Raw genomic sequence first — 61,387 nt, 5'->3', positions numbered from 1 at the left:
ACGTCAGTTGAGAGTGGACAATTAGACCCAAGCCGAAACATAACGTGTAAAACATAATGTTTAAATATATAGATTTTCTTTTTTCTTTTTTATGATAGAATAAAGTATTGTCATCAGTATGACAGCAGTATACCAAGTTTGCAGTGGATATCACATAGGGAAGTGGGTTAAAATTGAGTTGCAATATTTGAGTATACAATAACGACGACAACAACAGACAGAGCGAGTTAAATAAAAGCGTCTAATAGTTTTAGTTTCGTTTTAGAGGACAATTCCACTATTCCCACAACCACCACCACACGATCTCACGTCAGAGAGCGCCACCACTTGATAGGTATCTGTACAACTGATCGTCCATCATAAGCATATATTACATACTAGTCCATAAAGCCTAGCAAAGGTTTACAATGAGTATAATAATTAACCTGACGTGATTTGTTTTGCGATAGTTGTGTATCTACGATCAGACTACTAACAACTACATTTTGATTTAAAGCTTTCGTGACTGCAGTAATTCCTATTCTTAGCTCTTTCGGTAAAGTCACGTTGAAGGGAAACAATAAAATAACAAAATGTATATAAAAAAACAAAAATTCTCACGACGTTTCGACCATAACACAAACGTTGTTTTTCACACCTGATGACGACCGTTTGTGTTATGGTCGAAACGTCGTGAGAATTTTTATTGTTTTATATATATTTGTTATTTTACTGTTTACCTTCAACGTGACTTTACCGAAAGAGCTAAGAACACTAACAACTACTCCGCAAAAAAAACACAAAAATGTTTGACGGCTTGATTCAACTTCTTATATTTCAAGACGTAGCCATCGGAAAACGCTCAATTTAAAGACTTGGCTATTTTTTGTTATTCAGATGTGAACATCATCAAATGCGTCTGCTTCGTTCGTTCAAACCGGCTTGAACACGAAAGATCTCAGCGACGATACATTTCGAACGATTTCTAAAGAATACCACGCACAAACACGTTAATGGGGGACTTCGAGTCGAGATTAGGGGGCCTTAAAATGAAAAATCTGGGATTTAAAAAAAATGATTTCTGTTGCTTTGTGTCCGAAAAAGCTACCTTCTGCATCAAATGTCAGCGTTCTAACTTGTCGGGAAGTACCCTATAGAAGATTATGAGACGCACATAGGAAGGTCTTTATTGAGAGTTTTGGAGATCCTCTGCCCTAACGCCTAACGTTGTACCGCCAGTATGGAACGCTGGGCAAGGGACCACGTGGGATATAACCGTGCAACGTGAATTTACCGATCTTGATTTGAAGCTTTCGTGACTGCAGTGAACCACATTCTTTGGTTCTTTCGGTAAAGTCACGTGGGTAGAAAATAAAAATAAATCACGACGTTTCGGGCGCAGCACAAGCGTCCGTCATCGGGTGGGAATTCAACACGAGCGAGCGTCACCTGAAGTCGGTCGCTTGTGTTGCGATCGAAACGTCGTGATCTGTTAATTGTCTACCTACGTGACTTCACCGAAAGAACCACAGAGTATGGGTTCATGCAGTCACGAAAGCTTCAAATCGTTGGGGAGTACGTCGGACTTGATGGGATCGCCCCCTGTCCCGCACGCCCCCATGGACAACTTTGCGACGTTGCTTCGTCAAGATGCAAGCATCTCAACCGACAACAAAGTGCCGATTCAAGCGAAAGTTCATCTCAAGGGGAAACTTTTGGGTGAGATGAGCATCAATTTACACCAAATGTGTGATATATATAGAAACATTCTTTGATAAAATATATTCGATACAATCATTGTTTTTTTGCCTTTTAAATTAAATTAATTGTTTATGAAGCCATCATATTATGGGCAATTACACGAGTTATATTCTTAATACTACAAAAAATCTAGAACCCTGATGTCACGCTAACTCCGTAACGCTAACATTAATTACGAGCGAATGACGTCACTCCACATGGGGCACCTCCTCATTAATAATCATGAGCGGGTGACATCACTCCACATGGAGCACCCCCTCATTAATAATCATGAGCGGGTGATGTCACTCCAAATGTAGAAACCCCCGCTCATTAATAATCATGAGTGGGTGACGTCACTCCAAATGGAGAAACCCCCCCTCATTCATAATCATGAGCGGATGACGTCACTCCAAATGTAGCACCCCCTCATTAATAATCATGAGTGGGTGACGTCACTCCAAATGGAGCAACCCCCTTCATTAATAATCATGAGCGGGTGACGTCAGCCTCAAATGAGTACCCGGTGCGATGAGTAGACAATGCCACTGGGGAGACAAAGGCGGCCGGGCGTGGTGCTGGCCACCCACCCCCTCTTGTGCCGTGTCGGCCTTCATAGGTGCTGCTGCTACTCGCTAACAGCACTTAGGCTACACGGGATGATTTGTCTTTTGAATCCCGTGCCACTGTAATGTCGTGTTGCTGTTTGTGTTTCACCCCTTACAGGTGTAACTGCGATTCAATTTTCTCCCGTGGGGCACAGGGGGCCCGCCATGTGTATGTACGAATGTGTGGTGAACTTCTTTTGCGCCGTACGTAGCCCTACCGCGCTAATCGGAGGTGCGGGGAAATGATAACAAACTAAGCACAAAAAGCAGTTCAAAAGATATTAGTTTTCAATCTAAAATCTATGCCAGTCTATGGGCCTCTGCGTGATGAGTCTATGGGTCGCTGTGTGGTGAGTCTATGGGTCTCTCTGTGATGAGTCTATGGGTGGCTGTGTGGTGAATCTATGGGCCTCTGCGTGATGAGTCGCTGTGTGGTGAGTCTATGGATCTCTCTGTGATGAGTCTATGGGTGGCTGTGTGGTGAATCTACGGTTATCTGTGTGGTGAGTCTATGGGTCTCTGTGTGATGAGTCTATGGGTCGCTGTGTGGTGAATCTACGCGTATCTGTGTGGTGAGTCTATGTGTCTCTCTGTGATGAGTCTATGGGTGGCTGTGTGGTGACTCTATGGGTCTCTGTGTGATGAGTCTATGGGTCTCTCTGTGATGAGTCTATGGGTATCTGTGCGGTGAGTCTATGTGCCTCTCTGTGATGAGTCTATGGGTCGCTGTGTGGTGAGTCTGTGGGTCTCTGTGTGGTGAGTCTGTGGGTCTCTCTGTGGTGAGTCTATGGGTCTCTGTGTGGTGAGTCTATGGGTCTCTGTGTGGTGGGTCTGTGGGTCTCTGTGTGGTGAGTCTATGGGTCTCTGTGTGGTGAGTCTGTGGGTCTCTGTGTGGTGAGTCTATGGGTCTCTGTGTGGTGAGTCTATGGGTCTCTGTGTGGTGAGTCTGTGGGTCTCTGTGTGGTGAGTCTGTGGGTCTCTCTGTGATGAGTCTATGGGTGGCTGTGTGGTGAGTCTACGGGTATCTGTGCGGTGAGTATATGAGTTTCTGTGTGGTGAGGCTATGGGTCTCTTTGTGGTGAGTCTATGGGTCTCTGTGTGGTGAGTCTATGGGTCTCTGTGTGGTGAGTCTATGGGTCTCTGTGTGGTGAGTCTATGGGTCTCTGTGTGGTGAGTCTATGGGTATCTGTGTGGTGAGTCTATGGGTCTCTGTGTGGTGAGTCTGTGTGTCTCTCTGTGATGCGTCTATGGGTGGCTGTGTGGTGAGTCTACGGGTATCTGTGCGGTGAGTCTATGTGTCTCTCTGTGATGAGTCTATGGGTCTCTGTGTGGTGAGTCTGTGGGTCTCTCTGTGGTGAGTCTATGGGTCTCTGTGTGGTGAGTCTATGGGTCTCTGTGTGGTGAGTCTGTGGGTCTCTGTGTGGTGAGTCTATGGGTCTCTGTGTGGTGAGTCTACGGGTGTCTGTGTGGTGAGCGTATGGGTATCTGTGTGATGAGTCTACGGGTATCTGTGTGGTGAGTCTACGGGTATCTGTGTGGTGAGTCAATGGGTCTGTGTGATAAGTCTACGGGGATTCTGTGATGAGTCGATGGATCTTTGCGTAACGAGTCTACTAGTCTGTATGATGAGTCTATGGGTCGCTGTGTGGTGAATCTACGGGTATCTGTGTGGTGAGTCAATGGGTCTGTGTGATGAGTCTATGGGTCTCTCTGTGATGAGTCTGTGGGCCTCTGTGTGGTGAGTCTATGGGTCTCTCTGTGATGAGTCTGTGGGTCTCTGTGTGGTGAGTCTATGGCTCTCTGCGTGGTGAGTCTACCTGCCTCTGTGTGGTGAGTCTCTAGGTCTCTGTCTATGTATGAACTTCTTTCGCGCCGTACGTAGCCAACCGTGCTAATCGGAGATGCTGGAGAAAAACAGCAAACTAAACACAACAATCAGGGTGGCCCAAAAGTCAGGACACACACATAGGGTTACTATATTCATTTTAACAGCTCACAAACGATTGCTTTTTTTTATTTTAACAAATCTTCAAACTGACTTCCACTAACATTAATTAATGCCTGCGCGAATTATCTTTTGAAAATAATTGTTCCGCAATCGACATTCGTCGATTGCTTTCTCTCAATGAAAACATGTTTTTCTTTCACGTAATTAATAAACAACTTAATTCTAGATTTGAAGCTTTCGTGACTGCAAGAATTCATACTCTTTGGTTTTATTCGGTAAAGTCACGTTGGTAAAAAACATTTTTTTTACCAACGTGACTTTAAAAAAAAATGTTTTTTACCAACGTGACTTTACCGAATAAAACCAAAGAGAATAAAAAAAACTCATCCATAATTCAGATGTAGTTTTTTTGGGGTTAAATCGCGTAAATGTTCGTTGTTAAACCGGCCACCACTCGGCACAGCCAATTAGAAAGTTTACGAGTACAGCACACCGGTGTGTTGGAGAGCAAAGTCACAACATTTACAATCTGATCTCTAACATACAACCGGTGTGCTGCTGTACGAGTAACGAATTGGCACGTCCTGTTAACGCGACAGACCTTTCTAACTGGCTGTGTTGGGTGGTGGCGGCGGCTTTAACGACACATTTATATATTCACGCAATCTAACACCAAACAAAAACCCGTATTATAGATGATATTAGTCGCGAAAACCTGCTCCGTCTTAAACTGAATAAACACAATTCAAAGGCTTCAATAATGGCAGTCTTCAAATAAAAATCATAACCCTGTGTCCAGACTTTTGAGCCACCCTGTAAATTAAAATGTTTTTGTTTTCTCGCCCACGATCTGGAGACCCGGGTTTAAGATACAAATAGAGCCCCATGCTGTTGATGTCACAACAGATATTTATACAAAGCAGCGATCATCCTATGAGGATCAACTCCACTTAGGCTTTGGGTCGGCGGGATGAGTGGGCGAGGAAGGAGCGGTGGCGCAGCGGTCAGCACACCGAGATTTTCAACCTGCCGAACCCCAGTTCGATCACCGGTCACGGCTAACATCAAGCGGTGAGCGATTGATGTTCATTAGAAAAAAAACGCAGAATCCCGGAGAAAAAAAAATCCACGCCACCACTTGGGAGAGAGACACGCAAACTTCAAATATACAGCAGCAGCAGCAGGCGTCAGGGTCGGAATCGAACCCACGACCTCCTGCATACCAAGCGAGGTAGTTAACATCTCCTAGCCACCGTGATGATGATGAGAGAGACACGCAAACTTCAAATATACAGCAGCAGGCGTCAGGGTCGGGATCGAACCCACTACCTCCTGTACACCAGGCGAGGTAGTTAACATCTCCCAGCCACCGTGATGATGATGAGAGAGACGGAAACTCCAAATATACAGCAGCAGGCGTCAGTGTCGGGATCGAACCCACGACCTCCTGCATACCAGGCGAGGTAGTTAACATCTCCTAGCCACCGTGATGATGATGAGAGAGAGACACGCAAACTCCAAATATACAGCAGCAGGCGTCAGGGTCGGGATCGAACCCACGACCTCCTGCATACCAGGCGAGGTAGTTAACATCTCTTAGCCACCGTGGCATCCACTTTAAGCGCTTAGAGCAGTGGTTCTTCTTCACCTTCCTGGTGGGGGGGTGCGAGACATAGCCAGATTTTTTTTTATAAGTTATACAATTGAAAACAAAAATTAAGCATATTATTTTGTTCTTTCGGTAAAGTTACGTAGATAGAAAAATAATTTTAAAAAATAAAGTGAGTACTCACTTTATTTATCACCACGATACTCACTTTATTTTTTAAAATTATTTTTCTATCTACGTGACTTTACGGAAAGAACCAAAGCACATGAATTCCTGCAGTCGCGAAAGTTTTAAGTCAACACAAATTCAGCACGAGCAGGTGCCTTGTTTCACCACACCCTTACGTATTTATCACCACGATACATTTCCTCTTGCGATTCAGAACCAAAGAGGTTGAAAGGCTGCAGTAACAAACAAAAAAAAATGAACAACCACTGGCTTAGAGCTTAGCTCTGACGGCAACGATGTGGTCGGGCTGGTGTTGGTTGAAATTGTGATCACGAAACACGTGGCTGTCACGTGCCTCACCCACAGCCCCGTCTGCGTGGGACGTGAATAAATTCCACACGACCCTCGACACAACCCTCGACACAACCCCCACCACCCCCCCTCCCTCCCACGGGACACCTCCCGCAACCTCCGTTTAGCACGGCTGGCTACGTATGGTGCGAAAGAAATTCACACTCACACACAGACACGTACAACACGCCAGGTCGCGAGAAATAACTCCGCAGGCGCGCGTAATAATTCCAAATTTATAAATACGAAGGACGTTCTACAGTATAGTGACTTTTCAATTGCTATAGGATATAACAATGTTTAAATGTAACGTACATATATACTTTTTATATATACACACACACACACGCTTCGGTATAAAAGTTGCGCACTTCACGTCGGAGGCAAAAATGCATCTTGAGCGGCGAGGTTCCGCGCATTTTGAGGTTGCGCGTTCACACGGCGCTACAGAAAAAAATAAACTCCCAGCTCGCCGACAAACGTAACCCACGGGCAGAGGAAAAACCACCCCCTTCGCTTCCGCCACGCTCCTGCCAGAACCGAACCCGACGCGACCACTCGTATTTCATCGATGCCAGTGGCGTCCAAAGCGAATCGTGCATTAAAAAGCGGCGACCGGTTTGGGCGATGACCCTTCCCTCGTGGCACGCTGTCCTGCGGGCCGTCTGGAACGCGCTTCCTTCCGCTCTTCGGAAGCCACTTGCGAGCTACGCACTTTGCAAGGGAATTCCATCGAAAGTTCATTTCTTGAGAACCGCTCTGTGTGCGTTTAGTTTGTGGTCCTTCCCCACCCCCTCCCTCCCGTCCGCACCATCCGACTAGCGCGGTTGGCTACGGACGGTGCTAAAGTCCCAACGTACGCACGAATTCCCTTGACGCCTGCCAAACAGCGTCGCTCCCTTGACAAAAAAGCTGTCTAGCTCAATGGGCCTGTTTTTTCATTCTCTTTTTACTGATAACATTCGACGTTTCGGACAACGGCCGTTCTTCACGGCACACGCAGTAGTGAGCGAGAGAGAGAGACGGAGGAGACCAGAGAGATGGCGTGAACAATAGTTGCAGACCAGTTATTGTGCGTTCCTTCTCCCCCCCCCCCCCCCGACACTCAAGACTGCTATGGCCACAAAAAAGGGAACAAAAATAAAAGAGGACAACACATGGATCACAGGTGACGTTTCGTGCAATAGCTCACGCAGAGCGCAGAAAGACAGAGTGAATAACGGATTAAGTCTGCGACGATTTATCGCGACAATCTCTATTTCTGGCATCAGTCTACTTAACGTGTTACGAAGAATGGCGTTTGGGCCAAAGGTCGCCTACTAGATTGTGTTCCTGTTAAGGTCGAATTGTTATCGACCTGTTTCTGTTACGCGTGTACCACCGCCAACGCAGCGGCGTTTCCGAATCACGTTTTATTGCCTCACAATAGTTAGATGAATGAATCAATTGTTCGAGTGAGGAGCAATTAAAATAGAATTTTGCTTGCCACAAAAAGAACGCAGGTGGGTGGGTGGGTGGGGGGCTCCAAGGCAATGCCCCTTAGAACCGCACGGGGGCGCTGCTGCGGTCGTAAAAAAAAAAGATGGCCGATGAGGTGGTGCAGCTCAAGTAGAAAGGTGTGATCACATTTATCGTGGCAACCGGCGTTTAGGCCGCAGGGATCGATGGCAGATGGCGTGCAGTGTACAATGCCAACCCGCACGGGTTAAAAGCAGCAGATTTTATTTGACGCAAAACAAAAACAAATGCGTGGTGCATTTAAATAACGTTTCAAACGCGTTTTTTGAGCTCGTGCGACGTGCCGACAACTGGATCGCTTCTAATCTGGTTGTTACATGAGCGGGTTTAGTATGTGGGGGGGGGGGGTTGGGGGACCCAAGGTCCCACAGACATCATCATTTCACAGCGACCCAACCGTTTCAGAAGCGGCCCACAAACGACGTTTGTCCGTCGCTGCAGGCGCCTCGGCCGCTCTTAAAAAAAAATCGGGTACTGGACGGGGGAAGACACCCGAGCCGCCAACGCCAATTTTTTACAAACAGAAGTTGGCACGCTGGGCCGCTCCGGGGTCGTTACACAAGGATGCTTCTCGCAACGAGCGGAAACGGCTGGAGCTACGGCGTGGTGACGCGTCGATCTCCGCGGGCGGTAACTCAAGGTCCTTGTTTGGTCCCCGGGGTAGGGAAAGGGTTACCACCCCTGGTATAGTGCGACGGGTGGCAACTAAACCAGTTAAAAAAAGGGGGGGCTCATGTCCGGAGACGCGGGCTAGGCAGACTCGATAGGACGAAACGAGCGATGCAGGTGGGGGTTAACGATGAGTGGGAAAAACCCAAGGCCGGGCCGTGCAACGGACGGCGCTTTGTTACGTGCCAAACCAGCGGCGCTACCGCGATGGTAGCTCACAATTAAAATGTTAAATTGACAACTACCATCACTATCGTGACAATACGATGACAATTACCATATTATTTGGGTCTGTCGGTAAAGTCACGTAGATAGAACAATGAAATAATAAAAAATAAAGTGAATAAAATAATAAAAAATATCACGTTTCGATCGCAACAAACGAAATCGTTCTCTCCCCCCCGTGTTATTTTTTAGTCACTTTATTTTAATTTTTTTTTATTCTTCTATCTACGTGACTTTACCGAAAGACCCAAAGAATATGAATTCCTGCAGTCACGAACGCTTTAAGTCAAGACGATTACCATGACATGATAATACCGCGCTCACGCACGTCAGCAAATGCTTTTTTGATACTTTGGGACGTCTCCACTGAGAGTTTGCGGCACCACGGTGGCTCGGAGATGTTAACTACCTCGCCTGGTACGCAGGTCGTGGGTTCGATCCCGACCCTGACACCTGTTCTACATTTGGAGTTTGCACGTCTCTCTCTCCCCGTGTTCCTGTAGATTTTTCTCTAGGTCCTCCCGGTTTTCCCCCTCCACATTTATAAATTGGCATGTGTTTCGAATATTTGGCTGCTTTAAATGTCCACATAAGCCACGTTGAGCTATTATTTGTGGCCAGGTCGCTTAAAAAAAGAGCTATACAGCTGTGGGCCTTACCTGGTAAAATGAAAACGTCAACTTTTACTAAAGTTAGTTATGGTTAACAGTAGTCATATAAGATACGTTATTTATTAAGATTTGATGACCTTATCTAGTGTATTGCAAAAGTAAAGCGGCTGCACTGTAAAATCATACAAATGGAAGATCGGTTTTTTTTTTCCACAGGAAATACATCAGCCATTGTCTATCCACTGCTGGATGAAGGCCTCCCCTATGTTGTCACCGTTCCCTAGCCCATACCGCAGTGCCGCAGTCCACGTTACTCCTGCACGGGCTGCCCCCAACGCTCCCCGCCTTCGGGGACGGACGTCATTCCCACAGGCGTTTCCTCTCCTCCGGCCGCCGCTCAGTCATCGGTCTCCTCGGTCGGACATCGTCCCCCCCCCCCCCTCTCTCTCTCTGGATACTAACCCCGGCTTGACCTTGTGCCGCCGCAACATTATCCGTCGACGCTCCGAGCAGGCTCACAATCGTGCCCTCGCCGCGCACGTCTGGCCCGTGCCACGGGCAGGCGGCGTCAAGGCGTGCCCTTGTGTCCCCAACAGGTCAAAAGCCTCCTCCGAGGTCCAGCCTGCCTGCGCCGAGCCGCCGGAACAGGACCGGTTTGCGGGACTCGATCAGTGTCTCCCGCCGGAAGGCGATCTTAACCCATTGCAATTTGCCGAGGGCTCCAACAACCTCCTCGCGACCTGGTCATCATTTCCTAATTTCGCCAGGGGAGTGCCCCCGGCCAGGTTAAAGCCAGGGACTTCAACTGGCCGGGGGGCCTCATCCTCGGGGGGCATCCTGCAGGCCTCGCCGCGCGTTGTCAGCGGCGTGCCGGACTTTCTCACGGGGCCACAATCCCACGACAAGGCAAGACGTAAAACCCGGCGGGGGGGGGGGGGTCAATTGCCGTCTCGCGGTCGGACCGCCACCTCAAGCCTCTTGGCGGGGCGTCACTCGCGAGGCAGCCACACGGGGAAGTCGCGTAGGCGCCCCCCGCCCTGTCCAAGATGCGGGGCAAGTCCTCGCTTCACCGCACGGTGTTCACGCAACGCGGTTCTTCCACCCGGGGCCACTTTTCGGCACAACGCTGGCCACGCGCTCCGTCATAACGTGGGTGGTCCGAGCGGACGGCGGACTGCTTTCTTGAGCTGCGTGGCTATGCGGAGTGATGCGGCGACGCGGAAACGTTACGGTAACGCGGCGGCAAAGGGCTGCCCTCGGTTGTCTCTCCGTCTCGCCGCACGGGATGCGCAGCAGGAGCACATCGTATCTCGCCAAACGTTACCGTTGCGACATCAATTAAGGGGAAATCGTTTCGGCTTCGCGCGTTCTTCACGTCGCGCGGCACTTTTTGGGACCGCATCTGCCGCGTTAAACGAGGACTCGCTGGCCTTCCCATCACCGCCTCGTATGCCTCCTCGCCCCGCCCCCTTCCCCACCATCGTCAAGTCCCACAGCCTGCACATACCGGGGAGGGGGATCTGAACCTTGGGGAATGCAAATGACAAGCTGGTGCCCCTTTCGAAAAAAAAAGGCTGGACTCGCCAATTTCCCTCTAATAATAAAAAAAATAACCGATGGCTTGGCTGTTGGACGACTGCGGCCAGCGTCCAAGCACCACAGAAGGCCGTCCACTTTCGATCTGGACTCTTTAAAATCGCCAAACCTGCAAGTTCACGACAGCGCTAACCCGCTGGGCACCAACGACGCTGCCTCCGTTAACTCAGTCCTGAATCACCGCCCCCCCACACCACCACCAACTCCTCCAACCATCACCAACAGTCAGCCCAGTGCGATGGCCAAGCTGCTTCCTGGCTCGCCATAACTTGACTCGTTCGCAAGAAACCAAAAATAAATTGCCACCACCATCGTCGGAATCGTTACCAGCCTGCGGTGGCTCAGAGATGTTAACTACCTCGCCTGGTATGCAGGAGGTCGGAGGTTCAATCCCAACCCCTGTATAATTAGGAGTTTGCATGGAAACCTCCCTGCGGTTGCGTGGATTTTTCTCTGGGTCCTCCGTTTTTTTTTTCCGTAGGACACTGGCCGCGACTCCTGACACGGTTATATGGGCTTGACCACCTGAATGTGAATTGTAGTTGTTGCTCTGCATCTACATCAGCCGCAAGACAGAAGAGGACTCTCTTGAAAATGACACCTATCCCCGAATCCTGAGATCTCACCCAGGTTTAAACCGGTGCTGCGGTGGTGAGATATCAACTTCCTCGCCTGGTATACAGGTCAAGGGTTCGATCCCGACCCTGCCGCTGCTGTATATTTGTATTTTTTAAAGTCTCTCTGTCTCTCTCTCATCATCGTCGTCACCATGGTGGCGAGATGTTAACGACCTCGCCTGGTATACAATAGGTCGTGGGTTCGCTCGCAACCCAGATGCCTGCTGTATATTTGGAATTTGTATCTCTCTCTCTCCCCGTGGTCGCGTGGATTGTCCTCCGGGTCCTCCGGTTTTTTCCCCCTCCACATTTAGAATCGACATCACGCGTTTGAGAGTATTTGACCACCATAAATGTCCACACGATAAGATAAGCCTCTTCGTTGAGCCATCTTGTCACGTGTGACAGCCAGGGTAGCTTCTGAAACAGAGCTATAGAACACAGTGGACCTTACCTGGTAAAATAAAACAAATAGTTGGAAATAGTTTAGTTTATCCCTCAAGCTCGGGTTTTCATCTCTACCTCGAGGCACGCCCCTTGGGATATTACCGAGCATCGGGAATCAGGACGTCCCCTACAAACAAAAATTGGCCGCCTACCTGCCAACCATTTTCAAGCAGTGCACCACCAATCTCTTGGTCACCCACCGCTCGTTTTGAGTCTCGAATTCTCCTCTATCTCAGCCCCCAGGCCCCTGCCCCCCGTCCCCCTGTCAATAAAGTTGGGTCAAATCATACCAATCTTTAAAAAAAAAAGATCGGCATGACAATTACCGCCAATGTATCGACAGCCTAGTTCCTGGAGCGCCTTCGGCCTCGCGAGATTCACCCCGTGCCACCGAAGACCGCATTTTTGCCCCACGCGGTCCGCCAAGCGTTCTGCGCGCCCCGCGCTAGACAACACTCGCCACGGTGGCAAGATGTTAACTACCTCACCTGGTATACGGAGGGGGGGGGGGGGTCGCGGGTACGACACCGACCCGGACGCGTGCTGTATATTTGGAGTTTGCATGTTTCTCCCCGTGGCCGTGTGGATTTTCCTCTGGGACCTCTGGGTTTTTCCCTCCACATTGAAGTGTCAGCATTAAGCGTTTGGGAGTATTTGGCTACTGGTTATGAATTTCCACGTGATGATAAGCCCACTTCGTTGAGCTGCTATCATTTGCGGTGGCCAGGATTGCTTCTGAAAACAAAGCTACATAGCTCAGTGGGGCCTTACCTGGTAAAAAAGAAAAAAAGTGTTTTAAATAGTTACTAATTCGGGTAAAACAACAACAACCCGTCAAGAAATCGTAACAAACTTCCAAAATTTGTTTTTTTTAACCACCCTTGATGGGTGGCGACGATTCATATTTCGATGGTAAAGGAGCAGCCGAAGATGCGTCGGCGAATCTTTATCCTCCTCCGCAGCCGCGGTGGTTGGCAGCAGTGGTTGGCGGCGGTGGTTGGCGGCGGCGAAATGGCGTGCGTCGGTGAGCTCGGAGATGTTCCGCTCGATGTTGCCGGGGAAGCGTGCACCAGCGTGTTTGGTCTCGCCATTCCTCGTTGCGCGCTTGCTAATTAACTGCAAGGGGTTTTTTTTTTTTGGTGGGTTGCTTCGCGTGCACATAACTGTGTCGTTAAACCCCGCCACCACCCGCCACGGCCAATTAGCAAGGTTCGCCACGTGAACAGAACGTGCCGAATCGTTGCTCGTTCTGCACCCCCGGTCGTGTGCTGGAGAGCGAAAGCCCGCCCACATTTACAATTCGAGTACAGCGACGCGTCGCGAGTAATTACGACAACCAGCATCATCACCAGGCGGGCAGCCGCGGAGTTGTGGAGAAAGCCTCCTGCTTCGGTCTTAAACAGAGGGCGAGGGACAAACGTGGCATCGTCAATCAGGCGCGAGGACCACAGGGAGGTCAATGTATCATATAAATTACAATGGATACCCATTTCCGGCTGGGATACTCACAGTCGGTCAACATACGCTACGCGACGTGCAAGCGCATCGCGCGACGGACACACACATTACGCACGTGCGTGCACCCGGCCGTCTTTTGGGTGGTAAAAATAACAAAATGGTAAGAATAGGTGGCGCACAAACAAGCCCCGATCAAACAAGTCCCGTGGGAGGGACCACCATCATCCAGCAGCCGAGCGGGTTGGCAAAGCTGACGGTGTGTAAGTGCGTGTACTCGCAATGGGGACCCGGCGTTTGTGTATCTGATAGAATAATAAATGCAGGACCCCCCCCCAACCCAATCCAATATTTCGGTCGCCCGTAGGTCGACTGCCGTAAGAAATCTTCGCCGCCGTCGCCACGTCACCGCATTGTATTTTTGTTTTGTCCGACAGCAGAAGCCCCCTTAACGGGCACGCCCCCCCCCCCCGCGCGCTGGTTAGCGATTCATTGCTCAACTTGACGGGCCTTCACGCGGAGCATAATACAGGTTTAGTTCTTTTGGGGTTAGATCGCGAAAAAATACGCGTCGTTCAACCCGCCACCACCCGACACAGCCAATGAGTAAGGTTTGTCACGTAAACAGGACGTGGCCAATTCGTTACGGGTAGAGCACAGGCCGCCTGATGCAGCTCGTTGTAATCACTGGCGAAACGTCGTGCTAAACGTTGTGGCTTGGCTCTCCAACACACCGGTGCTGCTGTACTAGCGACGAATTGGCCACGTTCTGTTTACGTGACAAACCTTACTAGTTGGCTGTGTCGGGTGGTGGCGGGTTGAACACATTTGTACATTTCCGTGGTCTAACCCAAAGAAAACTGTGTTATGGATGATATTGGTCGCGAAAGTCTCCTACTTGTTCAAGAGCCCAGTGCGTTCACTTACCGAGCGTTCCTCACTGTCAACGACGACGGGCTGCTGTCGGTGCAGCGAATATTAATGAATGCATCGATTAACCGTGTTTCTCGCAACATCACGTGCTTCTAATGTCGTATCTTCACGCGTTAATATCCACCGTTTAAATATGATGATGTACGTTTTTTCTCTCTCGATGCTGTCGTAACGAAAGAAGCCTTTGACGTGCGTTTCCTAAACTCGCTCAACGACCCAAATAACTTCACGACCGGCTTCGTGGAACCAATTGCCGTCGTTAAGAAGAGGGGGTTTATCATCTCCTGCGTTTGTAGGTTTTTGTTTTACTTTCATCCTCTCACGCCAATCCCAAATATGCACGCCGACTGATCCCTGGCGTCCGTTGCCTTCGTGCGTCTGTAAAAGTAACGAAAATAAAATGACAATGAAAAGGATAAAACGTTACGGAAGAAGGGGGGGGGGGGAGGGGGGGGCGGCGGGGAAAAAAGCTTAATCTTAAAAATTAGATATCCCGCGAGCGTGCGCACACACAAGACGCAGATATCCCCGGGATAGCCTCAACGGACCGTAGGGTGCGGGGGGAAAGGGCAATGTGTCGTGAGCGAGCGGCGCTGATTAAGTCCGGCAAGCACGCGCGCACGCACGCACGCACGTGCACCATCGTCCATTTCCATCGTCCTCCAGTGTGTGCTGCTGTTACTGGCCAGCCTTTGGGGGGGGGCCCGAGAGCGTCGCCATCGCGTCCCCATCGCGTCGCCATCGCGTCGCCGTCGCGTCGCCATCGCGTCGCCATCGCGTCGCCATCGCGTCGCCATCGCGTCGCCATCGCGTCGCCGAGTCGCGACGTCCACAAGTTGCCCGCAAGCTCGTTTCGCTCGCTCGCGACGGATTCAAGTTCAAGTTGGCGGCTCCCCACGCGGTTTCCCGCCGACAGGATCTTTAAATTGACGAAGCCGCCGCAGACGACGGATTGACGGTCGAACATGTAATTCGATGTCATTGTTCCCTGGCGCCATCGCAGGACCGCGTTCCTCGCTGGCTGTCCTCATCAAAAACAATCTCCCGGGGTCGGCGGCGCGTCCGATTCGACTTCGAATCGTTTTTCGTTTTCCCTTCATATTCCTTTCAAGTTGGCTGCGCAGGTTTGACAGCGAGCGTGCGCGCGGAGCAGCAGGCGGGCGTTAAAAGACCTGTGGAACGGATACAATAATATAACAAAGCATCAACATTCACGTAGGAGTGTCATTCATTCCCATTGTAAATGGGAGTATAGAAATATCTTTTTTTAAACTAAACTTTTTATTTTACCAGGTAAGGCCCCCCTCCCCCAACTGAACTACGTAGCTCTTTTTCAGCAGCGACCCTGGCCATCACGAGCGATAGCTCCACGAAGTGGTGGCTGATCATCATCATCATCATCGTGTGGAAATGTATAGCAGCAGCCAAATACTCTTAAACGCCGTGACGTCGATTCTAAAATGTGATGGGAATAACCGGAGGACCCCAGATAAAAAATATACACGTGACCACGGGGAGAGCGAGAGACACGCAAACTCCAAATATACAGCAGCAGGCGTCAGGGTCGGGATCGATCCAACGACCTCCTGTATACCAGGCGAAGTAGTCAACATCTCCTAGCCACCGTGATGACGGAAAGAGAGACACGCAAAAACCCGAATGTACAAACAGGCAGGCGTCAGGGTCTGGATCGAAGCCACGACCTCCTGCATATCAGGCGAGGGAGTTAACACCTCCTAACCATCCGAGTACTGAGAAGGCGGCGATCCAGAGAACTCGGGGACTTCGTTGGTGTACCACGAAGGAGCAGCTCCCGTAAACACTACGGAGCGAACCCATCGAGTGACCGGCAGGGTCAGCGATCGCGCCGAAATCTTGCACGCAAAATCGATTCCACCGTCCCCAAGTCCACCACAATCGTCCTCCAAATTCACAACAGTTATCCACCTCTCTCGGGGCCTGCACCACAGCCGCCACACACCCATCTTCCCACCTCCTCCACCGCTCTCGATGTCTCCGCCACACCTGCACCACAACCCCCGACACACCCCCCCCTCACCCCAACCCTTCCCCACTCCTCACCTTGACCACCTCCACTCCCCTCCTCCTCCTCCTCCCCCCACCCGCCAACGTCAGCACATGGAGATGGTGACGTTGATGCCGAGGTTGCCGCCGTCGGCGAAGAGATGCGCCACTGCCGCGTCGAAGACGAGGCAGTCGCTGTTGAGGATGGCGGAGGAGACGCCCTCGTGGATGGAGCGCGGCACCGCCTCCCAGCTCAGCCGCCGCCGGTTGCCGTTGAGCTCCAGGCGGTAGGCGAAGCCCTCGGCCTGCTTGCGCGAGCCCACGAGGAGCACGGCGGCGAAGAACTGCTGGTGGCCCTCGTACCTGGGAGGAGGAGGGGGGTGGAGGTGGGGGGGGAGAGGTGAGGAGAGGGAAGATGAGGAGGTGGTGGTGAGTAGGAGTGGAGGGATAGTGGGAGGATTGGAGGAGGGGGGGAGGGAGGTGGAGGGAGGGAGGTGAGGGAGGGAGGTGGAGGAGGGAGGTGAAGTGGCTGTAAAGGGACACTGACAGGTGAACACTATTTATAGGTTGGGCACTGGAACAACATTGCCCATCCGGGTAACACGAGGTTCATTGTAGATATTTTTTTGTTAAGTAAAAATATACATTTTACGATTACTTTTAATAGTATACATAATGTCGCTCGCCTCTTAATTGTGATCCTTAAATATACTTAGTGAGTGCTGCTCTCCAGTTGCCTGAAAATCATCATCATCTTAGTCATCGTCGTCATCCTCGTCATCGTCGTCATCGTCGTCATTGTCATGATGGTCATTGTCATCATAGTCATGATGGTCATCATCGTCATGATGGTCATCGTCATCATCGTCGTAATGATGGTCATCGTCATCATCGTCGTCATCATGATGGTCATCGTCATCATCGTCGTCGTCATGATGGTCGTCATCATCGTCGTCGTCATGATGGTCGTCATCACCGTCGTCACGATGATCGTCGTCATCGTCGTCACGATGATCGTCGCCATCGTCGTCACGATGATCGTCGCCATCGTCGTCACGATGATCGTCATCATCATCACGATGATCGTCGTCGTCGTCGTCACGATGATCGTCTTTGTCATCACGGTCGTCGTCTCGGTCCGACAAGAGGACTCGTCACCTCTCCTGCTTCTCGAGGACCAGGAGGAAGTGGTGCCCGAAGCACGACTGCATCATCACCCAGTCCACCGCGCCGGGGAGGTCGATGTCCGTCGCCAGGAAAACAATGTCTTCCCCCTGAGCAGCATGCGCACACGCGTGGCAATCAATCCACATCGACGCTTCTCGACGCGCGCGTGACATCCTCGGAAGGCGCCTTGCGTCCACGCGTGTGTGGCGTGTGTGTGGCGTGTGTGTGGCGTGTTCCTACTGGGGGGAGACAAAGGCGGCCGGGCGTGGCGCCGAGCACCCACCCGATCGTGTGCGCCGTGCCGGTCGTCGCAGGAGCCGCTCACTAACAGCAACTTGCCCCGACAGCTATACCGGGGGGGGGGGGATCTTTGTCTTTGTGCTCGTACACACACACACGCACAAAGACAAAGATCCCCCGTGTAGTCTTAACGGACTGTTGGGGCAAGTGCTGTTAGCGAGCACCTATTAAGGCCGGCACGGCACACGAGGGGGTGGGTGGCCAGCACCACGCCCGGCCGCCTTTGTCTCCCCCAGTGGCGATGTTTACTACGCACCGCACCAGGTACTCGTTTGAGGCCGAGTCGACTTAGGGAAGGCCCAGGACCAGTTCAGATAATCGTCACCGGGAGCGGGAATCGAACTCGGGTCGCCAACTGCTACACTACCGATCCCCACTGTGCCAACGCACACACGCACGCACACGCACGCACACACACGCACACACACGCACACACGCACACACACGCACACACACACACACGCACACACACGCACACACGCGCACACACGCACACACACGCGCACACGCACACACACGCGCACACACACACACACACGCACACACACACGCACACGCACGCACACACGCACACACACGTACACGTACACACACACACACGCACAGGGCGGTGTGTGCCCACCTGCAGGGTGGTGATGGACTTGTGCGAGGTGGCCAGGTGGGGCATCACGCTCTCCAGGGGGCCCTGCCACTTGCAGGAGGCGCCCGGGCAGGGGCACGGGTAGGGGCGGAACTCGCACTGGTCCTCGTGCTCCGGCTTCTCCGAGTGGTGCAGTGCCAGGGCGCAGCCCGACGGGGCGTACTGGGGGGGGGGGGGGGGGGGTGGGGGACACACACGGTGACACGTGGGGGTGGGGGACACACACGGTGACACGTGGGGAGTTGGGGGACACACACGGTGGCACGTGGGGAGTTGGGGGACACACACGGTGACACGTGGGGGTGGGGGACACACACGGTGACACGTGGGGAGTTGGGGGGGGGGGGACACACACGGTGACACGTGGGGGTGGGGGACACACACACGGTGACACGTGGGGAGTTGGGGGACACACACGGTGGCACGTGGGGAGTTGGGGGACACACACGGTGACACGTGGGGGTGGGGGACACACACGGTGACACGTGGGGAGTTGGGGGGTGGGGGACACACACGGTGACACGTGGGGGTGGGGGACACACACGGTGACACGTGGGGAGTTGGGGGGGGGGGGACACACACGGTGACACGTGGGGGTGGGGGACACACACACGGTGACACGTGGGGAGTTGGGGGACACACACGGTGACACGTGGGGGTGGGGGACACACACGGTGACACGTGGGGAGTTGGGGGGGGGGGGACACACACGGTGACACGTGGGGGTGGGGGACACACACGGTGAGACGTGGGGAGTTGGGGGACACACACGGTGACACGTGGGGGTGGGGGACACACACGGTGACACGTGGGGAGTTGGGGGGGGGGGACACACACGGTGACACGTGGGGGTGGGGGACACACACGGTGAGACGTGGGGAGTTGGGGGGTGGGGGACACACACGGTGACACGTGGGGGTGGGGGACACACACGGTGACACGTGGGGAGTTGGGGGGTGGGGGACACACACGGTGACACGTGGGGGTGGTGGGTGGGGGACACACACGGTGACACGTGGGGGTGGGGGACACACACGGTGACACGTGGGGGTGGGGGACACACGGTGACACGTGGGGAGTTGGGGGGGGGAGGTGAGACACGGGGACACTGTGGGAGGAGACGGGAAAATGCGGGGAGACAGTGGGGGGGGGGTGGGGGACACGATGAGAGGCAATGGGGAGACAGCGGCGGGGTACACGATGAGAGGCAAGGAGATGATGGGAGACGGTGGAGGGAGGCGAGGGGGAGACGGTGGAGAGAGGCGAGGGGGAGACGGTGGAGGGAGGCGAGGGGGAGACGGTGGAGAGAGGCGAGGGGGAGACGGTGGGGAGAGGCGAGGGGGAGACGGTGGAGGGAGGCGAGGGGGAGACGGTGGAGGGAGGCGAGGGGGAGACGGTGGAGGGAGGCGAGGGGGAGACGGTGGAGGGAGGCGAGGGGGAGACGGTGGAGGGAGGCGAGGGGGAGACGGTGGAGAGAGGCGAGAGGGAGACGGTGGAGGGAGGCGAGGGGGAGACGGTGGAGGGAGGCGAGGGGGAGACGGTGGAGGGAGGCGAGGGGGAGACGGTGGAGGGAGGCGAGGGGGAGACGGTGGAGGGAGGCGAGGGGGAGACGGTGGAGGGAGGCGAGGGGGAGACGGTGGAGGGAGGCGAGGGGGAGACGGTGGAGGGAGGCGAGGGGGAGACGGTGGAGGGAGGCGAGGGGGAGACGGTGGAGAGAGGCGAGGGGGAGACGGTGGAGGGAGGCGAGGGGGAGACGGTGGAGGGAGGCGAGGGGGAGACGGTGGAGAGAGGCGAGGGGGAGACAGTGGAGAGAGGCGAGGGGGAGACGGTGGAGGGAGGCGAGGGGGAGACGGTGGAGGGAGGCGAGGGGGAGACGGTGGAGGGAGGCGAGGGGGAGACGGTGGAGGGAGGCGAGGGGGAGACGGTGGAGGGAGGCGAGGGGGAGACGGTGGAGGGAGGCGAGGGGGAGACGGTGGAGGGAGGCGAGGGGGAGACGGTGGAGAGAGGCGAGAGGGAGACGGTGGAGGGAGGCGAGGGGGAGACGGTGGAGGGAGGCGAGGGGGAGACGGTGGAGGGAGGCGAGGGGGAGACGGTGGAGGGAGGCGAGGGGGAGACGGTGGAGGGAGGCGAGGGGGAGACGGTGGAGGGAGGCGAGGGGGAGACGGTGGAGGGAGGCGAGGGGGAGACGGTGGAGGGAGGCGAGGGGGAGACGGTGGAGGGAGGCGAGGGGGAGACGGTGGAGAGAGGCGAGGGGGAGACGGTGGAGGGAGGCGAGGGGGAGACGGTGGAGGGAGGCGAGGGGGAGACGGTGGAGAGAGGCGAGGGGGAGACGGTGGAGGGAGGCGAGGGGGAGACGGTGGAGGGAGGCGAGGGGGAGACGGTGGAGGGAGGCGAGGGGGAGACGGTGGAGGGAGGCGAGGGGGAGACACGGCGAGCCGGGGGGGGGGGTTGGAGGAGCCGCGGGCGACGCGCTGCACAGCAGACGGCACGAGCTTCACGCCGAACACGGACAGCGGCGATGACCGGGGCGGCCCGCAAGATTCACGCCGCGGTCGGTCCACAACGAGCGTCGAACACTCTCCCACCCCCCCCCCCATCCGCTAACATCACCACAGCTCGCTCGTCCGGGGGGGGGGGGGGCGGGGCGGGGGGGGTCCCTCCCGGGGGTGGAGAGGGAATAAAACCTCTCCACCGCGTGGCGACGCCCGGCTGCCGTTCGTCGCCGGGCAACGCCGCCGCCGCCGCCGCCATCGTCCTGGCGAGCGGCCAATCAGGGCGGCGCGCGCCGCCGTCGTCCTGGCGAGCGGCCAATCAGGGCGGCGCGCGCTGCCGCCGTCCTAGCGAGCGGCCAATCAGGGCGGCGCGCGCCGCCGTCGTCCTGGCGAGCGGCCAATCAGGGCGGCGCGCGCCGCCGTCGTCCTGGCGAGCGGCCAATCAGGGTGGCGCACGCCGCCGTCGTCCCGGGGGGTGGTGGCCCCTCCGCGGCGGAGGGCGAGCGAGCGGAAGGGCGGTCGGAGGGAAGTTCGCCGGGGGTCAAATCGTCGCAGTGGTTTACTTACACTGGGGGAAATCCGGGGAGCCACAAAGCTCTTTGCCGCGCGTGCCCAGCGGACGTCAGTGAAAACTGGCCGGGGGGGGGGGGGGGGGTTGGTGGTGGGGGGGGCGATCGTTCGACTCAGCAACACCATCCCCAACCCTCCCGGATCAAATCAACCGAGTAACCACTTTGTGCGACGCGTCAAGAGTGGATGTTCTGTGGAGTTATTCTCCGCACCTCCCCCCCCCCCCCAACCCGCCTCCTTGCCATAGTAATGTGGAAGTTCCACCGCCGCCTCGGGAGATGAGCAGCACTGCTCTCGGTGCTCAATTGAGGAGTAGGCGGTATGGAAGACGCGCGACTCCATCCGTTCCGTCCGCACAGGGTCGAGTGTTGCCTCCCGCCAACCCCTACCATTCATCAGTTAATAAGCTGCTCATTAAATGGCAAAAAGCAAAACATCTTACGATGGAGGGACCCACAGAGCTTTTAGAAAACTGATGGAAGCGTGGGAGCCAGCTCACCACGTGACTGCTGCTGCCGCTCATTAGCTGGCAAAAAAACAATCTTACTATATAGAGGACTCACAAAGCTCGGACAACTGACGGAAGCGCGGGAGCCAGCTCACCACGTGACTGCTGCTGCTGCTGCTGCCGCTCATTAGCTGGCAAAAAAACAATCTTACTATATAGAGGACTCACAAAGCTCGGACAACTGACGGAAGCGCGGGAGCCAGCTCACCACGTGACTGCTGCTGCTGCTGCCGCTCATTAGCTGGCAAAAAAACAATCTTACTATATAGAGGACTCGCAAAGCTCGGAAAACCGACGGAAGCGCGGGAGCCAGCTCACCCCGTGACGACTGCTGCTGCCGCTCATTCACTGGATAAAAAAAAAACACCTTACTATATAGAGGACTTGCAAAGCTCGGACAACCGACGGAAGCGCGGGGGGCCAGCTCACCGCGTGACTGCCGCTGTTGCCGTCTTCCTGCTCGTCCGCGATTCTTCCTCCTGTGCACCTCTATCTAGGTCGTCTGCTCTCTCTCTCCTCCCTCTCCTTGGGAGAGCGGGGAGCAAACACCGTGCGGTGCGTTACACCTTCAAATGATTGACCGATAGCACCCAACGTCGGGACGGCGAACGCAAGCAAAGGATTCGGCTGTGGCCATGCCCGCCGCTTTGCGCTCCGTGAACACGTGGCTCCTACGCAACCGCCATCCAATCGCGCCAGTCGCCCGCTCCCGTTGAGATTCGTTATCCCGCAACGGTCTGGAAGGAGGCGTGGTCACGTTCCAGCGTTAGAAAAAATTATGAAATGCCAGACAAGCTGCTGGGCGGCCCAGGAGACGAAACGCCTCGGTCGGAGACGCTGCCTGGACTGGCAACGCAGAGAGGCTGGGTTTAAAATCCGGGGTTGCAGCTGCTGCCCAATGGGAGCGATTTAAAAACTGGTCTCTCAGTCGCACCAGGGTAATGGCGGCGTCAGCCCGCTCACCGATGGCTTGCACAGAGACACCCGCAGACCGGCAGAGCAGAGACTGGTCGACTCTGCCAACGGAGCTGCGATGAAAACCAGGTTCTAAGGTGCAACGGCAATTGACGATATTAGTAACCGCGGACTTTGTTGAGACCCCATACAGGGACTCGTCCACTTACGAACGGGTTAAGTTCCAGAGGTCTGTTTGTAAAGTCGATTTGTTCGCAAGTCCAACTTTACTACTGTCGATTTCAAACACGGGGCATGTACATTAAACACGGGAAATGGCTTTAAAAGTTGTTTAATCTTCTGTAGATGTAGATGCCACTGGTTCTTCACGTTCTGCAGATGTAGGCGCCACTGGTTCTTCGTGTTCTAAAGATGTACATGCCACCTCCACTAAGTACAGACAGGGTTTTTTCGTATCTCCGAAAGTTTGCAAGTCGAATGTTCATAAGTAGAAGAGTCCCTGTGGGCTTGGTATGGAGATCCAGACTGTTCATGGACACCCAAACTTACGGTGACCCTCCACAGAGTTTCAAAAAAGAACCCACGGTCTCGCAATGGAACAAAAAAACGGTGGCCATCGCGTGGCGCGCGCTTTCAGATGCGATTCTGCGGCCGTCTGCAACGCTCTTCCTTCCGATATTAGGAAGTCATCTTCTTTGGTTCCTTCGGTAAAGTCACGTAGAATGAGAATAAAATAATACATTGATAAAATAAAATAACACAATAATATTCTCACGACGTTTCGGCCACAACACAAGTGGCCTTCATCAGGTGAAGGGGACGAGACTGTCTGGAGGACAGTCTCGTCTGGAGGACAGTCTCGTCTGGAGGACAGTCTCGTCCCCTTCACCTGATGAAGGCCGCTTGTGTTGTGGCCGAAACGTCGTGAGAATATTATTGTGTTATTTTATTTTATCAATGTATTATTTTATTCTCATTCTACGTGACTTTACCGAAAGAAGCAAAGAAGATGAATCCTTGCAGTCACGAAAGCTTTAAATCGAAAATTAGGAAGTCACTCATCGTTTAGATTTAAAGTCATTTAATTACTGATTTTTGCGTGTTTAGTTTGTTGTCCTTCCCCCGCACCTCCGATTTGCACGGTTGGCTACGTACGGTGCGAAAGAAGTTCAACGGACACAGCAGCCACATTTTCACTGCCGTGGATCGACAGTTACATTCTTAATGTGCAATGTAATCGAGCAACTGTGTTGTTGTCTTCTTGTGGTCTGATGTTGTTGTTGTTGTTGTCTTGGTGTGGTCTGGGACTGTTGTTGTTGTTGTTGTTGTCTTGGTGTGGTCTGATATTGTTGTTGTTGTTGTCTTGGTGTGGTCTGGGACTGTTGTTGTTGTCTTGGTGTGGTCTGGGACTGTTGTTGTTGTCTTGGTGTGGTCTGGGACTGTTGTTGTTGTTGTCTTGGTGTGGTCTGATATTGTTGTTGTTGTTGTCTTGGTGTGGTCTGGGACTGTTGTTGTTGTTGTCTTGGTGTGGTCTGGGACTGTTGTTGTTGTCTTGGTGTGGTCTGGGACTGTTGTTGTTGTCTTGGTGTGGTTTGTGACTTTTGCCACTATGCCCCAAGCGTGAATTTGGCGTTGGCAAATCTGCAGGAGTGTATCTACGAGTGCAATTTGCACTTCAATACTTTATATTTATTATTATTCGTCATTTGCTTTAATTTTTCTCCATCTTTCATTGCATCATTTGTTGTTGTAACTTACCGGACCCCCACACCCTCGGCCCGGCATCTGCCAAAAAGAGCGTCACGGCTCACCGGATTCACACCTGTTCACTCCTTACCAGTGCCCTACCTGATTACAGACCACTTCAGACCTTAGTAGACACCTTGTGCACATATACATCTCAACGTTCATCCAACAAAGTCCCATCACAAGGGAGAAACACAAACAGATAGACAATCACCACTACTACACTCAGCACTACATACCTGTAAACACCTTACCAGTGCCCTACCTGATTACAGACCACTTCAGACCTTAGTAGACACCTTGTGCACTTATAAATCTCAACGTTCATCCAACAAAGTCCCATCACAAGGGAGAAACACAAACAGATAGACAATCACCACTACTACACTCAGCACTACATATCTATCAACCCCTTACCAGTGCCCTACCTGATTACAGACCACTTCAGACCTTAGTAAATACCTTGTGCACTTATAAATCTCAACGTTCATCCAACAAAGTCCCATCACAAGGGAGAAACACAAACAGATAGACAATCACCACTACTACACTCAGCACTACATATCTGTCAACCCCTTATCAGTGCCCTACCTGATTACAGACCACTTCAGACCTTAGTAGATACCTTGTGCACTTATAAATCTCAACGTTCATCCAACAAAGTCCCATCACAAGGGAGAAACACAAACAGATAGACAATCACCACTACTACACTCAGCACTACATATCTGTCAACCCCTTATCAGTGCCCTACCTGATTACAGACCTCTTCAGACCTTAGTAGATACCTTGTGCACTTATAAATCTCAACGTTCATCCAACAAAGTCCCATCACAAGGGCAAAACACAATGTAGATACATCAGATTTTTATGGTTCGGTATTGAAACGGCCGTACGCCGTAAGGACCCTGAAAACTCAATTTCCCTCGACAAGAATACGGGGTAAACCGGGACGGGTTCACAGCCGTTGCCGGATTTCTCTTCCAGGGGATGAACGGCGAAGATCCACGACTCGGACTCCCTTCGTGCCTCCAACCGCCGTGCGGTCGCTCAAATCACAACGACGCCCAACGATGCACTCGGAGCGATGGCGCAGCGGCTGCGGGCGGTCGGTCGGTCGGGCGCACCCGCACTACGAAGCCGGGCCAAACCACAGGTTCGATTACCCGGCCACGGCAAACACAGGTGGGCGAGCGATATTCCAACCGGTCCTGGGTCCTTCCCCAAACCCACCCCCGCCCCCCCCCCCTACCAAACGTGCGCCGACCACGGACGCGGTGAAGTACGATCAAGCGGCCCGCACGGCAAGACGCGGGCCTGGGGGGGGGGGGCAGGGCGGGAGTCATCCAGCAGTGGAGTGATAAAGCGATGCGCATGCTCGCTGGAGACACGCACTCAGTGGTGGTGGGGGGGGTGTAGGTCCAGAGGCCAGGTGGTGGTGTTCCCTACAGGGAGGTACAGTGTGCACCTATTATTATTATCATCATCATCATGTTTTCATTGAAACCCACGGGACTGCACGGGACTGCAGTGAACGCAACGGGCATGTCTTAACAGCGGTCCAATTAGCGAGACACCTTTTTGTACGTGTATATATATACAAAGGTACCCCCCCCGCCCGCCACTCCGTATAGCCTTAACAGACTGTTGGGGCAAGTGCTGTTAACGAGCAGCACCCGCGAAGGCCCGGGCACTGTGGCACAAGCAGGGGGCGAGTGGCTCAGCGCCACGCCCGGCCGCCTTTGCCTCCCTAAGTGGTGATGTTTATACACCACACCAGGTAGTCATGAGGCCGAGTCGACCTAGGGGAGGCCCAGGACCGGTTCAGAACAATCATCACTGGTGTTCGTGGCCGTGAGAGGGGATCGAACTCGGCTCCCCGGGTTCGTAGTGCAGCGTAGCGCTAACCGCTGTGCACCTGATCCACACACCAAACACAAAGATCCCCCATACAGGCGTAACAGGCGGTTGAGGCAAGTGCTGTTAGCGAGCAGACACCTATGAAGGCAAGCATCGCGCATGAGGGGGTGGGCTGGTCAGCGCCATGCCCGGCCGCCTTTGTCTCCCAGTGCCGATATTTACATACCGCACCAGGTACACATTTGAGGCGGAGTCTTCCTATGGAAGGCCCAGGACCGGTTCAGATAATCTTCACTCTGGTCAATGGCGGAGCCAGGATTTTCAGGTGGGGGGGGGGGCAGCCATCGATCGAGGGTTGAATTTTAACCGTGTGATCGGCATCGCGCTCGCTGAAGGTGAATGCCTTCAGGGAAGTTGTGTACTCTGTATACGCAACTGCGCACAATTCTGTGAGTCACTTATAACTGCTTTGCCGTAACCAATTATGGACTCGGACTATTGTCCTATCATCTAATAGTCCCTGGCACGTAATAATATGCTACACAGTGGCAGTGGGGGGTCGCAAAATGCCGATTAATTACTAATAATCCACAATGATCCGATCGAAATTAGGGATTTCGATCAGATCATTGGGGGGGCACGTGCCACCCCACCCCCCCACTGGCTCCGCCAGTGACTCTGGTGTTGGTGGCCGTGAGCGGGAATTGAACTGGAGTCGCCGGGTTTCGTAGCGCAGCGCGACTAGCCACTACACTACCGCTCACATACACACACGCGAGTTGGGTTCGATCACGATCGAACCCAAAAAAAACCTGTACTATGGCTGATTTTGGTCGTGAAAGCCTACGAGTCAATCTGTCGGCCGACATCCATCCCGGGGGGGGGGGGGGGGGGGGTGGGTGGCAGGGTCGTCGTTAAAAATGAAAGTACCACTTTGCCCTCTCCGACTGTTGGGGCATCGTCATCCGAGAAACGGCGCTGGGCGGCGAGGATTGCCTCGCGAGTGACGACGACACCATCACATTTATGCCCCCCTCCACCACCCCACCGTCTATTTAAGATCGACGCAGGGCTGGAGGATCCATCCACAGACTCTGGGGGCTGTCCGCCCGACGACACGCGCTGTTGTCACCCCCGGCGACAACGTCCACGCACGGTGCTCGAACTGTAAACGCTGCCGTGGGATTTGACACTCCCGGCACAACCGCACGCGCACCGTGCGCTGTACTTGGTCAGGAATTTTTACTCGATCTAACCCCAAAACAATTTCTCATGGGTAATATTGGTCGCGAAAGCCTACGCGTTTAATTGGCATGTTTGGTTCACGCGACAAACCCTTGCCGATTGGCCGTGTCGGGTGGTGGCGGGTTTTAACGACACACATTTTGGTTGGCGCCAACCGCACAGCCGTGCCCACCGCCTGCCACCGCGTTTGCAGGAGGAGGCAGCGTCTCCCTCCCTCCCTCTCTCTCTCCCAAGCGAGGCTCCTCCTGGCCACAGATGCCGACCAAGCCACCGGATGGCTCCGAAACTCCATCATTTGCCCATAATACATTTCCACGCGATGACGATAGGCCCACTTCGTCGAGGATATCGTTTTGCGATGGCCAGCTCAGCTTGTTAAAGAAAAGAACTGCATCATATCTCAGTGGGGGGGCCTTACCTGCAAAAAAAGAAATAGTTTTAGCATCTCGCCGATCTGCAGAAGTTGTTTATCGCCCACCAAGAAAACGCTTCAGGAGACCTGCCGATTCTGGTCTAAAACTCGTTGCGATTCCAAAGACCAGAACTTTGTTTTGATGGGAGACGGACAGAGGTTGCTGGTTTTTTTCTCGGCCCAGCACCGCGATTCTGGAAATCCCCTTCCTCCCTCGGCTCTATTTGGGGGATTGGAGTCGGTTTCACTTTTTTTTTTACGTAAAATATTTTATAACAGGCTCTCTCCGTAACTCAAGCTTCGAGTAAAGAGCTTTTGAGGCCCTGTGCGAATCGTGCTACACAACACTGAGTATAGCATTGTTATTGGATTCTGCTCTGTTGCCTCCGGATGCTAGTGGAAGTGACTTACGCCAACGATGCCAACTCCCAAGGCGGGCGGGCCTTGCAGCGTTGCGATAAAGCGTCGAGCGAGGCACGAATCCCCCAAGGTTATAATCGCTGTGCAGGTGAGGAAGAGCATGGCATGTTAATTTAAACATTTTAACTATTAACTCTTTTTTTATTTTACCAGGTTAAGGCCCACTGAGCTATATAGGCATCTTTCAGAAGTGACCTGGCCCAAAATGCCAGTTAAACCAAGTGGCTTATCGTGTGGAAATGTACAGCAGCCAAACACTCGGAATGCGCAACGTCTATTCTAAATGTGGAGGGGAAACCACGGAGGACCCGGAGAAAAATCCACGCGAGCACGGGCAGAGAGAAAGGAACACGCAAACTCCAAATATACAGCAGCAGGCGTCAGGCCGGGATCGAACCCACGACCTCCTGCACACCAGGCGAGGTAGTTAACATCTCCTAGCCACCGTGATGATGATGATGAGGAGAGAGAGACACGCAAACTCCAAATATACAGCAGCAGGCGTCAGGCCGGGATCGAACCCACGACCTCCTGTACACCAGGCGAGGTAGTTAACATCTCCTAGCCACCGTGATGATGATGAGGAGAGAGAGAGAGACACGCAAACTCCAAATTTCCAGCAGGCATCGTCAGGGCCGGCATCGAACCCACGACCTCCTGTACACCAGGCGAGGGAGTTAACATCTCGCTACACGCAGGGAGGTCGTGAGGCTCAGTTGTTGGCGCCAGCTACCGTCGGCGGTCGTGTCGCTCCAGTTCTCCGCGGTGAGTAACGACGTCTTTAAAAGAAAAAAAGGTGCTGCTGCCGGGAATGATACGCCGGTAGCAAGCCTGCTGGGGTACGGGTGATACGGAGTCTTGCACTGCCGTCTCTTCAGCATGGCTGGTTTCCAGAGGTGGCAGCGCCGTCCCAGATGAGAACTTCGCCAGGTCGGACGAATCCCGAGACGAGGCTTTCCCGTGACTTGCGATCGATGTTAAAGCTCTCGAGGCCCTCGACGGGCGTCTCTGAAGCATGCAACAGACTCCAGGTCTGCCCCCCTAATGATCGCCAGTGCCTGGGATCGAACTCGGGGTCCGCTGGGTTCATAGCACGCCGCAAAAAACCAACAACGCAAATGCCCCCCCCCCCCACCACCACAGTCCCCCCCCCCCCGTCTGCATCGCGACGGCCGTTTCCCTATTTCGCTTAACGTTCTAAGGGATTCGGAGGTGAGCAAAGTGTGAAAGTGGCCTGCGTTGATCGGACATCCACGGAGGCGATAATAGCACGGAGCAGGAATCTCCACTTCCACACCACCATTCCACTCGCACCCGTTTTGAAAAAGCTCCACCGGACGGGGTTCTGGTGTGCGTACCTCTGGGACGGCCCGAGGGGTTAGACGAAACCTGGGTTCAACGTCCAGGTCTCGTCCGCCTTCTGTTACTCGTCTCAACTCGGTCGCGCCAATGACCGCACGCAATAATAATAATAATAATAAAAATATATATACGTAACTTATCGGTGAAAATAAACGTGGGTCTGCACTTGGGTTGCGTAACTGCGGCTGAGAGATTTTAAAACATCGGTTCGTTGGTCATTCGACGAGCGTTGCTCTCCGTGGTGGAGTGGGTGCAAAGTTAATTTTTGTTTCATCCCCGCCTCAAGCGAGATCTCAGAAGCAGCTCTGCGATAATCGCTTCCACGGGCCATTCTAAGACCCCCTTCACTTCACAACCACCCACCCAGTCAGCTTCCCACAACGTGGTCCCCCCCATTGTTTCCACCCCAGAACAAAAAACGCAAATACCAACCTCTTTACCACTGCACCATCGCAGGGTACGAAATAAATTCGGCATAAAAACATCATCATCATCATATTCTTATGATAGATGCCAGTCACCCCACAATCCAAATACAAATCAGCTACAAACGCCTAGCAGGCTCCACACCTTACACCGCCATCACATTCTAATGGCAGGACCAAGTCTGAGCCACGGCTCTGTGGCATGACCCCCTGACTCTCTCTCAAAAGTGAAACTAAATTTTAAGTCATAGTAATAGGTTTTACCCTTTTAACTGGCACAAAAAACTGACACCTTTATTCAAGGCTTCATGTCTGCAATAACCACAACACAAGCAAGTAAAATGCAAACAAAAAGACGTACTCTGATAATAATATGCACTGTCCTTGAATTTGATTGGTCCTCACCCGAGACGGCTTTCTTTAGAGCCTAGTCTCCACTGGTGTTGGACCAGAAGACGCCAAAAGGCGTACAACTCAAAAAACAGCGCACTATCAGAGTATTGAGGGCTCGGGGTGAGCATTTACATTATGAGACCTCCTTTGCCAGTAACAAGACATAGTGATAGGTTTTACCCTTTTAACTGGCACAAAAAACTGACACCTTTATTCAAGGCATCATGTCTGCAATAACCGCAACACAATCAGTCAGTGGAGACTAGGCTCTAAAGAAAGCCGTCTCGGGTGTGGACCAATCAAATTCAAGGACAGTGCATATTATTATCAGAGTACGTCTTTTTGTTTGCATTTTGACTGCTTGTGTTGCGGTTATTGCAGACATGATGCCTTGAATAAAGGTGTCAGTTTTTTGTGCCAGTTAAAAGGGTAAAACCTATTACTATGTCTTGTTACTGGTTAAAGGAGGTCTCATCATGTAAATTTTAAGTCTCGCCAAAAAACCAACAACCACCACCGCCACCACTGCTGCCGCCAAAGCTAGCCACCATTGGGCCCACTTGTGGCATGTTTGAAAAGTTCAGAATATTCATTTATAATAGGAGGAATCCGACCGACTAGAGCTCCTTTTGCACTACTACTGTGTTTTCTGTATTGTTTGTTATTGTAACGTTCTGACCCCGTGCCCCCAATAGCGGAGCCAGGATTTTCAGGTGGGGGGGGGGGGGGCAACCCCTCCAGCAATTAACAATTTTAGGAGTTGTTAGTAAGTAAGGACCTGTCCCTTGATTTTTATTCGACGCGTGTGTGGTGATGGCGAGGGTCGGATTCTAACGGCGTTGTGTGATCGCCATCGCGCTCGCTGAAGGTGTTGATGCCTTCAGGGAAGTCGTGTACTGTATACGCAACTGCGCAAAATTCTGTGAGTCACTTATAACCGCTTTGCCGTTACTTATTGCCAATTATGGAATCAGACTATTGTCCTATCATCTCATAGAGTCCCTGGCACGTAATTATATGCTACACAGTGGCAGTGGGGGTCGCAAAATCCCGTTCTATTACTAATAAACCCCAATGATCCGATCGAAATTATGGATTTCGATCAGATCATTGGGGGGGCACGTGCCACCCCACCCCCTCCACTGACTCCGCCAATGCGTGTCCCCATTATACATCTGTGACAAAGAGCTGTATAGCTCATCAGATTCCTCCAGTGTAAATAATTTGATTCCGAGTAAGCTAATTTTGACAATCACATGAGCGTGAGCAATCAACCCACAGCCCAACCACCAAACTAACTTTTAGCCACCCTTCACCAACACCTCCATTACCAACCTTGTCCACCAAAGTACTATCGCAACATCCCTCTGAAAGGGCCCAATCTAACCATGGCCCAGCCACCTTGCATCACCACCAAAACCAATATCCGTTGCAATATCAAAACCAAGTCTCTCCGATTCGCACGGTTGGCTACGTACGGCGCGAAATAAGTTCAACTCTACGTACAGGACAACCACCGCGAGATGATCCACTCTCAAAAGCAGTTCTCAATTTGTATCAGCCACCACAGCCACCACCAACCATCATCACCACCACGGTGACAATTCACCTTGCATCACCACCATCCAATGTGTTCCACTATCAACACCACGTCTCTCCACAGAGCAACCACTATTATGATCCACTCTCCAAAGTGGTTCTCGATTTATCACCAACCAGTCACCACCAACAACCACCACCACCACAACGGTGACACGTCACCTTGCATCACCATCCTCCAATGTGTTCCACCAACAACACCGAGTCTCTCCACACAGCAACCGCCATTATAATCTTCTCTCAAAAGTGATTCTAGATTTATCACCTACCAGCCACCACCACCAACAACCACTAACAACCACCACGATCACCACCACCCCGACACCTCACCTTGCAAAGAAACATCACCAGGACCCTCACCACCACCACAATACCTCAACTTGCATCACCACCATACACAATGCATTCCAATAACAAAAAACAAGTCTCTCCACTAACCACCACGACCATCACCACCACCACCAACCCACCGTCACCACCACACCTACCTTGCAGGGAAACGCCACCGTGGAGGCCACCTTCTCCATGGCCAGGTTGCGAATGCTGGGTGACAGCGGTCCCCGGCATGTCGGGCAGCAGGAGAGCTTCTGCCTGCATGAGTTGCACACCAGGTGCCCCGACTGGCACTGCAAGATCGGCGGCAGGACATAGTCAAAGCACACGGGGCATTCGAAGAGCGCCGTCAGCTCGTGGCCTTGCTGCTGCTGCTGATGATGTTGTTGTTGATGCTGCCCCTGAAGCTGCTGCTGCTGCTGTTGCTGCTGCTGTTGCGAGCCCGAGTGAAGAGGGGACGAGGTGGAGTTGCCGGCGCTGCTGCCGCTGCCGCTGCTGCCACCGCCGCCGCCGCTGCCGCATGGTGCGAGGCCCGAAGACGTCGTCCCCTGGCTCTGCTTGTTTCCTCCACCGCCGCTTTTGCCGCCCCCGGCTGACGAAGGGCGGCTCATGCCTTGGGGGGAAGACGAAGGGGGTCGGAGTAGGTTCTCTGTGAGTGGTGGTGATGGTGGTTGTAGGTGGTGATAATGGTGATACTGATAGTGGTGGTGAGATATAGTGGTGGTGGTGGGAATGATGATATTGAGAGTGGTAGTGAGATAGTGGTGGTGTCAGTGATGGTGGTGTTCATGGTGATATTGATAGTAGTGGTGGGATATAGTGGTGGTGGTGGTGTAAATGGCGATATTGATAGTGGCGGTGAGATATAGAGGTGGTGATGGTGTCAGTGGTGGTGTTCATGGTGATATTGAGAGTACTGGTGACAGTGATGGTGATATTGATAGTGGTGGTGAGATATATTGGTGGTGTTGGTGTCAGTGGTGGTGTTCATGGTGATATTGATAGTGGTGGTGACATAGTGATAGTCGTGGTGAGATATTGTGGTGATGGTGGTGTTAGCGACAGTGATGTTAACGGTGATATTGATACTAGTGGTGAAATATATTGGTGGTGGTGTCAGTGGTGGTTGGAGGATATAGTTGTGGTGTTGGGTAGTAGCGGTATTGGAGACAGTGGTGTATGTACTGTATGTTGAACTTCTTTGGCGCCGTACGTAGTAGTTGTAGTAGTACTGGTAAGCGTCGTAAGCGGTTCGTGTGGTGGTTATGGAGGCGGTAGTGGTGGTTGTTAGTGGTCTTGGTGGAGGGTAGTTAACTATGTTAATGGTTGTAGCGGTAGTATTGATCATGGTGGTTGGTGGTGATAATGAGCGGTAGTGGTGAATGCTGCTTGTGGCTACAGTGGGAATGTAACTCGGGGATTGTGGTGTTTGTAGTGGTGGTAGTGGTGACGTGGGAAGAGTGAATTATTGGTGGTAGAGTCGGTCGTGGTGGTCGTTGTGAGTGGTCATGGTGGTTGTGTTGGTGACAGAGGAAGTGTTGGTGGTAGTTGTGTCAATGTCTCTGGTAGTTAGTGGTGGTTGTAGTGGTCATGTCGCGAGTGGTTGTGGTGGTGGTGGTTGTAGTGGTCATGGTGGTTGTAGTGGTCATGGTGTTTGTAGTGGTCATGGTGGTTGTGTTGGTGGTGGTTGTAGTGGTTATGGTAGTTGTGTTGGTGGTGGTTGTAGTGGTCATGGTGGTTGTGTTGGTGGGGTAGTGGTCATGGTGGTTGTGTTGGTGGTTGTAGTGGTCATGGTGGTTGTGTTGGTGGTGGTGTAGTGGTCATGGTGCTTGTGGTGGTGGTTGTAGTGGTCATGGTGGTTGTGTTGGTTGTAGTGGTCATGGTGGTTGTGTTGGTTGTAGTGGTCATGGTGGTTGTGTTGGTTGTAGTGGTCATGGTGGTTGTTGGTGGTGGTTGTAGTGGTTATGGTGGTTGTGTTGGTGGTTGTAGTGGTCATGTCGCGAGTGGTTGTGTTGGTGGTGGTTGTTGTAGCGGTCATGGTGGTTGTGGTGGTGGTTGTAGCGGTCATGGTGGTTGTGTTGGTGGTGGTTGTGTTGGTGGTGGTTGTTGGTGGTGGGGGTTGTGGTGGTTGTGTTGGTTGTGTTGTTGGTGGTTGTGGTGGTTGTGTTGGTGGTTGTGTTGTGTTGGTGGTTGTGTTGGTGGTGGTTGTTGGTTGTGTTGGTGGTTGTGTTGGTGGTGGTTGTGTTGTTGGTGGTCATGGTGGTTGTGTTGGTGGTGGTTGTTGGTGGTGGGGGTTGTGGTGGTTGTGGTGGTTGTGTTGGTGGTGGTTGTGGTGGTTGTGTTGGTTGTTGTTGGTGGTTGTGGTGGTTGTGTTGGTGGTTGTGTTGTGTTGGTTGTGTTGGTGGTGTTGTGTTGGTTGTGTTGTGTTGGTGGTTGTGTTGGTGGTTGTGTTGGTTGTGTTGGTGGTTGTGTTGGTTGTGTTGGTGGTTGTGGTGGTTGTGTTGGTGGTGGTTGTGTTGGTGTTGCTGGTTGTGTTGGTGGTGGTTGTGTTGGTGGTTGTGTTGGTGGTGGTTGTGTTGGTGGTGATTGTGGTGGTTGGTGGTGGTTGTGGTGGTTGTGTTGGTGGTTGTGGTGTTGGTTGTGTTGGTGGTGGTTGTGGTGGTTGTGTTGGTGTTGCTGGTTGTGTTGGTGGTGGTTGTGTTGGTGGTTGTGTTGGTGGTGGTTGTGTTGGTGGTGATTGTGGTGGTTGGTGGTGGTTGTGGTGGTTGTGTCGGTGGTGGTTGTGTTGGTGGTTGTGGTGGTTGGTGGTGGTTGTGGTGGTTGTGTTGGTGGTTGTGTTGGTGGTTGTGGTGTTGGTTGTGTTGGTGGTGGTTGTGTTGGTAGTGGTTGTGTTGGTGGTTGTGGTGGTTGTGTTGGTGGTTGTGGTGGTTGTGTTGGTGGTTGTGGTGGTTGTGTTGGTGGTGGTGTTGGTGGTTGTGTTGGTGGTTGTGTTGGTGGTGGTTGTGTTGGTGGTGGTTGTGTTGGTGGTGGTTGTGTTGGTGGTTGTGTTGGTAGTGGTTGTGTTGTTGGCGACAGAGGAAGTGTATAGTACATCTCTACGGTAGTTGCTGGCAACTGTCGCGCTAACGAATGGCATCTGTTGATGCTAGCTGCTGTTGTTGTTTGTTGTAGAGCTGGTTGTTGCGCCTAACACCACTATTACCACTATACAAGAGTTAAAAAACACATATACTTATTAATTTATTAAGCGTATAACACAAACCGGAGCGAGAGCGCGAGACCAAAAACAACAACAACAGAGGCGCTGGGTGAAGGTGTAAACAATCAGACGGTACCGTTGTTGTTGTCGTCGTCAGATATCTTGCGGGATCGAGGAAAGTATAAAAGAGGAACATTTTAAAGACATTTAATTTTTTTTTTAAATCCTTCAGCGGGGCCTCTGAGCCACCGCCACCGCCGCCGCCGCCTTTAACGGTGACGACTGCTTCCGCCCTACTTCCTGTTCGTTGCCCTAATAAGGAGCGCGCGCCCCGCCCACACCTCCGCTACCCCACCCACTTATTCGTGACATCACCGGGGAAGGGGGTGGGGTTACACGGGGTTGGATGATATTCTTGGTTCTATCGGTAAAGTCACGTAGAAGGGAAACAATAAAATAATAAAAATACATAAAACAATAAAATTCTAACGACGTTTCGACTGCAACACAAGCAAATCATCATCAGGTGTGATAACCACAGTCAAGATTTTGTTTTGTGGTATCTTCCTAAATCGGAAGACTTCTTCCGATTCCGGGAAGTGTTTCGCCTTCCGGAAGATTGGAAATAGTCTGCGGGACAAGGGGACTCCTCGACTTACGAACGGGTTAGGTTGCAGAGGTTTACTGTTCGTAAGTCGAATTCTGTTCGCAAGTCGAATTCCGTTCGCAAGTCCTAACTTTGCTCCTGTCGATTCCAAACCTTGTTGTACGCAGGTGTACACTAAACACGGGGGAAATGGCTTTAAATTTGTGTTATCTCCTGTAGACGTAGATGCCACTGGTGCTTCATGTCCTGCAGATGTAGATGCCACCGGTTCTTCATGTTCAGCAGATGTAGATGCCACTGGTTCTTCACGTTCTGTAGATGTAGATGCCACTGGTTCTTCACGTTCTAAAGATGTAGATGGCACCGGTTCTTCATGTTCTGCAGACGTAAATGCCACTGGTTTTTCACGTTCTGCAGATGTAGATGCCACTGGTCCTTCACGTTCTGCAGATGTAGATGCCACTGGTTCTTCACGTTCTGAAGATGTAGATGCCACTGGGTCTTCATGTTCTATAGATGTAGATGCCACTGGTTCTTCACGTTCTGAAGATGTAGATGCCACTGGTTCTTCACGTTCTGCAGATGTAAATGCCACTGGTTCTTCACGTTCTGCAGATGTAGATGCCACTGGTTCTTCACGTTCTGAAGATGTAGATGCCACTGGGTCTTCATGTTCTGCAAATGTAGATGTCACTGGTTCTTCATGTTCTATAGATGTAGATGCCACTGGTTCTTCACGTTCTGAAGATGTAGATGCCACTGGGTCTTCATGTTCTGCAAATGTAGATGTCACTGGTTCTTCATGTTCTAGAGATGTAGATGCCACTGGTTCTTCACGTTCTGAAGATGTAGATGCCACTGGTTCTTCATGTTATATAGATGTAGATGCCCCTGGTTCTTCACATTCTGCAGATGTAGATGCCACTGGTTCTTCATGTTCTGCAGATTTAGATGCCACTGGTTCTTTATATTCTGCAGATGTAGATGCCACTGGTTCTTCACGTTCTGGAGATGTAGTTGCCACTGGTTCTTAATGTTCTGGAGATGTAGATGCGACTGGTTCTTCACGTTGTGTACATGTAGATGCCACTGTTTCTTCGTGTCCTGTAGTTGTAGATGCCACTGGTTCTTCACGTTGTGTAGATGTAGATGCCCCTGGTTTTTCGTGTCCTGCAGATGTAGATGCCACTGGTTCTTCGTGTCCTGTAGATGTAGATGCCACTGGTTCTCCGTGTCCTGCAGATGTAGATGCCACTGGTTCTTCCGGTTCTGCAGACGCAGATGCCACTGGTTCTTCACGTTCTGCAGATGTAGATGCCACTGGTTCTTCACGTTCTGCAGATGTAGATGCCACTGGTTCTTCATGTTCTGTAGATGTAGATGCCACTGGTTATTCACATCCTGCAGATGTAGATGCCACTGGTTCTTCACGTTCTGTAGATGTAGATGCCACTGGTTTTTCACATCCTGCAGATGTAGATGCCACTGGTTCTTCACGTTCTGTAGATGTAGATGCCACTGGTTCTTCATGTTCTATAGATGTAGATGCCACTGGTTCTTCACGTTCTGCAGATGTAGATGCCACTGGTTCTTCACGTTCTGAATATGTAGATGCCACTGGTTCTTCACGTTCTGCAAATGTAGATGCCACTGGTTCTTCACGTTCTGCAGATGTAGATGCCACTGCTTCTTCGCGTTCTGCAGATGTAGATGCCACCGGTTCTTCATGTCCTGCAGATGTAGATGCCACTGGTTCTTCACGTTCTGAATATGTAGATGCCACTGGGTCTTCATGTTCTGCAAATGTAGATGCCACTGGTTCTTCACGTTCTATAGATGTAGATGCCACTGGTTCTTCACGTTCTGAAGATGTAGATGCCACTGGTTCTTCATGTTCTATAAATGTAGATGCCAACGGTTCTTCATGTCCTGCAGATGTAGATGTCACTGGTTCTTCATGTTCTATAGATGTAGATGCCCCTGGTTCTTCACGTTCTGGAGATGTAGTTGCCACTGGTTCTTCACGTTCTGCAGATGTAGATGCCACTGGTTCTTCACGTTCTGCAGATGTACATGCCACTGGTTCTTCCGGTTCTGCAGACGTAGATGCCACTGGTTCTTCACGTTCTGCAGATGTAAATGCCACTGGTTCTTCACGTTCTGCAGATGTAGATGCCACTGGTTCTTCACGTTCTGTAGATGCCACTGGTTCTTCACATCCTGCAGATGTAGATGCCACTGGTTCTTCACGTTCTGTAGATGTAGATGCCACTGGTTCTTCACATCCTGCAGATGTAGATGCCACTGGTTCTTCACGTTCTGTAGATGTAGATGCCACTGGTTCTTCACATCCTGCAGATGTAGATGCCACTGGTTCTTCACGTTCTGTAGATGTAGATGCCACTGGTTCTTCACGTTCTGCAGATGTAAATGCCACTGGTTCTTCACGTTCTGCAGATGTAGATGCCACTGGTTCTTCACGTTCTGTAGATGCCACTGGTTCTTCACATCCTGCAGATGTAGATGCCACTGGTTCTTCACGTTCTGTAGATGTAGATGCCACTGGTTCTTCACATCCTGCAGATGTAGATGCCACTGGTTCTTCACGTTCTGTAGATGTAGATGCCACTGGTTCTTCATGTTCTATAGATGTAGATGCCACTGGTTCTTCACGTTCTGCAGATGTAGATGCCACTGGTTCTTCACGTTCTGGAGATGTAGTTGCCACTGGTTCTTCACGTTCTGCAGATGTAGATGCCACTGGTTCTTCACGTTCTGCAGATGTAGATGCCACTGCTTCTTCACGTTCTGCAGATGTAGATGCCACGGGTTCTTCATGTCCTGCAGATGTAGATGCCACTGGTTCTTCACGTTCTGAAGATGTAGATGCCACTGGTTCTTCATGTTCTATAGATGTAGATGCCAACGGTTCTTCATGTCCTGCAGATGTAGATGTCACTGGTTCTTCATGTTCTATAGATGTAGATGCCCCTGGTTCTTCACATTCTGCAGATTTATATGCCACCGGTACTTCACGTTATGCAGATGCAGATGCCACTGGTTATTCATGGTTTGTAGATGTAAATGCCACCATCGCCATCTATTGCACAGCGGTTGAACTTACGACTCTCGGTCCAGACAGGCACTGGACATACGGACGGGGTTTGTTCATATCTCTGGAAGTTCGTAAATCGATGAGTCCCCATACTGTACTATTTAGACAGGATGAATCCGAAGAGCTGTGAAGCTCTTTGCCACAGATGTCCAAATAAGGGCAGTACAGGGGCCCAGCAAGTTACAACACATAATGACACAAAAAAAGAATAGGAGTGTAAGATAAAAAGTATGCAAATAAACATGAAAGTATATTATAAGTGAAGAGGTGTTACGGGAGGGTGGCACGCGGTTGTAGGGCGGTGGCCACAACCACGTCCGCTACGGCCACCACCCTGGGGGGCTGTGGGGGACGCTGGGATCCCTCCCAGCCCCGCCCCTCAGTGAGGGACAGTATAAAATGTGGGACCCGTAGAGCTGGGGGCGGGAATTCGACTCAGTCAAGATGAAGAGCCAGTGAAGAATGAAGACCGTCTAGCCAGACCCTGGAACTCCTTTGGCCCGCTGTCCTTTTGAGGGTCGGGCAAAGCAAGCCAGCGGTGCGACACCGGAGCCGCGAGGCCCGATGTCCTCCTGAGTGCCGGACTCGTGGGGCTGGTGGTCGAGACCTGTGCCGAAGCTGGGCCAGGTCAGATAGCCTCTCCAGAGAGGACGAAGGTTAGAGGGAAGTAGGGAGCTAACGTGGGCTGAAGCTCGGGAACACTTCCCTCTGTGAAGCACGGGTGAAGAGGCCGTTACCTCTTCGAGTGTCAGGGTCGCTACTGTAATTGAGGTATCTGTAATAAATACGTGTTGCCTCAAGTCACCAGTCTCCGTCGTCAATAAGGCCACTACGTAAGTGCAAACTGTGCAAGTGCATACACTCCTGCCGATGTCTTAAGACCAAATGGAAACGTGCGGCAAATGCAGAACAAACATCAACAGTCCCAGACCACATCGAGACAACAGGATCAGAAAATGTATTTATACTGCAGGAGGAATCCGATGAGCTATAAAGCTCTTTTTCATAGATGTCCAGTGGGGGTTACGCGGTCAGAACTTTACAACAACAATACACGATAGGGTTGCAAAGTATACCAAAGGTAAACAAATCACTTAAATATATATACAAATAAAACTAAACTATGCTTGTATTATCAGGTAAAGCCAACTAAGCTAGTATTTTATTTTTTCAGAAATGACCTGGCCACAAATGATAGTTCAACAAAGTAGCTTATCAACAACAACAGTCCCACACCAAGACAACACAGACAGCCCCCTTCATTAAATTTGCACATTAAAATTCGCAAATGTGGTTGTTTCCAGCACTAACCTTCTGCTTGCAGGAACATTTAATTGCCAATACGATAAAAAAAACATCTTCGCAATTTCCAAGAGGACTTAATTACAGGTACATTATAAAATACTAGCGTAATCATGAAGCTGGATAGTTTGAACACGTGCTATTGGAAAAGCTCGCTCTTTAATTACTCGCCCTTTGCCCGGGTGTGTTGCAGTAAATCTGAAACTTGCAAGCGAAAATCAGACCGCGACGTGATATATTCATTGCATCCATTCGTGTGCAATTTGTAAGGCCGTGGTGGCACAGACTTATTTCCATCTTGATTTTAAGCTTTCGTAACTGCAGGAATCCATACTCTTTGGTTCTTTCGGTAAAGTCACGTGGGTATAAAATAAAACAAATCACGACGTTCAGGTTTTTCCACCGGAGGGTTTTCCACCTGATGACGGACGCTTGTGTTGCGCCCGGAACGTCGTGATTTATTTTATACCTACGTAACTTTACCGAAAGAACCAAACAATATAGACATTTCATTTAAAGGTTATAATCCCTTAAATTTTGATTTAAACCTTTCGTGACTGCAGTAATTCATATTCTTAGCTCTTTCGGTAAAGTCACGTTGAAGGGAAACAATAAAATAATAAAATATATAAAACAATAAAAATTCTCACGACGTTTCGACCATAACACAAACGGTCGTCATCAGGTGTGTCGGTTTGCATTAATTGATGACGACCGTTTGTGTTATGGTCGAAACGTCGTGAGAATTTTGATTGTTTTATATATATTTTATTATTTTATTGTTTCCCTTCAACGTGACTTTACCGAAAGAGCTAAGAATGTATAATCCCTTGTTCATCATGACGTCCTTTTTACTTTGATGTCTCAACAACAGCGTTACGGAGATCACGTGATGACGTGAGGGTTCTGCCTTGGTAGTGAGGGTTGTCAGTTGACGCCGAGGAGGGGGGGAGAGGGGCGCCTCGCCCCCCCCCCCATGTGGAGTGACGTCACCCGCTAATTAATATTAATGGTGGGGGGGTGTCCATTTGGAGGACGTCACCTGTTCATAATTATTAATGAGGGGGCTGTTCGATGTTGAGTGACGTTACCTGCTCATGATTATTAATGAGGGTGGGGGGTTCTCCATGTGGAGTGCTGTCACCCGCTCATGATTATTAATGAGGGGGGGGGGGTCCATGTGACCGTACAATCCGCAAAGCTGCCTCCCCATCCATGGGAGACAACCTTCTGAGGATCCAACCAAAACCATCACTTTGCCGTACATAGCAGGGGTTACCAAAAATATTTCCAAAATCTTAAACAAACACAGGATCCAGGTTCGTTTCAACACAGTATACAAAATCTGTGATTTAATCCCATCTGTAAAGGATGTGATTCCTGACATGCAATACCCTAGTGTCTACAAACTGAGTTGTGGTTGTGGCAGCAGTTACATTGGGGAAACGAAACGACATGTCCCGGACCGCGTCCGTGAACACAAGGCGGATCTGAAACACGGTAGGACCAATACCTCTGCCATTGCTGATCATTGTTTTAACGCTATGAGCTCACACAAAAAAGATTTTTTTCCAAGACGGAGGTACTCTTCAAACCTACCGGCTACCTTCAGAGATTTCTTCATGAAGCCATACAGATATATAAACACAGACACAACTTTAACCGAGAAGATGGGTACAAACTGAGCAATCATTGGAATGACGTTATTAACCAGGTAAAGTCTTAACTGACTGTGATGTTTCCATCCAACCTGCCTATGTCAGCTGTTATTTCCGACTCTGTCTCTCTCTCTCTCTATGCCTTTCACTAAGATCTCTCACAGGTCCTTTGGATTGCACTCTCATGCTCACATGTCCTTTGGATTGCACTATCATGCACACATGTCCTTTGGATTACACTCTCATGCACACATGTCCTTTGGATTACACTCTCATGCTCACCTGTTCTTTGGATTGCACGCTCATGGTGCTAATCTCTCATTAACACTGCTGTTGTGCGCACGTGCGGGGGCATGATACTCTGATGTGGCGACGGAAGCTCCATTCATGATAATCTCCCTCCATAATCCCTCTCTCCCTAATCTTCCCCCATTAACACAACTGACGTGGATTTAAAGCTTTCGTGACTGCAAGGATTCATCTTCTTTGGTTCTTTCGGTAAAGTCACGTAGAATGAGAATAAAATAATAAATCGATAAAATAAAATAACACAATAAAATTCTCACGACGTTTCGGCCACAACACAAGCGGCCTTCATCAGTTGAAGGGACGAGACTGTCTGGAGGACAGCGTCAGACAGTCTCGTCCCTTCACCTGATGAAGGCCGCTTGTGTTGTGGCCGAAACGTCGTGAGAATTTTATTGTGTTATTTTATTTTATCAATTTATTATTTTATTCTCATTCTACGTGACTTTACCGAAAGAACCAAAGAAGACAACTGAGGTGCTTGCGTCCGTGGATGGAATTTCCTTTCCAGCTCAGACCCCGCTTGCTTGCCCATCGCCACGTATATAGCCTCCTTGTTGTAGCTGCTCTCTCGCTGGTTCAGCAGTTTCCACTGCTGGATTATATTATTTTGCACCTGAGGACGATCGAAACGTCGTGATTTATTTTATTTTATATCCACGTGACTTTACCAATAGAACCAAAGAGTATGGATTCCTGCAGTCACGAAAGCTTCAAATCAAGATAGTTCCATTTAGTTCCATTTATTTTGGTATAGCCCTGTGAGCCATTCGGCTCTTGAATCGGGTGCAACCGCAACAAACAAAAAACAAAAACATGAACAAGAAAACATCTTAAAGTGACTTTGTGTTGACTGTGCAAACAGAAAATCCAGGAAAAAAAACATCAAAATATTCCTGAAAAAGCACCGTACACCAACGCTGTGTGCAAAAATCCCAGTGGGATGCAAGTCAAACAACAACAACAACCACAAGACAACTAAGCTTAAGGCCATCAGTCCAACTCTGTACTACAATAAACAAAAACATGGCCAAAACCAAAAAAACGTTTTCGAAATCACCAAAATAAAATCCATAAATGCAATGTAACAGTGATAATAGGGACTGTGACCGAATTTTTAACAATAAACTACATAAATAACATGTAACACCAAACCCTAGAGCCATATTTTAGGCCACAAGATATGACGTAACCTGTTTATGATTTCGATTTAAAGCTTTCGTGACTGCAAGGATGCATCTTCCTGGTTCTTTCGGTAAAGTCACCACGTAGACTGAGAATAAAACAACAAAACAAAATAAGACAATAAAATTCTCACGACGTTTCGGCCACAACACAAGTAGCCTTCTTCAGGTGAAGGAACAGAACTGTCGGGACGACATTGAAGCGCTGTCGTCCCGACAGTTCTGTTCCTTCACCTGAAGAAGGCTACTTGTGTTGTGGCCGAAAACGTGGTGAGAATTTTATTGTCTTATTTTGTTTTACTGTTTATGATTATTAATGAGGGGGGCTGGTCGACGTGGGGTGACGTCACGCGCGGGACACACATACATTATTTAGTTGTAAATACAGTATCAGCAAACTTATAGACGATCTTCCGGAAGGTTGGAAGTTGTCTTTTGGAAGACTGTAAGATGTCTTCTGGAAGAGGACTTCTGGAGGTTTGGAAGAGACCTTCTGGAAGAATGAAAGAAAAAAAATCAGGCAAAAAAGTAATCTGGAAGATATCTTCTGGAAGATTAGAAGATTACTTCTGGAAGGCGTCTTCTGGAAGTTTTGTAAGATGCACAATTTCTTCTGGAAGTTTGGAAGATGTCTTCTGGAAGATAGCTTCTGGAATATCTATTTTAGAAGATGTCTTCTGGAAGATTAGAAGCCACGGTAGCGGATGAGCGCCACACCCTTTGTGACGTCACGGAAGTTGGACCACGCCCAATCACGCGTCACCCTCGTAACGCGGTGACGTTACCGCTAAATCCTAGTCACGTGTAATAACAATGATGCATTGCTAATTATCATACGGCTCCGTGAAGCAAACAAGGAAAGCTTCCAACTCTTATCATCCACTCTCGCTCTCTCATGGCCTCTCTGTGAAGAAAGGCCATTTCCCTGAAACGTCGCCTCCGGTATATTCACTCCGCATTTAGAAAGATGCGTTGAGAGCATTTGGCTGCTATAAATTCCCACATGATACGCCACTTTGTTGAGCTATCCGTGAAAAAAAATTGCTTTATAGCTCTTCGGATTCCTCCAGTATGAATAAATATTCGAATTTTGTAACTAGGTCGCTTCTGAAAAATAACTATAAAGCTCAGTGGGCCTTGCTTGGTAAAATAAAAAATAAAGTTTAGTAATATAAATAATAGATCACTACGTGACTTTACCGAAAAAAACAAAGAGTAATTCCTGCAGGCACGAAAGCTTCAAATCACGATTTAGTAATATATTTTCCTTTTTCAAAAGATACATCACTTAATATTTTCACTCAATTTAGATATTGTCGAACCGCAATTTTTATTTTATTTTTGTGATGATATTCTTAGCTCTTTCGGTAAAGTCACGTTGAAGGGAAACAATAAAATAATAAAATATATAAAAACCAATAAAAATTCTCACGACGTTTCGACCATAACACAAACGGTCGAAAAGTCGTGAGAATTTTTATTGTTTTATATATATTTTATTATTTTATTGTTTCCCTTCAACGTGACTTTACCGAAAGAGCTAAGAATATGAATTACTGCAGTCACGATAGCTTTAAATCCAAATTTTGTGATGATGTCAAGTACATCTTTGTTTATGTTGAAAATATCAAACTTAGTGGTCTGATTGGCTATTGCAAAATGTTAACTACCTCGCCTGGTATGCGGGAGGTCGTGGATTCGATCCTGACGCCTGCGGTAAATTTGGAGCTTGCGCGTCTCTCTCCCCGTGGTCACGTGGATTTTTCTTCGTATCCTCCGGTTTATTTCCCCTCCACATTTAGAAACAACGTGCGTTTAGAATATTTGGTTGCTATAAATGTCCACATTGAGCGATCAATTGTGGCCAGATCGCTATCTTGAAAAAGAGCTACAAAACTCATTCTAGATTTGAAGTTTTCGTGACTGCAGGGATCAATACTCTTTAGTTGAGCTTCAAAGCTCAGTGAGCCTTACCCGGTATTAAAAAAAAAAGTGTAAATAAAAATTCGATTTAATACGCAAGCTTTCGCGACCAGTATTATTCACAATAAACGTTTTTGGGTTAGATCGCGTTATTTATCAATGTGTCGTAACCCTCCACCACCCGACACGGCCAATCAGCATAAAAAAGTGTCACGTTGACAAAGACAAAATAGTTCACTACTTTAGCTCCGCACCGGTGTGTTGAAGAGTGAATCCACAACATTTACAGTTTGAGTAGTACTGTGACGTTTCGCTGGTAATTACATCCAGCATCATCGGGCAATTCGCCAGAATGGTGAAGCCCTCTCCACTTGCTCCCGGTCTTAAATGGAGCAGCAGCAGGGTGACGTCATCATTTAACTCATTCAGGTTCAGTAACCAGTCAATGGTTATGATTAGTAATGAGTTGTGGATTAGTAATTAGTTGTAATGTGTGTTATTGTGATTATATGCTACGTTAGTAATCCGTTAATTAGTATGTGTTTCCCCTATAAGGAATTGTAATATGTATTATTCCCAGTCATTCATTATTTCGCGCGTTTACCACAGCAGAGAGAGAGGCCTCAACTGAGTCTCGTTTCACGGGGATACTGAACACGAATTTGTTTCGCAGTCGGGGCGAGCGAGGGACGATTGCCGTTGTGTGCGTGGCACCCCGTGCTCTCTCATCGCTATTGGGCCGTTTTGCGGGTGTGGTTTTGTCAACGTGGACCCTAACGTGCGCACGTTGCAAACCTTCGTGAATTACGTGACGGGGGGGGGGGGTCTCTCAAAAGGTTCGCTTTGAAGCGGACGGCAAACATAGCGCGCTGTGTCGTGGTTCACACCTTCCGCAGCAGTTACGCCAAGGTCGTAGTCATAGAGTGAACATTGGGGGGGGGGGGGACCAAATCTTACAAGGTGTCTGGAGGGAGTCCCAACCCAGAAGGAAAAAAAAAATATCTAAATTTGAAAACTAATTTCCTGCCTGAAATATTTTAAAATTCACGAACACGTGGGATGGACTTTTCGTTAATTTTTTTACAAGAATGTCTTATTAGTGTTACATTGCTCTGTTTTTACTTTTTTTTACCATTTCTTGTTTCATTGTGTGTAATGGCAGAGATTAGGGATTAATAAAGTACAACCATAACCACAATCATATGAACAGAAATCTATGCATTGACTAAAATGAAGACGAGTCCAGATATTGTGGCCAAGGTTTAGCAAATTGTTGTTTTTATTTACATGGCATCGCAATTATGTTTATAGCAATATATTGGGGGGGGGGACATTTTGAGCATATTTGAATATTGGGAGGGGATGTGTGTCCCCCCCCCCCAATTTCTATTATAATTACGGCCTTGAGTTACGCATTGTTGGCCAAGTAATTGACTGGCTGAGTCGGTCACTGGTGGTGTCTTTTGACCAGGGTTTCAGGCAACCTTTTGAAAGAAGAAGATTCGAGCAAATTGTTTTTGTTGGCGTCGTTATTATTGTTGTTGTTGGCTTTGACCAAAATAGTTCGAGAGGCGCATCACACACGCAGAGCTGCTACTCGTACGCAGACAGAGCGGCGGGTATACGCAGCGGATGACAAGCACGTTCTGATTGAAGTGAATTACCTGGGCGATGGAAAAAAAACCGCTTCTAATGAGGTTTCTTTTTTGTTCACCCGTTGGTTCTTCTCCAATAACAATACGGTTCGACCGCTGAACATTTCGTCGTCGCCAAGACATCCCCAACAGTGACCCCAGTCCCTGCAGTAAGTGTCGGATGAAGCTAGTGCGGGACCTGTAGCACGATGTTATTAAGGGGCCCTAAATAAAATAAAATAAAACACGTAAATATTAAAACATATCAATTTTTTTACTTGCACAGTCAAGTAATTGTATTTTTTTTTCATTTGCTATACAGCCAGATAATACGACAAATCGCTAACCTTGAACACACAGTCGTTCGTAAAAGTTGAAGGCGGTATAGTACTACAGTAATAGAGCAAGTGCGGAATCACTGAACAGGAATTGATAGCTTGAAATCATTTAGCGCCGGGGGACCTTGAAAGTTCTGGGCCCAGAGCTTGTGTAGCTACTTGTGCTACTGGGATAATCCACCACTACCTGCAATGTATCATAAATTATCTTAATACGTGAAATGATATAGTAATAGGTTTTACCCTTTTAACTAGCACAAAAACTGACACCTTTATTCAAGGCATCATGTTTGCAATAACCACAACACAAGCAATCAAAATGCAAACAAAAGAGACAACTCTGATAGTAATATGCACTGTCCATGAATTTGATTGGTCCACACCCGAGACGGCTTTTCTTAGAGCCTAGTCTCCACTGGTGTTGGACCAGATTATTATCAGAGTTGTCTCTTTTGTTTGCATTTTGATTGCTTGTGTTGTGGTTATTGCAAACATGATGCCTTGAATAAAGGTGTCAGTTTTTTTGTGCCAGTTAAAAGGGTAAAACCTATTACTATATCTTGTTATTGGCAAAGGAGGTCTCATAACGTGAAATGATGTTTAAGATTTAGGTTGGAAAAAAACCGGCTCGTCGCGAAGCAGGTTTTGCCGACCCCTTGCTCTAGACAATCGAACGGCGTTGGCCCGAAGTTCATCCAGCAGTGGAATGAACTTGGACCAATTGAAACAGTGCGAACAACGTGTTCTATAGCCCTATAGGGGGGGGGGGGGGGGCAGTAGAGGCTAAGGCCAACGTGTATCAACACAACCCGGCACCTCCGATTAGCACGCTTGCCTAGGTGCGGTGTGAAATAAGTTCAACGAACATACACACACACGTACATCTTGATCAGCTCGTACATCTCAACAGACTAACTATAGCGAGTTGAGTCGTTTACAAATGTTTAAAGCGACCTGAACATCACACATGATAGCTCGACAAAGTCGCGGCTTACCATCACGTGGACATTCATAGCAGCCAAAATACTCTAAACGCGAGACGTTGATTCTAAATGTGGAGGGGAAAACCTCAAGGAGCCGGAGAAAACCCCACACGACCACGCGAAGAGAAAGAGAGATGCGCAAACTCCAAATACAGCAGCAGGCATCGTCAGGGTCGGGATTGAACCCACGACCTCCTGTACACCAGACGAGGTAGTTAACATCTCCTAGCCACCGTGATGATGAGAGAGAGAGAGAGAGACACGCAGACTCAAAATACAGCAGCAGGCATCGTCAGGGTCAGGATTGAACCCACGACCTCCTGTACACCAGGCGAGGTAGTTAACATCTCCTAGCCACCGTGATGATGAGAGAGAGAGACACGCAGACTCCAAATACACAGCAGGCATCGTCAGGGTCGGGATAGAACCCACGACCTCCTGTACACCAGGCGAGGTAGTTAACATCTCCCACCCACCGTGATGATGAGAGAGAGAGAGAGACGCAGACTCCAAATATACAGCAGGCGTCTGGGTCGGGATCGAAACCAAGACCTCGTGAAGAAACCAGGCGAGGTATTTAACTATCTCCTAGGCACCGTGGTGATGATGAGAGAGACAGAGAGAGACACGCCAAACTCCAAACATACAGCAGGCGTCAGAGTCGGGATGGAACTCACCACCCCCTGCATACCAGGCGAGCGAGTAAATCCTCTCGCCACCGCAGCGCCGATTTAAACCTGGGTAACAACTCGGGCGACGATGGCTAGTGTCGTTTGCAAGAGAGCGACACGCGGCGTTCGTCTGCTGCCACGAGAGGGCGACAGACGCGTGCGTATTCTTCAATGGCAATGGGGAAAAATGTTAGACGAGCCACGGCAGGTTCTATATTGGTCATGTGGAAGCCAAGCTATGGGACCCGTACAGTGCAGTGAACCCCACAGAGACCCACGGAGATACAGAGAGGCTCAGAGAGATACGCTGACACCCATGAGATACGTAGAAACTCATAGAGATACATTTATATACACGTAGGCCCATTGATATACATAGAGACCCATAGAGACACGGAGATACACTGAGACCCATAGAGTTACGTAGAGGCTCATAGAGATACAATGAGATACATATAGACCTATAGACGTACATAGATACCCATAGAGACACAGAGATACACTGAGACCCATAGAGATACGTAGAAGCTCATAGAGATACAATGAGATACATATAGACCTATAGACATACATAGATACCCATAGGGACACGGAGATACACTGAGACCCATAGAGATACGTAGAGGCTCATAGAGATGCAATGAGATACATATAGACCTATAGACATACATAGATACCCATAGAGACCCACGGAGATACGTAGAGACTCATAGAGATATAATGATATAATTGTAGACTCACAGACATACATAGAGACCCACAGAGACGCACGAAGATATGTAGAGGCTCAAGGAGATACAATGACATACATATAGACCCATCGACATACATAGATACCCATAGAGACACAGATACACTGAGGCACAAAAAGACATGTGAAAGACAGTTTCAGTTTAATTATTTTGGTATAGCCCTGTGAGCCATTCGGCTCTTGAATCGGGTGCAACCACAACAAACAAACAAAACTAAAACACGAACAAGAAAAACATCTTAAAGTGACTAAGTGACTGTGCAAACAGAAAATCCATGAACAAAAAAAAACATCAAAATATTCCTGAAAAAAGCACCGTACACCAACGCTGTGTGCAAAAAATCCCAGTGGGATGCAAATCAAACAACAACAACAACAACCACAAGAAAACTTAGATTAAGGCCATCAGTCTAACTCCGTACTACAACAAAACAAATATGTCCAAACCAAAAAAAAACGTTTTAAGACAAACCACAGCGGAACCATAGTGGCCATGCAAGCCAAACTATAGATTTTTGTTGCCAGAAAAAAGGCGTTAAACCTTTTATCATATTTTGCCACTGGCAAAAGGAGGTCCCATAATGTAGATGCTCACCCCGACCTCTCTTTACTCTGATAGTGGCATTGTCTTTGCGCTGTGTACGCCTTGTTGCATCCCCTGGTCTAACATCGTTTGAGACGAGGCTCTAAAGAAAGCCGTCTCTGGTGTGGACCAATCAGTTTCAAGGACAATGCCACAGATATGATCAGAGTGCGGTTTTTGTTTGCATTCTGACCACAAGTATTGTGGTTCATGCAGACGTGATTCCTTGTAAAAGCTTTCAGTTTGGTGTTTTAACATCTTAACGCAGCTGTTTTGTGGCCAGAAAAAAAGTGGAAAACCCTATTATCAAACTTTGGATCCTTAGAGTGTAGTACACCCCATATAGAGAGAGGCTCGCAGAGATACACTGATACCCATGGAGATATACAGAGGCTCACAGAGATACATAGATACTCACAGATATACATAGAAACTCGTAGAGACCCATAGATACTCACAGATATACACAGAGATACATAGAAACCCATAGAGACCCATAGATACTCACCGATATACACAGAGATATATAGAGGCTCATAGAGATACATAGATACTAACAGATATACATAGAAAATCGTAGAGACGCATAGATACTCACAGATATACGCAGAGATACATAGAAACCCATAGAGACCCATAGATACTCACCGATATACACAGAGATACATAGAAACTCATAGAGACCCATAGAGACTCAGAGATACACAGAGATACATAGAAACCCATAGAGACCCATAGAGACTCAGAGATACACAGGGATACATAGAAACTCATAGAGACCCATAGAGATGCATTCAATCCCAAGTGGTGCGACTGTGACCATGCAATGAACACCGTGGATCGTACAGTGAACCCACAGACACCCACAAAGACACACTGAGATACTTAGATACCCATGGAGACTCAAAGTGTTACACAGATTTGAAGTGTTTCGTGACTGCAGGGATCAATACTCTTCGGTTCTTTCGGTAAAGTCACGTAGGTAGAAGACGTTTCGGGCGCAACACAAGCGTCCGTCATCAGGTGGGACAGCCACAGCAAGAGACAGTTAAATTTTGATTTAAAGCTTTCGTGACTGCAGTAATTCATATTCTTAGCTCTTTCGGTAAAGTCACGTTGAAGGGAAACAATAAAATAATAAAATGTATATAAAACAATAAAAAATTCTCACGACGTTTCGACCATAACGCAAACGTTTGTGTTATGGTCGAAACGTCGTGAGAATTTGTATTGTTTTATATATATTTTATTATTTTATTGTTTCCCTTCAACGTGACTTTACCGAAAGCGCTAAGAAGACAAGAGACAGTTCTTTATTTTATTTTATATCTACGTGACTTTACCGGAAGAACCAAAGGGTGTGATACACATTGATGCGCAGAGACCCACAGAGACACATGAAGTACACGCCACAGTGTGGAACACACAGTGACCCTAACGAGACCCATATAAACACTCAGAGATAACAGTGATCTTCATGATCTTGCACCGGATCGTGATTGCTGCTATGGGTAGCGATCGTGTGAGTGGACACGTTAGGATTATGGCTGGGGGTATCGGTAGGGGCTCGGATCGTGTGAGTGGACGTGCTAGGGTGTTAGGATTATGGCTGTGGGTATGGGTAGGGGTTAGGATCGTGTGAGTGGACGTGCTAGGGTGTTAGGAACAGGGTTAGGGGTATGGGTAGGGGCTAGGATCGTGTGAGTGGACGTGCTAGGGTGTTAGGATTATGGATTGTGGGTAGGGGCTAGGATTGTGTGAGTGGACGTGTTAGGGTTTAGGATTATGGATTGTGGGTATGGGTAGGGGCTAGGATCGTGTGAGTGGACGTGTTAGGGTGTTATGAACAGGGTTAGGGGTATGGACTAGAATCGTGTGAGTGGACGCGTTAGGGTGTTAGGATTATGGCTGTGGGTATGGGTAGGAGCTAGGATCGTGTGAGTGGACGTGCTAGGGTGTTAGGAACAGGGTTAGGGGCATGGGGTTGGAGGTTGGTGTTGGGATGGGAATTTGTGCACGGGGAACTATTCCAGTCTCGCGTGTGATGGCAGCAGCAGCGGCAGCGGCAGCAGCGGCAGCGCCGCGACCTCCACAGTGAACTTCGAGATCTTGGACCAGATCGTTGCTGCTGATGATGATGCTGATGATGATGATGCTGCTGATGCTGATGATGCCGATGATTATGCTGCTGCTGATGATGATAATCCTGCTGATGATGATGCTGATGATTATGATGCCGCTGCGGATGATAATCCTGCTGATGATGCTGATGATGATGCTGATGATTATGATGCCGCTGCGGATGATAATCCTGCTTATGATGATGCTGATGATTATGATGCTGCTGCTGATGAAAATCCTGCTGCTGATGATGATGATGCTGATGATTGTTTGGCTGCTATACATTTCCACACGAAGATACCCCGCTTCGTGTTGAGCTCTCATCTGTGGCCAAGGGTGGCTTCTGAAAAAAGGAGTTATACACCTCAGTGGGTTTTGCCTGGTAAAAAAATATTTTGAATTTATATATATATTTTTTAGTGATTTGTTAACCTTTCATATACTTTGCACTCCTATTGTGTGCGTGTTTTTTTTGCTATTGTTAGTCGTCGTAACTTTCTGAACCCCGTGCGCCCTACTGGACATCTGTGACAAACAAAAAAAAGAGCTTCATAGCTCTTCGGATTTCTCATGCAGTATAAATACATACGCGAGAATAATAATAATAATAATGATGATTCGTTTAATAACCAGCAGCGAATCGACTTGGGGGATCGTCAAGAAACAACAGGAAGGGGGTTACAGACAGTGACAACAGACGGCCATCCATCCGCCCCTTCGACTCCACGGCAGGCAGGCCCGTCGCCTGGAACGCTTCAGGGTCACCGTCGCCCCGTGTCGATGACCGTGAGCGGGAATCGAACTCGGGTCCGCAGGGCTCCGTAGCGCAGCGCGCCAAACCACTGCGCCACCGCTCTCGACTTTGTCAGTAACCCCCCTCCACCGCCCCACCCCCCTCCACCGCCCCCCCCCCCCACCGCACCGCCCCCCACCACCGCCCCCCCCCCTCTTCCTCCCCACTCCGTCAAGCGAGCGACCACGTGGGGCCTGTTTCCCATTAGCCACTGCGAGTGCTGTGCGCGTCACGTCGAGCTTGATCACGTGCTTAGTCTTTTGTTCCTTTGTGTGTGCGAGATGGGGGTGGGGGGCGTTTGGGGTGGTGGTGGGAGGGAGGGAGGTTTGGGGGGGGGGGGTTTACGAGACTCGGCTGACTACGCGACCACGTGGTGTGTTCAGTCTGCGACAGCCCCCCCCAATCCCCCCCCCACCCCGTATTTTTTTAAATTCGTGGAAAAGCGAATTTAACGGCGTACCCGAACTGAGTTTATGTTACGTTATGGGGTTGTATTATATTTTTTATGTCAATGTATATCATCAAAGAAACGCAGCCTCCTTATACAAAATGCGTCGAATACCCAACCCCCCAAGCTTTTATTGGGCACCACGACAGCTGGGAGATGTTAACTACCTAGCCTGGTATACAGGAAGGCGTGGGTTCGATCCCAACCCTGACGCCTGCTGCTGCTGTATATGTGGAGTCTGCGTGTCTCTCTCTCTCATCATCATCACGGTGGCTAGGAGATGTTAACTCCCTCGCCTGGTATACAGGAAGTCGTGGGTTCGATCCCAACCCTGACGCCTGCTGCTGCTGTATATTTGGAGTTTGCGTGTCTCTCATCATCACGGTGGCTAGGAGATGTTAACTACCTTGCCTGGTATACAGGATGTCGTGGGTTCGATCCCAACCCTGACGCCTGCTGCTGCATATTTTTGAGTTTGCGTCTCTCTCTCTCTCTCTTTCCTCGTGGTCGCGTGGATTTTTCTCCGCGACCTCCGATTTTTCATCCACATTTAGAAAACATGCGTTTAGAGTATTTGTCTGCAATAGATTTCCACACGATGATCCTCCTTGCCAGGGTCGCTTCTGAAAAAGACCTAAACAGCTCAGTGGGCCTTACCTGGTTAAACAACTCCCAACATATTTTTGCAGGTTTGTTTTTTTTGTAATGGGGGCCCGCGACTTTAGGTTTTTATTTTTATTTTAAAAACTGCATTGCCGTTGTGCCTTCGTTTTATTCGGATCTCTTTCTCAACGTTGACAAGCGTGCGCCCATCGCCGGCGACTCGCGTCGCGAGGAGGCATGGTGGGCAAGCGCTGCCCCCCTCCCACACCACCACCACCACCTCCACCTCTCTGAAACCCACTGATGCGGATCGCGGCTCGCTTGCAGGAGATGATTTAGATTGTGATGTTCGTCGGCGCTATGAATGCCCCAAATGATGGGGCCCACTTTGTTAAGCTCGTCATTTGTGGCCAGGTCGCTGCAGGAACATAAGTTGATGCCTCGGTGGCCTTCGCCTGTTAGGATGATTTGTTTAATTCCATTTCTACCCACGTGACTTTACCGAAAGAAGCAACGTGTAAGGATGGGGATGGTTTAGTTTCTATTTGTTTGTGGTCGGGTGGTTTGTTTACCTTACTTGTACTTTGCAACTCCCACCGTGTTGCTGGTTGTTGCTGTAACGTGATTACCCCGTGCCCCTACTGGGCGTCTGTGACAAAGCGCTTTAAAGCTCATCGGATTCCTCCTGCGGTTTAAATAAACATCCTGATTCTGAGCAGGTATTATCAGCCGGTAGTTCTGCGATATCCACAGTCTGCAAGCTTTTTACGAATGGATTCTCCGTCATGGACATCTGCAGATACAATATTTATATATGTGTAGTGTCAACGACTCAGAGACAGAGTTTCTCGGAGGCACTTTCTTCATTAACAACTTTCAGGGTCTCGATCAGCCCAGCCTGTACACAACACTAAATTCAAATCTAGATACAACACTAGCCATTTAACACTGACTGCGCTGACTGAGACATCCAACTACTCTCTCTCTTTGATTCTTTCGGTAAAGTCACGTAGAAATAAATTAAATAATAATAGAATACGACGTTTTGATTGCAACACAAGCAATCGTCATCAGGTACGAATGAATGAGAAAACAAACCTAGTGAAACGAAGCGAGAGAGAGTCTACCATTGGCTGTATGGGGTGGCCCAAAAGTCAGGGCGCACAGAGTTTAAATATTTAATGTAGCAGATCACACAGGGTTAACATATTTATTGTAGTAGATCACACAAGGTTAATATATTTATTGTAGTAGATCACACAGGGTTAGTATATTTATTGTAGTAGACCACACAAGGTTAGTATATTTATTGTAGTAGATCACACAGGGTTAGTATATTTATTGTAGTAGATCACACAGGGTTAATATATATTGTAGTAGATCACACAGGGTTAATATATTTATTGTAGTAGATCACACAGGGTTAATATATTGTGGTAGATCACACAGGGTTAATATATTTATTGTAGTAGACCACACAGGGTTAATATATTTATTGTAGTAGATCACAGAGGGTTAATATATTTATTGTAACAGATCACACAGGGTTAATATATTTATTGTAGTAGACCACACAGGGTTAATATATTTATTGTAGTAGATCACACAGGGTTAATATATTTATTGTAGTAGACCACACAGGGTTAGTATATTTATTGTAGTAGACCACACAGGGTTAATATATTTATTGTAGTAGACCACACAGGGTTAATATATTTATTGTGACAGATCACACATGGTTAATATATTTGTTGTAGTAGATCACACAGGGTTAATATATTTATTGTAACAGATCACACAGGGTTAATATATTTATTGTAGAGGATCACACACGGTTAGTATATTTATTGTAGTAGATCACACAGGGTTAATATATTTATTGTAGTAGATCACACAGGGTTAATATATTTATTGTAGTAGACCACACAGGGTTAGTATATTTATTGTAGTAGATCACACAAGGTTAGTATATTTATTGTAGTAGACCACACAGGGTTAATAAATTTATTGTAACAGATCACACAGGGTTAGTATATTTATTGTAGTAGATCACACAGGGTTAGTATATTTATTGTAGTAGATCACACAGGGTTAGTATATTTATTGTAGTAGATCACACAGGGTTAATATATTTATTGTAGTAGATCACACAGGGTTAATATATTTATTGTAGTAGATCACACAGGGTTAATATATTTATTGTAACAGATCACACAGGGTTAGTATATTTATTGTAGTAGATCACACAGGGTTAATATATTTATTGTAGTAGATCACACAGGGTTAATAAATTTTTTGTAACAGATCACACAGGGTTAGTATATTTATTGTAGTAGATCACACAGGGTTAATATATTTATTGTAGTAGATCACACAGGGTTAGTATATTTATTGTAGTAGACCACACAGGGTTAGTATATTTATTGTAACAGATCACACAGGGTTAGTATATTTATTGTAGTAGATCACACAGGGTTAGTATATTTATTGTAGTAGATCACACAGGGTTAGTATATTTATTGTAGTAGATCACACAGGGTTAATATATTTAGTGTAGTAGATCACACAGGGTTAATATATTTATTGTAGTAGATCACACAGGGTTAGTATATTTATTGTAGTAGATCACACAGGGTTAATATATTTATTGTAACAGATCACACAGGGTTAATATATTTATTGTAGTAGATCACACAGGGTTAATATATTTATTGTAACAGATCACACAGGGTTAGTATATTTATTGTAGTAGATCACACAGGGTTAATATATTTATTGTAACAGATCACACAGGGTTAATATATTTATTGTAGTAGACCACACAGGGTTAGTATATTTATTGTAGTAGATCACACAGGGTTAGTATATTTATTGTAGTAGATCACACAGGGTTAATATATTTATTGTAGTAGATCACACAGGGTTAATATATTTATTGTAGTAGATCACACAGGGTTAATATATTTATTGTAATAGATCACACAGGGTTAGTATATTTATTGTAGTAGATCACACAGGGTTAATATATTTATTGTAGTAGATCACACAGGGTTAATATATTTTTTGTAACAGATCACACAGGGTTAGTATATTTATTGTAGTAGATCACACAGGGTTAATATATTTATTGTAGTAGATCACACAGGGTTAGTATATTTATTGTAGTAGACCACACAGGGTTAGTATATTTATTGTAACAGATCACACAGGGTTAGTATATTTATTGTAGTAGATCACACAGGGTTAGTATATTTATTGTAGTAGATCACACAGGGTTAGTATATTTATTGTAGTAGATCACACAGGGTTAATATATTTAGTGTAGTAGATCACACAGGGTTAATATATTTATTGTAGTAGATCACACAGGGTTAATATATTTATTGTAACAGATCACACAGGGTTAGTATATTTATTGTAGTAGATCACACAGGGTTAATATATTTATTGTAGTAGATCACACAGGGTTAATATATTTTTTGTAACAGATCACACAGGGTTAGTATATTTATTGTAGTAGATCACACAGGGTTAATATATTTATTGTAGTAGATCACACAGGGTTAGTATATTTATTGTAGTAGACCACACAGGGTTAGTATATTTATTGTAGTAGATCACACAGGGTTAGTATATTTATTGTAGTAGATCACACAGGGTTAATATATTTAGTGTAGTAGATCACACAGGGTTAATATATTTATTGTAGTAGATCACACAGGGTTAGTATATTTATTGTAGTAGATCACACAGGGTTAATATATTTATTGTAACAGATCACACAGGGTTAGTATATTTATTGTAGTAGATCACACAGGGTTAATATATTTATTGTAACAGATCACACAGGGTTAATATATTTATTGTAGTAGACCACACAGGGTTAGTATATTTATTGTAGTAGATCACACAGGGTTAGTATATTTATTGTAGTAGATCACACAGGGTTAATATATTTATTGTAGTAGATCACACAGGGTTAATATATTTATTGTAGTAGATCACACAGGGTTAATATATTTATTGTAGTAGATCACACAGGGTTAATATATTTTTTGTAACAGATCACACAGGGTTAGTATATTTATTGTAGTAGATCACACAGGGTTAATATATTTATTGTAGTAGATCACACAGGGTTAGTATATTTATTGTAGTAGACCACACAGGGTTAGTATATTTATTGTAACAGATCACACAGGGTTAGTATATTTATTGTAGTAGATCACACAGGGTTAGTATATTTATTGTAGTAGATCACACAGGGTTAGTATATTTATTGTAGTAGATCACACAGGGTTAATATATTTAGTGTAGTAGATCACACAGGGTTAATATATTTATTGTAGTAGATCACACAGGGTTAGTATATTTATTGTAGTAGATCACACAGGGTTAATATATTTATTGTAACAGATCACACAGGGTTAATATATTTATTGTAGTAGATCACACAGGGTTAATATATTTATTGTAACAGATCACACAGGGTTAGTATATTTATTGTAGTAGATCACACAGGGTTAATATATTTATTGTAACAGATCACACAGGGTTAATATATTTATTGTAGTAGACCACACAGGGTTAGTATATTTATTGTAGTAGATCACACAGGGTTAATATATTTATTGTAGTAGATCACACAGGGTTAATATATTTATTGTAGTAGATCACACAGAGTTAGTATATTTATTGTAACAGATCACACAGGGTTAATATATTTATTGTAGTAGATCACACAGGGTTAGTATATTTATTGTAGTAGACCACACAGGGTTAATATATTTATTATAGTAGATCACACAGGGTTAATATATTTATTGTAACAGATCACACAGGGTTAGTATATTTATTGCAACATATCGCACAGGGTTAGTATATTTATTGTAGTAGATCACACAGGGTTAATATATTTATTGTAGTAGATCACACAGGGTTAATATATTTATTGTAGTAGATCACACAGGGTTAATATATTTATTGTAGTAGATCACACAGGGTTAGTATATTTATTGTAGTAGATCACACAGGGTTAGTATATTTATTGTAGTAGACCACACAGGGTTAATATATTTATTGCAACATATCACACAGGGTTAGTATATTTATTGCAACATATCGCACAATGTTAGTATATTTATTGTAGTAGATCACACAGGGTTAATATATTTATTGTAACAGATCACACAGGGTTAATATATTTATTGCAACATATCGCACAGGGTTAATATATTTATTGTAACAGATCACACAGGGTTAATATATGTATTGTAGTAGATCACACAGGGTTAATATATTTATTGTAGTAGATCACACAGGGTTAATATATTTATTGTAGTAGATCACACAGGGTTAATATATTTATTGTAACAGATCACACAGGGTTAATATATTTATTGTAGTAGATCACACAGGGTTTATATATTTATTGTAACAGATAACACAGGGTTAATATATTGATCGATGACGATGAAGATGATGATGACGCTGACGACGAGTGGAACAATATTGCCGATCGATCAATGACAGTGATGATGACTCTGATGACGATGGGAACAATATTATCGATCAATCAATGACGATGATGAAGAAGATGATGATGACGCTTACGACGATTGGAACAATATTGTCTCACGTGCCTGCAGACGTGGGCTGACGTAGCTGGGCTATCGTTTAAAGGCTCTCGAGGGATGAGGTCATCGTGGGTTGACATTGTGACGTCATCGCCTACGTCACTGGGCGAGGCGGTGTAGGTTGGTGGGTGGGGGGGATGACGATGACGTCACTTAATTATAATGAGAAATGAAAATTTATTGATTACAAACCTTCTGCTCATGTCGGGAGTAAAATTAAGGCTCAAAATTCCTCACAGCGAGTGTCTTATCTTGCTTTGTAATCACACACCCACACTACATACACACACCACACACACCACACACACCCACACACCACACACACCACACACACCACACACACCCACAAACATCACACACACCACACACACACCCACAAAGACAAAGATCCCCCATATAGCCTTAACAGACTGTAGGGGCAAGTGCTGTTAGCGAGCACCTATGAAGGCCGGAACGGTACACGAGGGGGTGGGTGGCCAGCACCACGCCCGACCGCTTTTGTCTCCCTAGTGGCGATGTTTACACACCGCACCAGGTACTCATTTGAGGCTGAGTCGACCTAGGGGAGGCCCGGGACCGGTTCAGATAATCGACACTGGTGTTGGCCATGAGCGGGAATCGAACCCGGGTCGCCAGGTTCATAGCG

The 61,387-nt window shown here is 48.6% G+C and overlaps 2 protein-coding genes across 2 annotated transcripts; both read right to left on the bottom strand.

The window, feature by feature from the left end:
- Positions 1 to 6,625: 6,625 nt before the first annotated feature.
- On the bottom strand, positions 6,626 to 36,398 carry LOC116956288 (E3 ubiquitin-protein ligase SIAH1A-like). The gene is made up of 6 exons (XM_032977778.2): positions 36,222 to 36,398; positions 33,042 to 33,499; positions 18,589 to 18,768; positions 17,658 to 17,773; positions 16,557 to 16,862; positions 6,626 to 15,646 (listed from the first exon to the last, which is right to left on the bottom strand). The coding sequence occupies exons 2-5, from the start codon at positions 33,495 to 33,497 to the stop codon at positions 16,607 to 16,609; spliced, it is 1,008 nt and encodes a 335-aa protein (XP_032833669.1). The 5' UTR covers positions 33,498 to 33,499; positions 36,222 to 36,398; the 3' UTR covers positions 6,626 to 15,646; positions 16,557 to 16,606.
- Positions 19,696 to 21,144, bottom strand: LOC142906364 (uncharacterized; the record flags this gene model as incomplete). Its single annotated transcript, XM_076054019.1, has 1 exon — positions 19,696 to 21,144. A coding segment is annotated over one exon (1,449 nt), but the record flags the coding sequence as incomplete, so codon positions are not given.
- Positions 36,399 to 61,387: the final 24,989 nt, after the last annotated feature.

The sequence above is a fragment of the Petromyzon marinus genome, chromosome 64 (assembly GCF_048934315.1).
Source record: "Petromyzon marinus isolate PM22_M1 ecotype Great Lakes invasive population chromosome 64, UKy_Petmar_22M1.pri1.0, whole genome shotgun sequence".
Lineage (NCBI taxonomy): Eukaryota > Metazoa > Chordata > Hyperoartia > Petromyzontiformes > Petromyzontidae > Petromyzon > Petromyzon marinus.
Note: the sequence above shows the minus strand (reverse complement) of the source record. Positions and strands in the feature narration are given on the sequence as shown.

What these genes read in the sequence shown, in the direction of transcription:
- LOC116956288 (XM_032977778.2), bottom strand. Translation starts at nt 33,497, where the DNA reads ATGAGCCGCCCTTCGTCAGCCGGGGGCGGCAAAAGCGGCGGTGGAGGA. An exon ending in AGTCCATCACCACCCTGCAG is followed by an intron (nt 17,774 to 18,588) that starts GTGGGCACACAC and finishes CATGCTGCTCAG; the next exon opens with GGGGAAGACATTGTTTTCCT. An exon ending in GTCCTCGAGAAGCAGGAGAG is followed by an intron (nt 16,863 to 17,657) that starts GTGACGAGTCCT and finishes TCCTCCTCCCAG; the next exon opens with GTACGAGGGCCACCAGCAGT.